Raw genomic sequence first — 72,089 nt, forward strand, 5'->3', positions numbered from 1 at the left:
TACTTGTGTGAACAGTGCAGATAACTTCTGCTATGTTTGTGGTGAAGTGACTTTTGCATCACAAAAGCACAGTCTAACCACTATGGTTAAGAAAGCCCATCACCTTTCTTTTGGCTGCAAAACTGGAGATCAGGACAAGAGGTGGGCCCCACACATAAGCTGCAACACTTGTGCAACAAATCTTCACCAGTGGTTGAACAGGAAAAGGAAATCTATGCCTTTTGCAGTGCCAATGATTTGGAGAGAGCCAACAGATCATACCAGCAATTGTTGCTTCTGCATGGTGCCTCCAATTGGGAAAGGTGTGTCAGAGAAGAAAAAGTGGACTGTGCATTATCCAAACATTCCATCAGCTATACGCCCAGTACCCCACGGAGAAGGACTGCCGGTTCCTGATGCACCAGAATCATTCTCACTTGAGTCAGACAAGGAAGAGGAAGAGGATGAAACTTCTGGTCCTGAACCATCAATGTCACAAGACCCACATTTTCTCCCATCCTCCTCCTCCGAACCACACCTCATAACACAAGGTGAACTGAATGACCTTGTCAGGGATTTGGAACTACCCAAGAGTAAGGCAGAGCTGTTGGGCTCCAGACTACAGCAGTGGAATCTCCTGGCAGGCTATCAGGGCAAATGGAGCCCATCAATGCTTGCAGACTATTGCTGGGCAGTGACAAGAGATGCTCCATTTAATGAATACAAGAGACAAGCCCAGAAGCGCCGAGGAGACACTGAAGAGGACTAAACTATGTACATAATAGTTTTTTGCCTTTTGTTTCATAATAAATTTTATTATATAACCCTTTTTGCTGATTTTTAAAATGTTACATAAACAGGACAGGTGAAATATTATCATGTAACGCAACCATAAACACATGAAAAGACCTAGGTTTACAATTTATGATTAAAACTCTACTATCTACACAATATACATAGACATAGAATGTAAAAACTTAAATATCTTAGAAACAGTAACCAATCAGTTGTTTTAATTGTCATATTTGAATTCAGCACATCAAAATACATAATAAATAGCACATTTTATCTCTGAAGCAGACAACTTCTCAAAAATCGTAGACCAGTGTAATCACACCACTTCAGAGTGGATGTCTGATCTATCTGTGAAAGCAGGATTTTGGCAGACATCATACTCCCAACGAACCAGTGCCCCTTGAGCATCACTATGTTCCACAAACATTCTCAGCATACCTGCAGTTGCAGGAGATAATGCCATCCATAAAACACTGTATAAGCCAACCTTGAAATTTCTGCACTCATGAGAGATTAATAAAACCTGGTCCTTGCAGTGTCAGATGAAGCCAATATTGACTTTCACAGGAGTTGAATCTGACCCTAAGTGAGCAGAGAGAATATATCACTTATTTTCAAATTGCCCTAATTCAATTTTAATTACAATTAAAGAAGAGAGGTTATTTCTCCTCAAGGATTAATACATTAAAGAGCCATTATCTACTCAGATGAACAGGTATAGCAATTTGAGGTTTGCTTTTCACTGCTTTCCACCATTGTGTGGGTCTGTTAAACCTGTGCACGGTGCATAACATAAGCCTTATGTAAAGTATCCCTGCAAATGAGGGATCCCTGCAAATTACTGCACCAAAACACACACTCAGGGAGGATGTCAATGTGTGAATATACTTTTTAATGAAAATCTTTTTCATAATATGGGGGCCTTTTTTTATTTTACTTTGCTCTGTGTGTGTGTGTGCATGTGTGTGTAAAACTGTTTCTTTTTTTTTCATTTTTAAGTTAAAAACATTGGAAATATTTTTAATTAACCAAACAGTGAGTTTTCTGTTAAAAATTCTGTCAATAAAAAAATGGGGGGAGGGAGTTACGAGTTCCAAATTAAAAAATTCAGAAGAAAAAAATCAAATGGATCTGTTTCAGACACGTTGAATGTCAGGTTTTCATTGTTCAGTTAGTTCTAGTGGTAACCATATAATATAATGTTGATATTGCCTTCTCTATTCATGGAACTTTCCAAGTTTTACAATGGGGAGGATGACACACAAAGTTGGCAAGCCCCTGTTCTGTTCCTCCTCCTTCCTTCCACACCCATGAAGATCCCCAGTCACATGTGGATTGCACACCAGGGCTAATGAAGAATTGAAGGTGGTGGCATTATTTTCTCCCTCCAAGATGTAGGCCCTTTCTCTACAAATAGCAAAAAGATGGGAAAGAACAGGTAAAGCAATGAAATAACTTATTCCTCGTTTCTTATATCCTACACAGAAAACGAATGGCTAGAAATATCTGATCCAATGCTAGCAGTCTCATCCTCCATTTTATTTGTAGAGTAATTTTCATTTTGTTAATATTCATGCTCACTGAATTCACTTAAGAAGTTGAATCAGGGACCATGTACAAACAGGCAGATGTTCCCCAAACTAAGATTAAGTTATTTATCTGATGCTCTTCACACCACACTATACCATATTGACAGAAATCAGGAATTAGACTTAGGGTATAAAGTATCAGAGGGGTAGCAGTGTTAGTCTGGATCTGTAAAAAGCGACAAAGAGTCCTGTGGCACCTTACACACTAACAGAAGTATTGGAGCATAAGCTTTTGTGGGTGAATACCTACTTCGTCAGACGCATGCTTATGTCACTTAGGGTATAAACACTCCACATTTTAGAAAGTGTTCTTCCCCCTCGTCAACCCTCCTGACTACACAGTTATAAGTTTGATGGGTATGAACATAGCAAATACTGTAATCATCCTACTAGGGAACTGCAGATAGAGCTGTAAAAATAAAAAATTCAGAAGGGTCTCATCTAATATAGTGTCTATCCAGGAGTTACCAATACACAGAGGGATTTTAAGAAGTACAGACACAACAAAGGAGCACTGATGTGACACTAAGTTCTGGAATAATTCTTATTATATTCCTGAGATAGCTAAAGAAAAAATAAAGGATTTGCAGCCAGAGACCGTCATAGCTAGCCAAATTGTGTTGTCTCTTTGTTTAGACATTCATTAAAGTCAAGTCTAAAATATGTACCCGAAAGGAGTTTTCTACACAAAGCAGTTCAGAATCCAGTGGTAACACATACAATGTGTGTTTTTCCAACAGTTTTCTATTCCTTTGAGTAAAATCTACTTTTATAAACAGGGAAGCAGGTAACAATGGTTTCTTCCCGGGTTATTTATTTACTGTACTGCGCATCCTTAAACTTGTAATCATATGTAAGTTTAAAAATGCATGAGTGATTGTAAGTCATTTTATTTGTTCATGCCATTTTAACCATTTCATAGTATTTGGCTTCTCTTATGAATGTTACAAAATCCACACATTGGAAGGATCAAGAAAATATATCATATTGATAATATATAAGAAAAGTAACAGATAGCCCCAATGAGAGGTCAGAGACATTAATGTGAACAACTGGGAAAACTCTCCAGAATAAGGTCCTTGAGAGACTCTTTGTTACACATACAACATGAATATGCATACATCACTGGTTGGGACTATCTATGTCTATATGTATAGATATATAAAAATACACACGCAAGATCATGGAAAGGATGCAATCGCTAAAGACTTAAAATATGGTAGCATAACTAATGCCAGTCAATAATGGTTTTATAGAAATCAGGTTTTGTGAAACAAATTTGGTATCTTTGTTATAGGAGATTACCAGTTTGGTTGTTAAAGATAACTGTGTTGGCATAATATACTCAGACTTCTGTAAGGCATTTGACATGATTTAACTTGGTGTGCCTCCTCCTTCCTGAGTAAGTGAAATAAAAGTGTTTTTTTTTGGATTAGGAATGGACTCTGTGCTTCCTACCTCATGTAGTAGAATGGCATGAAAAACTTTGGTGCCATGATAGTGGAAATGTTTGAGTCTTTCCCAAACCTGGGGGGAAGTACCTGAAGTCCTAGGGATACATGGCAGGAATGGGAATAGTGGAGTATATGTTTCCTGTGCTGTAAAAACCACTATTAATTTTCAGCTAAGCATATGTTTTATACATAGGCAGTATGGCATTGATTAATCTGTGTCTTAATGCCTTTATTGAACATGTTGAAATTTGAAAACCTAAATACAAATTTACTGGCAATATTACAGCATCTGTCAGTACCTTGTACCAAAACCACCCTCTCAAAACCTTAAGCACCTTCTAAGCACACCAAGGATTAGTGGGTTCTAACAGCTGTGAATTGCACTCGGCGCTGTTGACAATTCAAAATCACTACATTAACATAATGGTTGCATGTCTCTCCCCTCCCCAGCTATTCCTCATAAACCCATTACTTAAGGCACTGAAAATTATGCAGGCACATTAATAATAGAATTTGTCTCCATAAATGGGGAAAAAACCCACCCTAGGCAGTTCTTGAAAGACTAAAATTAGGAGGTTCCATTCATCAGTTATAGGTGCTATTCAGTAGAGTACTTCAAAACCAGTATTTCCTAAAAGAAGTGCAAACAAGTCCTCCACCTTTTAAAGTGAAATCAGAAACCATTTTGTAAATTGTATGAAGGCTTCCCATACTGTTGTAACTCGGATCAAGGAGATGCAAAATGAAAAAGCAAGTCATATGTATCAATGCCTGAAATTGTTGCCATCAGACCCACCACATTATTTTTTTCAAAATGAATCACAACAGATGAGTTGGTTTACATTCAAGTGTCAATAGTGAGAAGGACAAATGTTGAATAATGAATTCATTACATCACTGCTGCTAGGCTCCACAGCAGAAACCCATCCTCATGCTGATGACACAATGTAGGTGCCCAGTAATAATTGGCATTAATGTGTACAATGTGACCCACAGGAACAGCTAACGAACTTCAGCTGCAGCACTTCAAATGGGAACAAAACCCTTAAAAAGCTATGTACCCTTGTAATGGAGTGTATATATCCCATGCTGGCCCAGCAACCAAGCGGTTAATGCAGGTACTACCATCTAAGGCTGATTGGCAACCTCACAGCAGTTAGGAGAATAAAAGAGCTGAGAAGCAGAGGGCCGAGATGGCTGCCAGACGAGCAAGCACACTGGAGAAAGGAACTCCTGCCAGCAAGCTGCTGAGAAGCTGCTCAGAGACAGAGGGAATCACCAGACCTACAGGCTGTAAAGCCTGCAGAAGCCAGGTGAGGTGCGAAGAAGTTTAGGGCACAATAGGAGTCATCAAGTCCTGATTCTGCCTATCTGGCTTAAGGGCCCCAACGTGGAACCTAGTGGAGTGGGCACACCTGAGAGACTGAAGAACTGAGGTGGTTTTCAGACCCCCAGGTTGCCAGGACCAGTTGACCTCACCAGGAATAAGGTGAAAACCCATGCACCCAACAGAACTTGGGCAAAAGAAACTCACTGACCATCCCACTAGACTGAGCAAACTCTAGTACAATTCTCCATCTGGACAGAGGGGGCACTGCTGCATCAACACACCAGTCCACATGACTCATAAGTAGGTAGGTATGTTCTCTAATGTACATTTAAAGCAGATAAAGAGAAAGGATGTGAAGGTGTCCCTTGACATTATTGCCCCTCAAGATCCCTGCTGTGTCAACATATGTGCACATATAGAGTCCCTAATTTCCATTTCCCACTGGGGCCCAGGACTGGGGTGCATCTGTATGGAATTCAGCTGCCTGTACAGAATTTTCAAGCTGTATTTTTCCTGAACCCACTTGGGATAGAAACCACTCTCCTTTACCCTCACAAATGTTGTACAGGGCACAGCAAGCAACAATCATATAAATGGCATCCAGGCGGGTGCACAGGGAGCACCAACGAGCCTTCACCCTACCAGATGCACATTCCACAACCATTCTGCAACTACTTAACTTAAAACTGAATTCCCTTTTTCCAGGACCATATATGTTGGGATACGGTTTCATGAGCCATGGTGGGACTTGGTATGCTGGGTGTCTCACTGTAACAGTTGACAAGATACACCATAAAGAACAATATTGTTTCTGAAGAATAAAGTCTCTTCTTCCTCCTTGCATCCTGAACCTTTCCTGTGTTCATGAATCTGTCTATGTGCTCACCTTGCAGAATGATGGAACAGTAACCTTTTAGGTTCACCTACTCACTTGCCACTTGTAGCGGGCAAACTATTGGGATACAAGTGCGATGATGGCCCCTGCACTGTTCAGAAACCTTAGCCTCTGAAAACCAGCTATTATTTCTGGAACTTTTCTTATAGCAACCACCTGTGAATAGATCAGTATTAATTGCCTTCCAAACCTTTACAACCACAACCTTGACAATAGACTTTCCAACCTCAAAGTGATTTGCTCTCTGGGGTACCCTGCCTCCGCAAGGCAATAGCAATCTGCTTCTGAACTAATATGGCTTCCCTGAATTGAGTGTTCTGCTGGAGGGTTAATGCAAGTTGCTTACAGAACTCCATTAAGGTCTGTTTCCTCATTTGGAAGTTCTGAAGCCACTGCTAGTCATCCCAGCTTTCCAAGACATTGTGATCCCACCACACCATGCTGTTCTCCTGGATCAGAAGTGATGATCCATCAAAGGCCATGCTATGGCAATAGCAGTGTATTTGTCCAGTGTGACATGAACGAATTTTCATTGCCTCTCAAGATCAGCTGTTTTCAATGTCTAAGAAAATGTTGCCCAAATACCATCATGTACCGTGCTGAGCACTGCCTACCCTGCACAAACATTGTTCCCTCTATAAGGAGTAAGAGCAGAACCATTTACAAATGATCCATGTCTTCCACCCAGTTTTGCAGTGAATAAAAGTTAGGGGAGACATGATCAGGAAGCACCACTGGCAAATGTGTGACGGCAAGGAGCGGTACCTACAGTACACAACAAAATGGTTCCTAGATTATCTCCCTGTGATGCACACAACCCTGGGATACCACCCCTGAAATGCAAGCACTAGCCTTGTGTACTTGGAGTAGTACTATGAGTGTGGACTCAGATATACACATATACACAGCATTATACCCATGTGCAGCACAGCAAACGTGGGCATGGCTATGTGGAGCACAAGCAACCACATACACAATCTAGTCCTCAGGTATGTGAGCCAGTATAGATGTAGCCTTTGGTGCATAGGCAGGGGAACAGCAAGTAAAAGTAGACATGTTGTACTATTACTTCTGTTTATGGCATTAGTGAGACCATTATTGGAATAGTGTGTCCAGTTCTGATGTTCACATTTCAAAAAGGATGTAGACAGATTGGAAAGAGTTCAGAGAAGAGCTGCAAGAATGATTCAAGGTATGGGAAACATGCTTTTGTGACCCTAAGAGCCCCTCAATGCCAGCTGGCAAATGGTTCATTATAATGTAACAACTCCTATCTGGCTTAACAAACTCAGTACACCTAATACATTGCTGTCATGATACTTATCTATAAAGAAAGTCATGTGAGATGTCAAATAACCAGTGACCCACTGGTAATTAACATGATTGTGAAATATATGTATTAACACTGCATAAGAAATGAGGGCTATTATACTTTAAAGTCTGTAACCAAACAAAGGGACAAACAGGTTTTCTTCCAGACGAGATGGAGAATAGTTATCTCCCTGTCTTTCATGTAAGTTGTGTATGGTGATGCCAGAGGCAATGAGCAGTTCTTTCATATCAGATGCCTATTCTCAATAGTTGACAAGAGGGAGTGAATAGCAAGGGATGGAAAATTACTTTTATAGTCCTAATGAGGCCAATCAAGGTTGCCCATTTCAAACAGTTGCCAATAAGGTGTGAGTATCAGCAGAGGGAAAAGAATAGGCCACCTCCACCTTAATTGAATTGGCTCGTTAGCACTGACCCCCCCCACACTTGGTAAAGCAACTCCCATCTTTTCATGTGCTATCATATATTCTGCTTACTGTATTTTTCACTCCATGCATCTGAAGAAGTGGGTTTTAGCCTATGAAAGCTTATGCCCAAATACATTTGTTAGTCGCTAAGGTACCACACGGACTCCTTACGGTTTTTGCTGATACAGACTAACACAGCTACCACTCTGAGATCTGATCAGCCTGAGATGAAGGTAATTAAAGATCTTACACACAGTCAGACAGGAACGCTTCATTATATGGGGTGGGGAGACCATACTGTGTCCAACAGCTTGGCTCTGGCTCTGACTTCAGCCACTGCACAGTTTCTTGAACTTTAAAAGCATCTTCACAGGCGAAAGTATTGGGACATAGGAAACTCTATGTGCAAGATCAGTAAGAGTCACAATTTTCAACCTACATAGAATTGCCCCAGTGACAGGCAGATTTAAAGGTCAGAGTACGGTCAGAAACCATTCCACATGGGGCCAAATGGTCATGTCACCTTAGCTTTTTTAAAGTTTAAAAAAAAACGTAAGTCAGAAGCCTAAACAAAAGTGGAACCTCACCTAAATCATGTTGGCTTGTATATTTCCAAATACTGGAACCTTGCATGACCGTGACACTTTTCCTTGGCAAATTGTTCCAGCTATATCCTTGCTATCTTGTCTTTTTCAATTGCACAAAGAGCAAGGTTATTCAGCTGTGTTTGATAAAACTGAGTCTTGAAAGTCACTTTTATCAGATGGGATGCCAAACCTATTTCAGCAGCAATAATGCTTTGACTTATTCATCTACAGCACCTTTTGTTTTGCTCCTTTCAAATTTGCCTACAAGGTCTTTGGGTTTTTGTTTGTTTGTTTTAAAATAATCTCTGGGATCTTCAGTTTTGTTGCTTTGTAGCTCAGCTCTGTGGTATTCAGTTGTACTGAATTCAAGCAAAGTTTCTCTGGAAATATCATCACCTACTACTACAAATGCTACTTCAGATACTGCACAAATCTTTTTCCTGACTAAAACCTTGATACAATGACAGATTCATGTTTGCTGAATTAAGGCAGTTCATGACTTTCAATTTCAGACTGCAGGAGCTGGTCAAGAAGTTGACAAAACAACAGTTTCTGCTGCTTACGATATTTTGAGGAAGTTTTTAATAGCAAAATCTTTTTTCTTTTCATTTTCTAAAACCGGATTGTATTTGGACTTATGGTTTTCATTTTCTGATGTCTTCCAGTATGAGAATAACTAAGTTGGAAATATAGACAAAAATAAAAATTTATTTTTGTGGTGCTTACTTAGGGTGCCACCCGTGCAGGTTTTATCTGGACAGTCCAGTTTTTGGCTTCTGGGTCCAAAAGCCATTTAGGGTTGCCAGATGCCCAGTTTTTGACCAGAGGACTTGACAACCCTAAATGGCACCCAAACCAAAAGTCTGGTTATTGCGCAGGGAGGTGCCAGGTCATTAACCTGCATCGATCCCATACTCAGCCGGGGCCACTTCCTATTTGCAGGCAGACTCCTTGAGATGATCCAGTGAGTGACAGAAGTGGGGAGGAAGAGGAGTAGAGCAAATGATGTGGAAAGAGGTGGAGTGGGAGCGGGGCCTAGAGGGGTCCAGTTACCAGCAATTAGGAAGGTGGCAACCTTATGTTTACTTTATCCTTCAGTTGTGGAGTAATCCTAAAAAGTGTGGTTTTTGTTTTGTGTTTTCAGTTCAGAATCTATCAGAAATAGGCACAACTAGAGTGGGGCTATGGGAAAGAGGCTGGAGCAAGCAGATACATACATCTGTGTTCCATAGTAAGTAGGCAGCTATGGAAACAAACATTTCCCAAAAGTACTAGCGCATACCTAGCAGCTGTGACCCCTGCACGATGGAGTAGAAAACTTCTACGACTACATTGTGTGACCTTTGCAAAGGCATTTCAGAACAAAATGGGGGCTAAAGGCCTAGGGCAATGTTAGACACATGCAACTGCATCACCCCTGTGGCAACAAGGGGGCTCCTTGCCATGGGTGACTGACTCAGATACTTGTGAGGGTGAGGTCCTCAATGTGGGGAAGAGGAATAGTTGATACAGTGCTCAGGGTCCCATATCCTTGGAGGGCCCCTGGAGGCTCAGGGCTGCTCATCCACACAACATGCACCTGGTGCATCCTGCTGAAACCTCTAGGAAGAGCAATGCACTGGTTCCCACAGCCCATATTTGAATTTGCCTGGGAAGAGGGCCTCCGAAAGGGTGGTTCGGCCATGAATTCTCATTAGAGGGACCAGCTATCACACAGCCTCCACTTTGGACCAAGGCCCTTCCTTCCCTCACATTGCCTGGGCAAATTCAAATGCAGCAGCAGGCACTCGTGCACTGCTCTTCCTAGAGGCTACGGCTCTAGCTCTGGTGGCAGCAGCAGTGGTGATTTGCAGCAAGTTAAAGAAGTATGGGCTGGATGAATGGACTATAAGGCGGATAGAAAGCTGGCTAGATTGTCGGGCTCAACGGGTAGTGATCAATGGCTCCATGTCTAGTTTGCAGCCAGTATCAAGTGGAGTCCCCCAAGGGTCGGTCCTGGGGCCAGTTATGTTCAATATTTTCATTAATGATCTGGAAGGTGGCGTGGACTGCATCTCAGCAAGTTTGCAGATGACACTAAACTGGGAGGAGTGGTAGATATGCTGGAGGATAGGGATAGGATACAGAGGGACCTAGACAAATTAGAGGATTGGGCCAAAAGAAACCTGATGAGGTTCAACAAAGACAAGTGCTGAGTCCTGCAGTTAGGACAGAAGAATCCCATGCACTGCTTCAGACTAGGGACCCAGTTATCTCCTCATACACGGCAATTAGGCATGACTTGTCCATGGTGAATCCATGCTGACTGTTCCTGATCACTTTCCTCTCCTCTAAGTGCTTCAAAATTGATTCCTTGAGGACCTGCTCCATGATTTTTCCAGGGACTGAGGTGAGGCTGACTGGCCTGTAGGTCCCCAGATCCTCCTCCTTCCCATTTTTTAAAGATGGGCACAACATTAGCCTTTTTCCAGTTATCCAGGACCTCCCTGAATTGCCATGAATTTTCAAAGATAATGGCCAATGGCTCTGCAATCACATCCGCCAACACCTTTAGCACCCTTGGATACAGCGTATCCAGCCCCATGGATTTGTGCTCATCTAGCTTTTCTAAATAGTTCAGAACCACTTCTTTCTCCACACAGGGCTGGTCATCTCCTCCCCATGTTCTGCTGCCCAGTTCAGCAGTCTGGGAGCTGACCTTGTTTGTGAAGACAGAGGCAAAAAAGAGCATTGAGTACATTAGCTTTTTCCACATCCTCTGTCACTAGGTTGCCTCTCTCATTCAGTAAGGGGCCCACACTTTCCTTGACTTTCTTCTTGTTGCTAACATACATGAAGAAACCTTTCTTGATACTCTTAACATTTCTTGCTAGCTGCAACTCCAAGTGTGATTTGGCCTTCTTGATTTCACTCCTGCATGCCTGAGCAATATTTTGGTCATTTGTCCAATCTTCCACTTCTTGCAAGCTTCTTTTGTGTGTTTAAGATAAGCAAGGATTTCACTGTTATGCCAAGCTGTTCACCTGCCATGTTTACTATTCTTTCTACACATCAGGATGGTTTGTTCCTGCAACCTCAATAAGGATTCTTTAAAATACAGCCAGCTCTCCTGGATTTCTTTGACCCTCATGTTATTGTCCCAGAGGATCCTCTCCATCAGCTCCCTAAGTGAGTCAAAGTCTGCTTGTCTGAAGTCCAGGGTCCGTATTCTGCTGCTCTCCTTACTTGTCAGGATCCTGAATTCAACCATCTCATGGTCACTGCCTCCCAGGTTCCCATCCACTTTTGCTTCCCCTACTAATTCTTCCCGGTTTGAAAGCAGCAGGTCAAGAAGAGCTCTGCCCCTAGTTGGTTCCTCCAGCACTTGCACCAGGAAATTGTCCTCTACTCTTTCCAAAAACTTCCTGGATTGTCTGTGTACCACTGTATTCCTCTCCCAGCAGATATCAGGGTGATTGAAGTCTCCCATGAGAGCCAGGGCCTGTGATCTAGTAACTTCTGTTAGTTGCTGAAATAAAGCCTCGTCCACCTCATCCTTCTGGTCTGGTGGTCTATAGCAGACTTCCACCATAATATCACCTTTGTTGCTCACATGTCTAAACTTAATACAGAGACACTCAGGTTTTTCTGCAGTTTCATACCAGAGCTCTGAGCAGTTATACTCCTCTCTCACATACTATGCATCTCCCCCACCTTTTCTGCCCTGCCTGTCCTTCCTCAACAGTTTATATCCATCCATGACAGTACTCCAGTTATGTGAGTTATCCCCCCCCGCCCCAATTCTCTGTTATTCCAATCACATCTTAGTTCTCCCTGCTTGTTTCCCAGGCTTCTTGCATTTGTGTATAGGCACTTAAGATAACTCGCTGATTGTCCCGCTTTCTCAATATGAGACAGGAGTTCTCCCCTCTTGCACTCTCATGCTTGTGCTTCCTCCCGGTATCCCACTTCCCCACTTACCTCAGGGCTTTGGTCTACTTCCCCCGGTGAACCCAGTTTAAAGGCCTCCTCACTAGGTTAGCCAGCCTGCTGGTGAAGATGCTCTTTCCTCTCCCCGTTAGGTGGAGCCTGTCTCCCCGTTAGGTGGAGTCCTCCTTCTTTAAGCACTATCCCATGGTCAAAGAAGCCAAAGCCTTCTCTGTGACTCCACCTGTGTAGCCATTTGTTGACTTCCATGATTTGACGGTCTCTACCTAGGCCTTTTCCTTGCACAAGAAGGATGGATGAGAACACCACTTGCGCCTCAAACTCCTTTATCCTTGTCCCCAGAGCCACGTAGTCTGCAGTGATCTGTTCAAGGTCGTTCTTGGCAGTATCATTGGTGTCCACTTGGCGAAGCAGGAAGGGGTAGTGATCCGAGGGCTTGATGAGTCTCTGCAGTCTCTCCATCACATCGTGAATACTAGCTCCTGGCAAGCAGCAAACCTCAGTTTTCCCGGTTGGGGCAGCAGATAGATGACCCAGTCCCCCTGAGGAGGGAGTCCCCGACCACCACCAACCACCTCCTTCTCTTGGGAGTGGTGGTCGTGGAACCCCTATCCCTAGGACAGTGTATCTCATGCCTTCCAATCGATGGAATCTCCTTCTGCTCCCTTCCCTCAGATATATCATCTAGTCCACTCTCCGCATTAGTACTTGTGTAGAGAACATGAAAACGATTGCTCACCTGTATCTCCATTGCTGGTACACGGACTCTCCTCTTTCTTCTTCTGGAGGTCACATGCTGCCAAATTTCTTCACCATCCCTCTGTCCCCATTGCGCAGCCTGCTCTGATTCTTCAGAATGTTGTGCCCGTAGAAGCATATCCTGATGTCTGTCCAGGAAATCTTCATTTTCTCTTATGCGACACAGGGTCAATACTTGTTTCTCCAGACCGTAAGCCTTCAGGATTAAGCTCTAAGTAAAACTGGAATTGCGGGTTTAACACAAGGTTAATTGCTGGATAAAATGAAAATATGGTATTAAGTATATACTGTAAACTTACTCAGAATCCCACTTGGAGTTTGTCACCTCCTGGAGTGTCAGACTGATCTAACGACAACGGTAATGGCTACCAGAACCCTCTGACACCATTTCCCAGCATGCTTGGAGTCAGGCAAGGGGACCGAGTGGAGTAGAAACTCTGGCAGAGGCCAAGAGCAAGGCTTCTGCATGGGGTGATATGGACAGGCAGTTTGCTGGGTCAATGATGAGCCAGGGCTGCTCAGACCTTCAGTTGGAGGGGACAGCCTGACTCAGAGACAAGGGCTAGTTTTAGTTTCAGTTTTGAGCCCCAGCACTTTCTTCACCTTCTTCCCAGGACCTCAAGCCTGCAAATCCCAGCAATCAGCCAGGAGGGCTCTCTCTCTCTCTGGCTCCCCCAGTCCATGCTAGCAGCTGCCCAGTCCAAGGTGCTACCTTCCTGCAGCATTCTAGGAACCCAATGCTCTCCATTGGGCTCTCTGAATTTCTTTTTATATGGGCCTACTGGGCCCTGATTGGCTGCTCTTCAGCCTGACAGCCTCTCTCAGATTGGCTTCTCTCCATGCAGCCTCTCTAGGCTGCTTATAACCCCTTCTCTGCCAGTGTGGGATGGACATCCCATCACAATCACTGTTGTTTTGTTTTAAGTCAGCCAACATTCGTTCACAAGGCTGCAGCCCTTATCTCTGGACTCCTCATCAGCATATCATCTTCCAGAGAGGGAGTTGGGAATTGGGAAGAGTTGAGTGTTAGCAGGTGGATTTGTTTGTGTTTAGTATGTATTAGTTAACGTAACCCTTTCCTTCCCCAGATCCTATTTTCCTGCTCCCAATAAAGTCTGTTTTGTTATACTGTTATTTTGGGATATATCACTTCTTACTAGGATTGTGCTGCTGTATTTTCTTGTTTCTTAGGTATTGAGGTTTTTAAACCTTTGCCCATTAGTAGCATTATTCATTTTTCCCAAGGGACAGCACTGCTTAGGTCTCGGGCACAGAGAGGCATCAGGTTGGATGGAGACGCCAGGCATCAGAAGAATAACTCAGGACCCAGCCCATGCAAGGAGAGGAGACAAGGCACTCCAAGTAGGAAGGAGGCTTGACCCACACCTTGGGGGAATGGCTGCATACCCTTTGGTCCTTTGAGTCATGTCGCTGCTGGAGAGTGGCTAGGTTCTAACAATTACTTTGGAAAGTTTATAATTGTGTGGTTGTTTTTTATTGTCTTCAGTGGAACTATATAGATTAATGAGCTACTTGGAGCCACAGGTGAGAGCTGGGTGTCAAGTGGGGACCAAAGTGGATGAGCTACTCCTAGGAGTATGACTACTCCCGTATCAGAGGTACTACCCCTCCCTGACAACCCCATACACCCCGGAAACCATCTCGACTGACGAGCTAAACCAGGTGAGGGTAGCTGATGAGTCTGAGACCCTGGGTGAGTTGGGGCCTGTCTATCCATTGCATGAGAAGGCTGGATCCGGCTGACTGAGGAAACCTGCTTCAATGGTCAGGAAGGCGGTGGCAGCAAGTGTTGTGGAACGCTCAAGAGCACGACAAGACACATAGGCGTCCTGGTCATCCACTGCGCCCTGCCCTATCTCCAGCCGTCTCGACTCTTGTCCTGCCACTGGATACAGATAGGAACTGGGAAGAGAGAGTGAGATTGACATCGTGCAACTCTCCCTCACTTTAATCCAATTTACGCACAAGTCTCGACATTATATCATATCACATCATATCAAGTCCTGTGGCAATAGGCGAGCGACGAAGCAGCAGGTGTGGATACACTGGGAGCTGTAGTCGCGGACCTGCACACAGGCGGCTCAGGTATAATGGTCGTTCCTCACTGACCGAAGCAGCAGTGGAGCTCGGCATCTTCTGGAGCGACTGAGCAGCCCTATTCAGGATTGCACTGCTCACCTCCATAGAATGAGGAGGGGGCTAGAAAAGGTGCCCTAAACATTGCCTGCTTCACCTTACCCTGGCCAGCATACCGCAGCTGGCGGGGATCCTATGAAAGTGGTCGAACAAAAACAAAACTTAGAGTGACACCGATCACCATTGGCACATGGAATGTGCGCACGCTACTGGACAACATTACAGCAGACAGACCGGAGAGAAGAACAGGCCTTGTCGCCAGAGAGCTCGCACGCTACAACATTGACATTGCAGCCCTTAGGGAAACTCGCCTTGCTAATGAAGGACAGCTGTCTGAGTCAGGCAAAGGCTATACATTCTTCTGGAGTGGCTGCAGCAGTGATGAGCGTCGCAAATCTGGAATTGGCTTCACCATTAAGAATCATCTTGTTTGGAAACTTACCAGTCCCCTCAAGGGTGTGTATGATCGTCTCATGACAATGCAGCTTCTGCTTCCAAAAGGAAAACAAGCTACTTTGATCAGCGCATATGCTCCCACAAAGAACAGCCCAGAGGATGTGAAGGATAAATTCTACGAAGAACTAGATGCTCTGCTATCATCAGTGCACCGCACAGACAAGTTGATCCTGCTTGGCGATTTTAATGCAAGAGTCAGATGTGATGCCGCAGCCTGGGAAGGAGTCATCGGGAAAAATAGAGTGGGAAAGTGTAACAGCAATGGTCTGTTACTGCTGAAAACTTGTGCAGCACATGACCTTCTGATCACCAATATGGTCTTCCACCTCCCTACCCATAACAGGACTTCATGGATGCATCCCCATTCCAAGCACTGGCATCTGATCGACTATGTCATCGTCAAGAGAAGGGACAGACAAGATGTCAAGGTTACAAAAGCTATATGCGGCGCTGACTGTTAGACAGATCACAGGCTCATAGTATCTTCAAGCCGAAGAGACGACCACAAGGCTGTAAGGCTCTCAAAAGGATCAACGAGTCGAAGCTGAAGAACAGCCGCATCACTGAAAATCTAGAGGAAGACTTAGAGAATGAGCTTGCTGATCTTCGTATTGAGGATGACGCTGAGAAAGGCTGGGAGCGATTCCGCAACACTGTCCATACAGCTGCATTGAAGGTATTGGGGCCCTCCACACGCAGGCGGCAAGACTGGTTTGACGAAAATGATGCAGAAATCCAGGCCTTACTTGCTGAGAAGCACCACCTGCATCATGCATATCAGAATGATCCATCCTCAGCGGCAAATAAGACCGCCTTTATCAACGCTCGCAGAACAGTACAGAACCGACTGCGCAAAATGCGGGACTTGTGGCTGAGCACCAAAGCAGATGAAATACAGGCGTACGCAGACAGGAACGACTATAAGCAGCTCTATGAAGCCCTCAATACACTCTATGGTCCACAGTCTTCTGGGAGCTTTCCCTTCCTGAACCCTGATGGCACTGTGCTCCTTACAGAAAAGCAGCAGATTCTCCAGAGATGGGCTGAACATTTTGAAGCAGTTCTCAACTGCCCCTCAGTCATCAATGATGAGGCCATTGACAAGATGCCCCAAGTTGCAGTCAATGACTCCATGGATGCTTCACCATAAGAGGACGAAGTGAAGAAAGCCATCAACCAGCTGTCAAGTGTCAAAGCCCCAGGGTCAGATGCCATACCATCAGAGGTGTACAAAGTTGGTGGACCCGTGCTGCTACGGAAACTCACTGAGCTGTTTCAGTCCTTCTGGAAGCAAGGATCCATTCCACAGGAATTTAGCGACACATCCATCGTGCACCTCTATAAGAGGAAGGGCAATCGCCAGGTATGCGACAATCACCGTGAAATCTCGCTGCTCTCTACAGCGGGGAAAGTTCTTGCACGGGTTCTGTTGAACCGATTGGTCACTCACCTGGAGCAGGGCTTACTGCCAGAATCACAATGCGGCTTCCGCAAGGGACGTGGGACTATTGACATGATCTTCACTGCACGTCAGCTACAGGAGAAATGTCAAGAGCAGAATCGTGAACTCTACACAACTTTTGAGGACCTCACAAAAGCATTCAACTCTGTCAGTCACCAGGGCCTGTGGAGGATCATGCTGAAATTTGGCTGTCCAGACAGAGTCATACGAATGGTACATCAATTTCATCACGGTATGATGGCTCGTGTCCTGGATGACAGTGAAACATCTGAGGCCTTCCCAGTCACCAACGGCGTCAAACAAGGGTGTGTTTTAGCACCCACTTTGTTCAGCATGATATTCTCTGCCACTCTGACTGATGCCTCTCAACACTGCACTGAAGGAGTAGGCCTGAAGTACAGAACCGATGGGAAACTATTCAATCTGAGGCGACTGTGTGCCATCACCAAGGTGAAGGAAACTGTACTTTGAGACTTTCTCTTTGCCAATGATTGTGCTCTGAATGCTAGTACAGAGCCAGAAATGCAAGCCAGTATGGACAAGTTTTCATCTCAATGCAACAACTTCAGTCTCACCATTAACGTCAAGAAGACTGAGGTCATGCACCAGCCAGCTCCCCAAGCTCTGTACTCAGAACCATCCATCACTGTAAATGGACAGAGACTTCAGGCAGTGGACCACTTCACGTACCTGGGCAGGACCCTTTCCGGAGCAGTGTCAATCGATGATGAAGTAAACTGCCGAATTGCTAAAGCCAGCTCTGCATTTAGCCGATTGCTCTCCAATGTCTGGGAATGTTGAGGGATCAGCCTACCAACAAAGCTGAAGGTCTACCGAGCAGTGGTGCTTCCAACTCTGCTGTATGCCTGCGAGATGTGGACTGTTTATCGGAGTCATGCACGAAGGCTCAATCACTTCCACATTTCCTGTCTGTGAAAGCTTCTAAAAATCAGATGGCAGGACAAAGTGCCCGATACTGAAGTCCTTACCAGAGCCAGTCTGCCGTTAGTTCACACACTGCTGATGAGAGCCCAGACCAGATGGGCCGGACATGTCGTGAGAATGTCAGACGACCGCATTCCTAAACAACTCTTCTACGGAGAACTCACCCAGGGAAAGCGCTCCCATCGAGGACAAAAGAAGCCGTTCAAAGACATGCTGAAGACGTCTCTGAACCCTTGAGATCATCACCGCCACATGGGAAACCCTCCCACTGAACCGTCCAGCATGGCGCAGCCTCATTCACACAGGCAGTAATACCTCTGGGGCGAGGCGTACTCCTGAGGTTGAAAGAAAGTGTGAGCTGCGCAAGTCCAGAGCTGCCCGCACATCATCGACAGTGCCATCATATGTCTGGCCGACGTGTGACAGGACGTTCCACATCCAAATCGGACTGATCAGTCATCTTTGGACGCACAGAGTCCGGTCATCGAATAAATGAGTTGTTGAGGTCTTCATTGACAACGATGGACGAACATCATCATCATAGATTAATGAAGAATCTGCTTAAACTTTGTTATAGTGAAACAGAAAACAGAATTTAGTTCCAAGATAAAAATGTCGGTTTACACTTTGATTGTTCAGAACACTCATTTATTGGTATTAAATGTATGGGAAAATTCGATTAGATCTGTAATTTATTTGTGAATGTTTACATTTTAATTCTTACTAGTATTATTCAATACACTGGGTCTACAATTTTTGAGAAGTTGTCTGCTTCAGAGATAAAATGTGATATTTATTAGGTATTTTGATGTGCTGAATTCAAATATGACAATTAAAACAACTGATTGGCTACTGTTTCTAAGATATTTAAGTTTTTACATTTTATGTCTATGTATATTGTGTAGATAGTAGAGTTTTAATCATAAATTGTAAACCTAGGTCTTTTCATGTGTTTATGGTTGCTTTACATGATAATATTTCACCTGTCCTGTTTATGTAACACTTTAAAAATCAGCAAAAGGGTTATAAAAATAAAATTTATTATGAAACAAAAGACAAAAAACTATTATGTACATAGTTTAGTCCTATTCAGTGTCTCCTCGGCGCTTCTGGGCTTGTCTCTTGTATTCATTAAATGGAGCATCTCTTGTCACTGCCCAGCAATAGTCTGCAAGCACTGATGGGCTCCATTTGCCCTGATAGCCTGCCAGGAGATTCCACTGCTGTAGTCTGGAGCCCAACAGCTCTGCCTTACTCTTGGGTAGTTCCAAATCCCTGACAAGGTCATTCAGTTCACCTTGTGTTATGAGGTGTGGTTCAGAGGAGGAGGATGGGAGAAAATGTGGGTCCTGTGACATTGATGGTTCAGGACCAGAAGTTTCATCCTCTTCCTCTTCCTTGTCTGACTCAAGTGAGAATGATTCTGGTGCATCAGGAACCGGCAGTCCTTCTCCGTGGGGTACTGGGCATATAGCTGATGGAATGTTTGGATAATGCACAGTCCACTTTTTCTTCTTTGACACACCTTTCCCAACTGGAGGCACCATGCAGAAGTAACAATTGCTGGTATGATCTGTTGGCTCTCTCCAAATCATTGGCACTGCAAAAGGCATAGATTTCCTTTTCCTGTTCAACCACTGGCGAAGATTTGTTGCACAAGTGTTGCAGCTTATGTGTGGGGCCCACCTCTTGTCCTGATCTCCAATTTTGCAGCCAAAAGAAAGGTGATAGGCTTTCTTAACCATAGTGGTTAGACTGTGCTTTTGTGATGCAAAAGTCACTTCACCACAAACATAGCAGAAGTTATCTGCACTCTTCACACAAGTACGAGGCATCTCTGCTCACTTTGGCTAAACAGAAATGTGTCCCTTTGCAAAATCAAACACTGACAAATAAGAGAGCACGACACTGTACGATTTCTAGAGCTGATATAGGGCAATTTGTTCAGCAGAGTGATGTAAGCTTCATTATGATTGCATCATCCATGACTCCTAGGAATAACATGATGCAATTCATATCATGTATGACGCAATACCAGCTTCAGATTGCATCATTCATTGTTTTGCCTAAAAAGCAAGTACTGTCCAAACAAACCCAGTCATAGGTTTATTCATAGATCCAGTCAAAGATGCATTTTAGTCATTTCTGGTTTAAACTGAGATCCCTTCCCTTTATAACTCACTTATCCTCTGCCATTCCCAAGTCAAGGGTCGTATATACTGACCCAATAGCATATCTTGAGAACTAGAGCCAATCAACAATTTTAAGCATCATTTTCATTCTCAGTGACCCAGAATTAGTAAAGTTGGACTACATCTATTTCAGAAGCATTTTGGCTGTAGAGCAGTGATATCAGTCTCAGCTATGCACTTTAGCCTTTGTTTCTGATTTATAAATCATAGTTTGGATGTATTTATATTTTTAAATGAGTAAAAGGATAGTAGTAAATTACGAAATGCTAAAATGAACTACAGGGCCATTAAACCTTCCCTCTCTCACCCTCCCCCCCTAGTGTATTGTCATTCCACAAACAGCCCCATGAATGGTCCAGATGGTAGCCAAAAGGCTTCTGCGGGGTTGGGATAGAAGACAGAACATACTGTTTAGCCACTGTTGCCCTCCGTACATACCCCTGGAGAGTTTCACCTGCTTCAGCTCCTCTGTGCACATGTGACCAGAGGACCCTGAATGTTTTCTCTTAGGAGGTTTCTTCATACTTGAAAGAAAGATATGCCACACTTTTCATTAACTCTTAATGGAAAGACCACTGCTAAATTCTCCCCACAGAAATAAGCCGGAAACATAACTCAATAGGACCTTCATATAAATATACGGGGGAAGAGTTTGGCTTATAACCATAAAGAATAAGTCCAAAAATATTCTCTTTAGGACAGTGAAGCTTTTGTCCTGCTCTCTTTTTTGGTCCATGCGTCTTTCAGGAATCCCAAAGAACTAATGGACTGATGAATGCCTTTGACGTTCCTATCCAAGGTAAGGCTCCCTCTCTTGATTGCACTCCTGCTTAGTAATGTGCAATTTCAGTGATAGAAGAATTTCCCCATTATACTATACCCAAGTCATTTGGACATATACACAAAACACTCATTCTAGCTCTAATGTAGGGGTATTTTCAAGATAATGGTTGAGTAAAGTAATTCTCTTTATTCAGATCTTGCTCATATGATAATTGTCACATTAGAAAAATCCAGATGTGGAATTTGACAAAAACTTTCTCTGCGCAATAAAGAAGCTCTGTGCCCAAAGATGACATTGATTTTTTGCAAAAGAATAGGTGATTCCTTGAACAACGCTAACTTGGCATCAAGATACAAAGATATTAAGATAATATATACAAGCACTAGACTATTGTAACAAATAGGGAAGGTCTTAACAAAAGGGATACATTCTCAATCTTACTTTTTCTGCTCAATGCATCAGCTTTCTCTCTGCCTTTTATGGTAAATTTTAATCAGAATTATATCATATACCCTGTTACGTACCTGGATGCTCTGCAAGGACGAGGCCCACACACAGGTGAGTTAATTGGCTTTAATGAAGGCTAAGTGACACACCCGCAATGGGGACTCCACACGTTGCTGCCACTGGCTTGGGGAGTCCAACGACCGAAAAGCTCGGCCAGGTGCAAAATCCACTGCGCAATCCATGGCCCACAGCAATTATAGCATCATGCTAATATCATGCAAAGCAGCACATACATATGCAATGGGGGACTTTCCAACAGCAATGGCCGCCTCCCCTGGCCTTTGGCCAGGGATTTTCTGCAGTTCCCCAAAACACCGGGGCTTCCCACACAGGGCAGTTCTAACCGGTTATAAGCAGCAGCTGCTAGCATACTGTGTCCGCTAATAACCTCTCCTTGAGAAAGCGCAGGCACTATCTAGACGTAACAATATCTTCCGAGGTCCCCTACATACCCTTAGCCAAAGTTATTTTACACATTACATTCATCTTCAGATAGCGGTCAGCTTGATCAGTGAAAACTCTTGTAATTGGGAACCTGGTGAACTTTTTAGGATAGAAAGCAAATGGTCATAATGCATATTATTCCTCATTATAGGTTCTCTGTAGGAGGTAGCTGACAGACTCTTGCTACTCTCACCAACTTTAATATCTAAAAAAGCCCACAATATCTTTTGTCAGCTAACATTGGGATTTTCAAAGAGAGTTGGCATCTGAATCTCTTTGAAATTCAGTTCTCTTAGGCACCTTTGAAAATCCCAGTCTAAGTATATAGAGCCAATGGGTGCTGTGTTTAGTACTTGAGTTTTGAAATAACACCCTTCTAAAAAAAAGGAACACAGATGGGCAAACAACTAAATGTAATGATAAAACTAGGCATGCACCTGAGAAAGGTTTTAGGATTGGCATGGTCCATGGGCAGAAAGTTTACAATCTAAGATCCCAAGTCAGGCAGCTACTTAAGCACATAATTAATTTTAAGCTTGAGGCAATGTGATTTAAGTACATGCTCAAATGCTTTGCTGAATCAGGACCAAAGGTCTCTATCCTCTAATTAGATTGGTACAAGTGGCTCTTAGTGCCCATGTGGCGCCTCAGTGACTTCACTGAGACTCTTCACAGGGACCAGGATCTCCCCAAAAAGGTAAACTTACAGTAGACTCCACTTAATAGCAACCCCTGTGTTGTGGCTTGGTGTGGTCCCTCCCTGTCTGCGTCAGAGGGAGGCCACTCCACCTCATTACACTACCTAATGACTGAGAGCCAATCAACAGCATTGTAAGTCAGTACTGAGTCTGCAGTCAGTCCTCTGGCTGGGGCCAAGCAATACCAAGCGGTCAGGCTCAATCCCACTGGCAGGGGGCAGAGAAAAAACAGCCTGTTAATAGGAACATTTTGCCAGGAACCAGTCCTGTCCCATTGACTTTAATGTTAATGCGATTTGGATATTGGCAATGGCATGCTGCTTGTCAACAATTCTTTTTTGTTGGTGGGGGAGAAAGTCCCCAAGTGCAGGCAAGTTTGCAGGGCTGCAGCCAGGGAAGGAAGTGATGAGATATGCCCCAGCCAACCTGCAGCTGGTGCTCAGCATGTCCCACTGTTTTCTGCTGGGGCCGCATCCTCACAAACCTGCCTGCACACATAAGACAAGGGACTGCTGGCTGGTATGGGAGGGGGGGATATGGGTAAGGCCATAAGTAGGAGGTGGGGGCACTGCTGCCTAGATGCCAGAGCTGCACAGTACTTCTCCGGGCTGTGCCCTGCTGGGGCACTGCACACAGGGTAGGAAGTGCTGGGGTGTTTTGAACCCCAACCCTCTGGAGAGTGCAAGAAAAGCTACCCCAGCACTCCCAGCACCCACTCTCTCCATAGGAAGTCCCAGCACCTGGGCTGCAGCTCTCCTCCTCACTGCATCCCTGCCCACACACAGGTTTGCAAGGCTGCAGCCAGGGAACGTTCATTCCAGTGCTTCCTTCCCTGGCTGCAGCCTTGCAAACCTGCCTTCTGCTTATTAACAGTTGCCAGATAATGGCCAGTTTTTGCTGTCAACAAAGGGGTTGTTAATAAGCGGCATTTACTGTAGCCAATCAGGGCCTAAATTACACAGGAAGAAACAGGGGAAGGAATAACGTAGATCAAAAATAGTAAGTCACATGAATCATATAAGTGCTGATATTTTTCCCATAGAGACTGAGAGCAATAGTGGAGGAGTGACAGTCCATGCCGGAAAGAAAGCCAAAAGAAGTCGACAAGAAGGAGGAAAGCGAGGATGCCTGGCACAGGAAGGGGAATGTCCTTCCAGGCATAGGGAGTAGTGTGACAAGAGGTAGAAAGGTGAAAGCATGAGCAGACCGAGGGAACAAGATGAGAACAAGACAGAGCATGAGGCAAGAAATGTCAGGAAATGAGAATATCAGGCAGGGCAGTGAGGACCAGTAATTTGAACTCTACATGGAAAGCAGCAGAAGCCAGTGAATAGGTTAGAGAGGGGCCAGGGGAGAGAAAAATTATTTTAGCTGCTGTGCTTTGGGTAGGTAAGACAGGAGAGTCATGGAGGCTGGAACAAGCAACAACAAATTGATACTAAGTGCAGAGACTTGACATAAATCTTCCCTAAGTACCCATAAAAAGTTGGTATATGCAGGGCCAACTCAGACACCTTCTTAATTATTCTTCAAGCCATCTTGAAATCTGAAGTGTTTTTACATGGAATAAATTAAGTCAGTAAAACTCAGAAGTTAGACAATCCATGTTTTCCTTGCTTACAAATGAACAGCAAAAATACTATGCACAGCATGAATCCCAACAGCCCGGTATCATCTAAGGAAAGCAGGATTTGGTTTTACTCATGCAAGTAATCCCAAAAGGGATTCTCCACTAAATCACTTCTGGAAGTGAACTGCTGGCTTGGTAAGTAGTATAGGGCAGAGGTTTTGATTCTGTGTGGATCACTGATCCACCTTCTGTGGTCCATCTTTGGGGAGTGATGGCTGCACAGTATGAATGGCCTCCACCTCAATAGAAGGGGAACCAATCTGCTTGGACACAGGCTGACTAGAGTAGTCAGGAGACCATTAAACAAATAGCATAAAGGGAGGGTAAAAAGAGGGAATATATGAGCATTCATTTAGCACAAAACTGAGATGGTGAAAAAAATTAATCAAGGAACCAAAGGACATGAAGACAAGAAATTCTTTAATTCCCTATACATCAATGCTAGAAGCCTGGGTAACAAACAAAAGGAATGAGTATTGCCCATTTATGAGTACAAAATCAATCTAGTTGGTTATTACTGAAAACCAGTGAGATGAGCTACATGATTTGAATGTTAAAATCAACAGCCATAATCTATGCATTAAGGATTGAGTGGGCATGAGGGGTGGGGGAGTGGCACTCCATGTCAAAAACATCATTAATAGTTTCAGAGTCACTGATAACTTGGAAGAAAACAATCTTGCATGCTTATGGATCAATGTCCTAACAAAGAAGGCACAAGATGGGGTACTAGTTGATGTCCGCTACAGACCATCAAATCACACATTAGGGAATAGGATGAGCAGTTCCTTACACTATCTACGATGTATAGGAGGGGGAAGTTCTGTGATTATGGAAGACTGAGTGATGTATGCTGCAGGTCTCATGCTGTCGGTATTAAAACATGCTTGGAATTTCTAAATATTATAGATGAGCATTTCCTAACTCAAAAAGTGTTGCATCCAACATGAATGGATTCTATATTAGAGTTTGGTTTGACGGATGAAGAGGTCACAAAACTACAAATTAATGGTAGTGTAACCCTTCTGCCCCTCTGAGTTGGCAGCAACAAGGGCCGGGTTCAGTATCCAGGGGTTCCGTTTCAGTAACACAATGCATAACCGGCTCGAGCCCCCACCCAGTGACCTGGGACACTCACATACCATACCCCCCTGGGTGCCTCTAGGAGGCAATACTTCCCCTCTCGCAAGCACGGAGTCTGAGTGTAGCAAAATCTTTTTAATAAAGGAAGGAATCAATGCGGCATCCCATTGGAGAAACACCACAAACAGGGTTATAACACAAACCATAAACAAAAACCCACTTCCAAGTACGTTTGGCACTGTCCTTTTTCCCCTTAGGGTTTTAAGTCCAATCACCCCAAAGTCCAACAACCCAAAAGTCTCTGGTCAATGCCACTCCAGAGTTCGAGAGTTTATCTGTAGAGGTCCCTCCCCCCAGCCTGGGTAGAAAGGGGCACCTTACGTGGTTCGGGGCCAACTGCCCTGCCTCTCCATGGGTTCTGCTTCTGCCTTCTCCACAAACTGCTCCGCTTTACCAGCTGCTCCACTCTGCTCCTCCAGCCGTCCTCAGAAACTGCTCCGCTCCACCAGCTGCTCTGCTCCATGAGCTGCTCTGCAAACTGCTCGGCTCCGCTCGCTCTGTGGGCCGCTCCACCCGTCCCACAGCTACTCCGCTCTGCCAGCCGCTCTGCTGCCACCAGCTGTCCCGTGATCCGCTCCAGCCGTCCCCACAACTGCTCCACTCCACCAGCTGCTCTGTTCCACAGTATAACTTCAGGCTCCCCCACTAGTTAGCACAGTACTCAGTGCTCTCAGCTCAGTTATTTCAGCTCTTTGGTGATTTCAACTCTTAGTGATCTCAGCTCTTAGTGGGGGAGCCCCAGTGCTAGTGCACCATTAGCCCAAAGTGAGCTCAGCTCAGTAACCAGTATTTAGATTCTTGAGGGAATAAAAAAAAATCAACTCTGACATTCCACAGTGGAGAGAGGAGGGGGTGGAACTGGTGCTTCTGGCTCCACAAGGAGACTGCACCACCAGGAACAGATACCTGTCCCCAGCCTCTCTCAATTCACTGGGTTTTGGAACCCTTGTCCCTTGTCTAGCAAGTACCACCCAACTGAGGGTGAGTCATTTGTCACCAAGCAGTCCCACAGCTCAGCAGTCTGGGATAGGGTAGGCGTGCCTATGCAAATACACTCTCTGAAATTCTTTCCACCAGATGTCAGGGTAGAGCTTATCCTGACTCTGCTTACATCAGCTTAGGTACAAGTGATCGTGACTTGATCACATTTATAATCTGCAAACACAATGAAGTCCCAACCAGTAAAATATATACACACAACCCTGGTGCTTTAAAAGGGCCAATTTCACAAACCTGAAAACAATTATGAGCCAGATCAGCTAAGAGGAAGAATTTGGCTTAACAGAGAAATCTTTGGTGAACTTAAACACAAAAAGGAAGCTTACAAGTGAGGCCAACTTTGTTCAATATCTTCATTAATGATCTAGATGATGGTGTGGACTGCACCCTCAGCAAGTCTGCAGGTGACACTAAACTAGGAGAAGTGCTAAATACACTGGAGGGTAGGAGTCGGGTCCAAAGTGATCTAGACAAATTGGAGGATCAGGCTAAAAGAAATCTGATGAGGTTCAACAAGGACAAGTGCAGAGTCCTGCAGTTAGGATGGAAGAATCCTATGCACTGCTATAGGCTGGGGATCGACTAGCTAAGCAACAGTTCTGCAGAAAAGGACTTGGGGATTACAGTGGATGAGAAGCTGGATATGATTCAACAGTGTGCCCTTGTTGCCAAGAAGGCTAACGGCATATTGGGCTGCATTAGTAGGAGTATTGCCAGTAGTATTGCCCCTCTATTCAGCACTGGTGAGGCCACATCTGGAGTATTGTGTCCAGTTTTGGACCCCCCACTACAGAAAGGATGTGGACAAATTGGAGAGCATCCAGTGGAGGGCAACAAAGATGATTAGGAGGCTGGGGCACATGACTTATGAGGAGAAACTGATGGAACTAGGCTTATTTAGTCTTCAGAGGAGAAGAGTGGGGGGATTTGATTGCAGCCTTCAACTACGTGAAGCGGGGTTCAAAAGAGGATGGAGCTAAGCTGTTCTCAGTAGCAACAGATGACAGAACAAGGAGCAATGGTTTCAAGTTGCAGCATGTGAGGTCTAGGTTGGATATTAGGAAAAACTATTTCATTAGGAGGGTGGTGAAGCACTGGAATGTGTTACTAGGGAGCTGGTGGAATCTCCATCCTTAGAAGTTTTTAAGGTCCGGCTTGACAAAGCCCTGGCTGGCATGATTTAGTTGGGGTTGTCCTGCTTTAAGCAGGGGGTTAGACTAGATGACCTCCGGAGGTCTCTTCCAACCCTAATCTTCTATGATTTCATCAGAAAAAATGTTAATGATAATTGTGAACTGTTAAGAACACTTTAACAGATGACTAAAACCCACAATCAAGGAAGAAGACCATACTAGTTTAAAGAAAAACGACCTGGTTTACAGTGGAAGTGCAGGCAGCAATACAAAAATAAAAATTAATATTAATAATAAATGCAAGAAAAGGGAAGTTGATAGTAATGAATATAAATCAGAAGTTAAAATCTAATCTACTGGAACAGTTTACTGAGGTTTGTGGTGGATTCTCCATCACTAGCCATTTTTAAATCGAATTTGGACATTTTTCTAAAAGATATACCATAGGAATTTGTGACATTCTGTACCCCGACGCAACACCCTGGCACCCCTATGTTTACCATGGTGATATAATTATTATATGTTTTGTGAAAAGTATGCCGTGTAAGGTATAACTTTAAAAGTCCTGATCTGTTGAACATTAATATCATGTTGGATTGTATGTGCCGTCACTGTAACCAAAGCTATGACTATTGACTATGTACCAGTATTTCAAATGTGTTTGCTTCTGCGGTGACACCCACAAGGTCATGTACATCCAGTCTAGCCAGCACACTGTGGATGAACCATTCAAGGTTATGGCCCATTAAGAAATACAATAGGCCTTAGAAGAAGCTTAGCCCCACCTGGTGGGCTTTCCTCTGGATGCTTCAGCCAGTATATGAATAATGGCTGCTATGACTCATCGAAGCATGCAAGGGCACTGACTAGATCTTGAGATACTGGACTTCATCTTGTGCCTGTACTTTTCCACAAACTGTGCTGGGGACTTTGCTTGGAACAATAAAGTTCCCTCCACATGGAAGAAACTATAAAAGGGGGACATGACATCATCACTTGGCCTCACTCCCCCTACAACTCAACATCTGGAAACACCTGAGGAACAAAGACTGAACCAGTGAGTTGGTCCCAGGCTGAAGGGAATTCTAGCCTGTGTATGGAAGATTGGTGGACTGTTTGCACCATCAGGATGAGACACTGTATGATTCAAATCCTGTGTAGTGTATAGAATTTAAATTGTGATTTTACTGCTTAGGTAACCAACTTTGTTCTGTACACTATTACTTATAATCACTTAAAAATCTATCTTTCTGTAGTTAATACATCTGTTTTATATTTTTTATCTAAAACAGTGCATTGTTTGAAGTGCAAAGGGAAATCTGCTCAGGAACAGGGGCTGGTGCATTGTCCTCCCCACACTGAGGGAGGAGTGGACTGGGTAATAATTTACATTGGTCAGGCTTCTGACTAGGGCAAAATGGCACAGTTCTGGGGTCCTAAGATGGAGAGCTGGGAGGGAACTCTCGATTGTTGGCTTATGAGGGGCTGGCGAAAGCACTCATGTAACTGCAGCTGAGTGTGTCCCAACTTGTGTATGGCTGTGTAAGGACAAGACCTGGAGAGGACTGCAGCTTGTCACAGCCTCACAATGTGAGAGGGGGCCCAGACAGGTACGCCAGAGGGCTCAGCAGTACTCCAGTTGCAGGATGCACCTAGGGAAGCCCCTCACAGAATTATTTCGGGGACTTTCCATGCACTGTGTTATATAGGAAGTGAGACTAGATGGTCACAATGGTCCTTTCTGGCTTTCAGATCTATGGACCTATGAGCTTCTCCAATTTAACTGGGAAAACCAGCAGTATAAAGAACAGGGTTGTTCAACTTAATGTAGATACTTTCATTTTGACACAATGTACATCTTTTCATCTGTTTTGCTTTTTCTTTTTTTCTTTTTCACAGCAAATGACATTTCACAGAATGAGAAGCCTGATTAAATCACCAAGGCATTTTGTGTAAAAGCTCAGATGTTATCTAGGAGACAAGGAAAAGCACACACGTGGTACAAGCTCCTACAACCTTTATTGCATTAATTCTAAAGTTTAGAATATTTGCTATTTGGACAAATAGGCCTGAGGAACAGTGAGGGTTTTTCTGGTTCCATTTTGTGCTTTTACCTGTTTCATCTTTACACATATGCTTCTACGCTACCAGAACAAGGACCCAACATGAAAAGAGAACTAGGAACACTAACTCCCATTCAATAAGAAGTCACCTTTTACTTCAGAGGGGAACTAATGTCCTATATTATCTAGCTAAACATTGTCCAGGTTAAAGTGATCCTCAACTGAGGAATTTTTTTAAAGCCATATATCGAAAGTTTAACCTTTGTAATGCAATAGTGCTCTTGCATACATGTAACCCTTCTGCCAGGTATCATTAGCAGTAAAGGCCAGTTTCAAATGATGTCCAAAATAAATAAAATCCATAGATTCCAAGGCCAGAAGGAACCATTGTGACCATCTGGCATTCAGGATAACACAGGCCATAGAACTGGCTTCAGTCCCCATCTCAGACCTTATGTACTCTCTGGTTTTAAGAACCCTAAATCCCCTGGTCATCTTCATTAGTGGTTCTTCCCTGCCAACAAACAGTCTGGAATCCTTGGGAACAGGAAACCAGAAATAGCATGGGAGGGGGTTGGTGTTTTTTTTTTAAACTGGGAGGGGCAAAGATAAGCATTTATTTACATAGTAAAATGATATTGTTAAAACCCAAACAGCACAAGTGGTATGGTGACTGCACAGTTCCAGTTATTAATTGCCTGGCTTGTTGGGGCCCAGAACTGTAATATTTAAGAATACCTAGCTTTTATATAGTGTTTTTCACCAATAGGTCTCAAAGCACTTAAGGAGGTTGGTATCATGATCTCCATTTTACAGATGGGGCAACTGCGGCACGGAGCAGATGAAATGATTTCCTCAGGGTCAGCATTGACAGAGCCAGGAATAGTATCCCAGTCTCCTGAGTCCAAGCCCACTGCTTTGTCTATGAGGCCATACTGTCTCTCAAAACAGTCCCCAGCCCTCCTAAGCCTCATTCACAAAGTCAATTAGATTCAATGGCAGGCAAGAGACTGCCAGGAGATAGCGCTCCTCAGCCTCTTCCTGTGAAGTTCACACCACGAGATCCCATTCTGTTCTGCAACTTTCCAGGGCTGGTCCACAAAATCAGTGGTACCAGACTTGTTACTGCCAGATTCTCATCCAAAGACGTCAAAGCCACTAACTAGCTAGTGCCTCATCCAGTTCCAGTGTCAGATCCACGGCTACTAGACCCAGTTCCACAAATTCAGCTCCAAACAGGGTCCAGAATCTCTGGGCAGGGAAGCCAGAGCAAAGCAAAGCCTCCAGACAGAGTCATGCTCTCAGACACTCTGTGCTCTGATTGATTTTGGGCTCATTACCCAATAAGAGTCTACTCCCTGTCAGTTGAGCATGTGACGCTCTTTTCCCAGGCTGAATCTTTCATAAATACATTTATATGCATCATTTAATATTTCTAGAAAAAGAGCACAAACTCCAAAAAATACAATATAAAATGCTGTATAGAATGGCATCGGGGTGAAATATATGTAAATTAAGCCTGCAAGACTTAGCTCCCTCCCCCTTTCATATATGAGGGAACAGAGACTTTGATTCCTCTTTAAATATATAACAGTGTTCAAAAAAGAACTAGATAAGTTCATGGAGGATAGGTCCAACAGTGGCTATTAGCCAGAATGGACAAGGATGGTGTCCCTAGCCTCTGTTTGCCAGAAGCTGGGAATGGTCGACCCTTGATGATTATCTGTTCTGTTCATTCCCTCTGGGGCACCTGTCACTGACCACTGTCAAAAGACAGAGTACTGGGCTAGATGGACATTTGGCCTGACCCAGTATGGACATTCTTATGTTCAAGCCTTCTAGCTCTTTATATATATTAGACATTACAGGCCAGGTTCTACCCATATGTTGAGTGGGATCTTTTTCCTTGAGGTGGCTTATTGATTTCAATGAGATAGTTCAGAGTAAAATAAGAAGGGTGACACAATCTAGATTTATGTAAAGCTGAATCTGACTGCAGGTACCCAGTATAATCACACATCAAATTTGTCCTCCCTAAAATTATTTTGCATACTCAAAGGGGAAATGATAGTAGGGAGAGTTGTTTCTCTCATACTCCTGTCATCGTTAAAAAGAGGCAACAAAGATCTCAGAGATCTCAGGTACTATTGCAAAATGATACCTGCAGTAAAGAACCCAGCCACCAGCCTCATGGCTGCAATTAACAAGAGAGAGGGAACCTCTCATTTGGCCTGGCATTCAATGCCCCTTTCCATGAAAATGAGCAAGGTCACTGATTTGAACTATCTGGTTTTAAAACTCACTGGCAGTGGCACCATGTTTCTGCTGAGCCAACATCAGCTTCTATGGAAACGGAGAGAGAAACTGCAGCTAGCACTGGCATAGGGGCTGGAACTCTGATCAGCTTCAGCTCCAGCTATCAGCTAAGAGCTGAATATGCCATTTAGCAGCTAATACCACTAGATTTTAGAATCGAGCAGGAACTGGATGTCTGTAGTACTTTACTTTTTTAAAGTTTGTCGTTATGCTTCTCATATAATTCATCTGAATTTCCTATAACAAATGCACATTTGAAACAAAGAAACACCACACAGTCATGTGCTTAAACCTCAGATACCCTACACTGCTTGGGGGAAGAGGTGTGGCTGAAATCTGACAGGGGAAAATGGTCAGAGTGGAGCTCTGTTAAGATGAATTACCAGGCAAGGCTGCAGAACACAGGCACTGGGAGATATGAGCAGAACTTTCTATTCCATTCTTTGCATCATTTCCTTCTTGTCTAAGAAAAAGTACAACAGGTTTTGTTTGTCTGGAGACTGGGCCCTGTAGGAGTAAATGGAGAGATGTTTATCTTCTATTTACTATTAAGACAGGCTGAGAGCACTCTTTCTTTCTGACAGCTAGAACACACTTGAGGCAGTTACTGTTAGATTGTTGTAATATCCAATGTGCTAAACGCTTTCCAAACACAGATGAAGGCCGATTCCCTGTCCCATAAAGAATACAATGTATCCAGCATGGGCCCACTGAGACAATGGTAAAAAAACTCACTAACTTCAGAGATAAGAGCTGAGCCCTCTATCCTGCCTATGTAAAAGTCCCTGCTATTGGATGAAAGAGATGATCACTCAGTAAAAGCTTTGATTGAATCCACTGACTGTTGACTGCAGAGGGTAACACAATTACCATGCTGTATGAATCTGCTACCGTGCAACTCTCTGGAACCTGCAAAAAATGTCAGTCAGAGTTTAAGGCTGGAAGGGAGCATGAGATCATACAGTGGGCTTGATTCAGCCTTGCGCTGTGGCTTATTTATACTGGCTTTTCTGTTGAAAATAACCTGTCAAACTAGCAGATCCAGCTCCAGGGAATTCCCTGGAGGGTGCAGAGCTGACATAATGACTTCAGCACTCCCTGTAGCAACCCATGGCGGGTGGGTTGTGGCTGAGGTATTCCTGGCTTCTGTAACAGCCCTTTGGAATCTGGGTAGATAGGTCAGCCCGGAGCATGCTCTGATTTGCACTGGAGTCTAGACTGGCCCTGGGCCAGCCAAGAACAGAGGAAGAATGAAGATAGCAAAAAGCCGGCTTTGCTCTCTTCTCCATGGATCCTGCACTAAACTCAGCTAAGGTGCTCTGACAAATGAGGTCCATTGAGCACAAGGTGGGTATAACATGCTGCCAAAATGACATGGGATCATTTTTCACGCCCTTTGTTCAGTTATAAGTGACCACACTAGGTGCAAGACCTGTGAAACGTGACCCTGCATTGAAGCACTATCATAGTGGCGGGGAAGTGTATGCTAGAGATTGCACAGACCGTTCAGAAGCTGTTCGTCCCTGCACATTAAGGTAAATTATTGTTGTTTGGAAAAGACACTTTCACAGTTAGGGCAATTATTTGTGTCATTTAAAAGCCACTTTAAAGTAAGGTTAATTTTACAGAACTGTTGTGCATGTGCCAGGGCTGCACTGACCTGATTATACCGCAAATAGCCTCTCTGTTCTCTGATTCCACCAACGTAAAAAGTTCTCAAGTGGGATTTAACTTGGAAAGTTTAGAGCTACTGGAGTCTGTAGCACCCACGTGCAAGCAAACCTTCACCCAATCTGCAGCGTATGGACAGAAGCCTCACTTCACCATCAGAAGAGCTATTCCAGGCAATCAGATACCTGAGTACAACAGTTTAAGAGGACACAGCCTAACTTACTTCTACATTTTATTGATCTGCTGCCTTAAGTTGAAAAAAAAGCAAGGCCAATTAAGGCTGCTCTGAAAGAAGTGTACAACTTGCCTTGCTTACATTTTTAATTAGTTTAATTTTAAAGTCTCAATGAGTTACGATTCATTCTGTCAGTAATCCCTATCTTAAAGAGATCGGGACCAGGCCTGCCTTAAGGAGCTTGCTGCATGATATGTGATTGACAGAGTAGACTGATTAAACTCTGGAGTTAAATTAAACTTTGAGAGATCAATTTTCTCATTTAAAGTTACAGCGCCACAGAAGTTCTGATTTAAGATAACTAAAATAGGGAAGTCCAAGGAATAGGTCATCATACTGTCCTTGTGCTAACAAGGTATTTATTTTCTTTGTTAGCCAAAAAAGAAACAAACAAGAGCATGTGACACTTTTTCAAGGTGTCCAGAACCATGGGTCATCGTTTTAACTCTGTGCCTCAGTGAGAGAGACTTGCTGACGGTAAATTGACATGCAAAGTCACTTAGCCACCCAAACAAGCTCCCTGAAACTCTGCCAGCCCTTGCTTTGCCTGGCAGGTTAACCCTGGGTGCACCTCAGTTCCTGACTCCCCAGAAGCCTCCCCCTGAAGTTTCTAGCCCAGGGGCAGGGCCGGCTCCAGGCACCAGTGGTGGAAGCACGTGCCTGGGGGCAGCACATGCTACGGAGCGGCATTCTGTCCATTCTTGGGGCAGCACAGTCCGGGTTGGTTTTTTTTGTTTGTTTGTTTGTTTTTTTTTTTTGCTTCGGCAGTTCAGGAGGCCTTTTTTTTTTTTTTTTTTTCTTGGGGTGGCAAAAATGGTAGAGCTGGCCCTGCCCAGGGGTGGGCAAAGAACAGCCCATTGGCTGCTTCCGGCCCACCAGGCATTTTAATCTCACCCTTGCACTCCCACTGGGGAGCGAGGTCTAGGGCTTGCCCAGCTTTGGCGTTCCAGACAGGGAGCAGGGTCGGGGGCTGCTCTGCAAAGCTCCCAGAAGCAGCAGCATGTCCCCACTCCAGCTCCTATGCATAGGGAAAGCCACGGGGTTCCGCTCCGCACGCTGCCCCTGCCCCAAGCACCGCCCCCAGCCCAAGCGCTACCCTCGCCCCAAGTGCCGCCCCCGGAGTGACAATGGAAGCTGCAGAGGAAGTTCCTACAGATGGGGGAATATACCACTGCTTCCAGGAGTCGCTTGAGACAAGCACCACGCCGAGCCTGCACCCCTGAGCCACCCCCCACCACCAGCCTGCACCTCACCCCTCTGCCCCATCCCTGATCCTCCTCCTGTCCTCCAAACCCCTCAGACCCAGCCTGGAGCACCCTCCTACACCCCAAACCCCTGATCCCTAGCCCCACCCCAGAGCCTGCACACCCAGCCAGAACCTTCACTCCCCCCCACACCCCAACTTCATGAGCACTCATGGCCCGCCATACAATTTCTATACCAGATGTGGCCCTTGGGCCAAAAAGTTTGCCCACCTCTGGTCTAGCCCTATCATTGGACACACACAGTAGTTATCAGGTAAGCCACCCCAAAGAGACAGTACACCTGGCTGGAAGATTACAACTGAGGATCAGGTCTTTTATAGCAACACAACACTGGAAACTATTCGTAGTGAAAACAAATATAAGTTTGTTAACGGAGATTCACAGATTCAAGTGAGTATTGAGTAAGAATCATGGAAACAGAAATAGTTACAAACAAAACAAAAGTATAACACTTTCTAGAGATTAAAACTTACTTTAACAAGCTACAACCCTTGTTTAAAGAAGTTTTTCACTCGCAAAGTGTTTCTGCACAGCTTGCTGGTTTTCAGTCAAAGTAGGATCTAAGACAATCACAAATCACCCCATCTGCCAAGGGTGTTCCTCAGTTAAATGGATAACAGTGTGTTGTCCTTGCATCCCTTGTCATAGTGCAGTAGACATTTGAAATGTATTTCTGTTTGTTCTCCAGTGTGCTGGGGCCATATTGAGTTCATCGCTCATTCCCCCATCTCCCCTATCAACCTGTTTTTTCTGTTGACTTTACATGTAAGTGTAGCTCCCACAGTTTTTGTCTCACAATACTTAATTCACAGATGATGGAGAGAGAACTACCTTCCCTCCGGTCTAGAATAAAGCCTGTTTCTCCCTGTATTTGGTTACAGACTTTAAAGCCTAATGCACGTACACATAATGCCTTATATAGTGTTAATACATACACTTCACATTGATGTTAATGACTTGTGTGTCACTGGCTTTCATTTGATACCTCACATGACATCCTTTATAGATAAATACTAAAGCAGCAATGTGTTAGGTGTAGTGAGTCTGTCAGGCCTGATAGGAGTTGTTGACAGAACAGTGAGCCTGGACATTTAATTAATCGACTATAATAATGTCCACACAGCAACAATGAGAAAGCAGAAGGATAATACAAACTCAGTCTACTACAAGTATTAAATAATCAGTGCTAATAAATTAACTCAGACAAACAATAAGTCAAAGCAGAGAAAAACCTTTTTTCATCCCCACTCTCTTCAAGAACCCACTCTGAACTAGAGAGGGATGAAGTTTTTCTCCTCTCAGAGAAATTTTCCCTTCAGAAAATGTCATTTCATTGAATTAAAAAATTTTTGTGGGAAAATGTCCAGTTCAATGCCAGTTTTCAATTTTTCCAAAAAAATTACATCCCCTCTATGTAATTCAAGAGTGGCTGGGCATAGTACTCTGGTACTTGTCTGGGGGTGACTTGCATGTGAGAGGCTGGAGTGAGTGGGCAGAGTGGCAGCTCACATAGTAAAACAAGGCACAGTGCACACGAAACCAGATAGTTCAGGGGGCACAGCTATCCAGCAGTCCAGATTGTATCTTGGGGAATGTCATACACATGCAGCAGGACCATGGCAAGGTTCCCCTTTTCCCCATAAAACCCTTGGAGACAGTGCCAGGCACCACCAGCTCAATCACCCCTTCACTCACAGGGGTCATCACAGGGGTCAACTCTCATGAACCTGGAAGGGGGAGGGGAAGAGAGAAAGCATACTAAGCTTGCCCTTGTTTCCCAACACCATACCTGGCAGTCCCTCCCCACCTCTGAGATAACAACCTTTCCCCACTGCTACTAATGTAGTTGGTCCCATAGCTCAAGTCAGAGCAGTCCAACGGTTCAGAATTAAAAAAAGCCCTGCTGATTATGGCAGATGAGGCAATTGGTAGTGCAACATACCACTGAATTTGCTTTTACAAACAAATTCAGAAATTGCCTATAAAAGAAATATTAAAATGACGTTATTTAGGCTGGTAAGTCAAGCACTTGAAAGTTAGGAAATGCCAGAACTAAGGTTGTTTATGCAGCCTTAATGGAGACCCTCGTGTATATGCACTCTGATAGTGTATTTAATTACATGATCCCATTCCCCTACCCTCCCCATAGGACTCCTGCCTCGTTCAGTAAACAGGATGAATGTGTGCTGGATGAGGGCTAGTTTGTTTGAGGGTGAGGGTTGATAATTTTCTGCTATAGGGTGATGTTTGGTTGGTTGAAGCTGTATTGCTAGATCTATTATTTGTATTGACTGTATTTCTAAAAGACCTGCCAGAGACACAGAGCATGGGAAAAGCTTTTCTCCTCTATCAAAACAAATGAAATATACGAATTATTCCAATTTAAGTTCCATTCAGACAGACATATGCTTCCTAAAGGAACATGTCCAGTACAGACCAGGGCCTGGTCTACACTGGGGGGGGGGGGCGGGGAATCGATCTAAGATACACAACTTCAGCTACAAGAATAGCATAGTTGAAGTCGACATATCTTAGATCGACTTACCTCCCATCCTCACAACGCGGGATCGACAGCCGCAGCGTCCCTGTCAACTCTGCTTCCACTTCTCACCCTGGTGGAGTCCTGGAGTCAACGGGAGCACGTTCAGGGATCAATTTATCGCATTTAGATGAGACACGATAAATCGATCCTCGATAGATCGATCGCTACCGTTCTCCTGTCAGCATAATAAATCCACCTCCACGAGGGGTGGTAGTTATGTTGGAAGGAAAAGCTCTCCTAATGACATAGCACTGTCCACACTGACACTTAGGTCAGTGTAACTTAGGTCACTTGGGGGGTGGCTTGTTCACACCTGTGAGTGACATGTGTTATACTGAATAAGTATAGACCTGGCCTAAGACAAGACCACTTTACCCAAATTACTCTGGATTACAATGGGACTGCTCACATGAAGTGTGTGCAGGATCAGGGCCTAACAGACAAAAGTAATGGGTGGGAGATAGAGATATAACATACAGGCAGAAGGATGAGAACCATATCTGGTTAGTTTGCCATTTCGTTTCCACTTCCTCCCTCTTTTTAAGTTTTTCTTGCCTGTTTTCAGTATTTTATCCCTTTTTTAAAAAAATGGAAAATATTTCCCCAACCACTACAAATCCACCAATTGATTTATACCCACTATCATGTTTTTATTTTGTTTTCCTTTTAATTCTTATAATAAAATTAAATGCTAAATTTCCCTTACAGCTCTTTTAGGAAGACAGTAACTAAGATCTACTATATAAAATTAAAATAGAATTATCCAATGTTTTGAAGTTCACAATGAATTTTCATCACTACTTGTTGTTTGTGTCTTTAAAAACTTGGTTATGTAAATAGCTTTGCTATTTAGGGATTCAGTTTCAGGTGATATTCTGACTATGAAGCTTTACTTGTGTGTGATAGCTAAGGATGTACTGAGACAATAGTAAATCTTATTATAGGCTTGTGGTGTCTCAGTATTGGAATTTTGTTTATTTAAAGCTTACAAAGTTTATGAGTAAACATTTGATTATGAAAGAATAGGATTTTAGGAAGAGATTATAGTTTTAGGAAGTTTTTTCTATTTGAAGGAAAGGTAAAAAAAAACAAATATAAAAAGATAATGTAAGCTTAATTTTAGCCAAAAGTTTTAAGGATATGTTCTACATTTGCCTTTCTCCAGTCCTGTGGCAACTTATTGATCCTCCAAGATAACTGCTAATGGTTCTAAGATTGCTCCAGCTAGTTCCTTAAGTACCGAGGATCAATTTTATCAGGCCCTGCAGACTTGAATATATCTAACTTATCCAAATATTCTTTAATCTGTTCTTTCCCTATTTTAGCTTGTGTTCCTTCCCCCTTCTTGTTAATATTAATTGTGTTGAGTGTGGTAACTATGTTATCTTTTTAGCAAAGACTGAAGCATTTGCTAGTTTTCAAACACTTGTAATAGTAAGGGCAAAATTCTAGATGAGAATGGCATGGCAGATTTCATTCCTATATATACTGCTTTCTCTATGTTTGTGGGGCTTCAGAAAATTTCCCCAAGAGAATAGCTACATTGTCACTGGAGATGTCAAGAAATCATCAGCAATCAGTGACTTTGTCATAACATTTTTTCCCAGATCTGGACCTTAGCATCCAAAATATGGGTGTTAGCATGAAAACCTCCAAGCTTAGTTACCAGCTTGGACCTGGTATCGCTGCCACCAGCTAAGAATTATACAGTGCCTAGCTCACTGTGGTCTCCCCAAAACCTTCCCTGGGGGACCCCCAGACTCAGATGCCTTGAGTCTTACAACGAAGGGAAATAACCCCCTCCCCTTGTTTCCTTGTTACTTCCTCCCAGGCTCCCTTCCCTGGACGACCCTAGGAGATTCCCTGCTTCCAGTCCTGGAAACACAAGTACCGAGAGATCTAATCTCTCCCCCTCACCCAGAGGGTATGCAAAGTCAGGCTTAGTAACTCTAACACAAAGAGATATTCCCCTTGACTTTTTCCTTCCACCAGTTCCCTGGTGAGCTGCAGACTCAATTCCCTGGAGTCCCCACTAAAGAAAAACTCCAACAGGTATTAAAAAGAAAGCTTTCTATAAAAAAAAGAAAGAAAAAGACATTAAAAATAGTCTCTGTAATAAGATGACAATATACAGGGTCAATTGCTTAAAGGAAAAAAATGAATAAACAGCCTTATTCAAAAAGAATACAACTACACACATGTAAATACAAAAGAAAACAATATAAACCTATTGTCTTACCATCCTTGTACTTACAACTTGGAAACAGAAGATTAGAAAGGCAGGAGGTAGAAAGATCACTCTCAGAGCCGCGAGGGTCAGACCCAAGACAAAGAACAAAGAACTCACACCCAAAACTTCCCTCCACCCAGATTTGAAAAAGTCTTGTTTCCTGATTGGTCCTCTGGTCAGGTGTTTGGTTCCCTGTGTTAACCCTTTACAGGTAGAAGAACATTAACCCTTAGCTATCTGTTTATGACAGACTTCCATAGAGCTATGACCACTTACAGCAGTTTGAGGGTCTGCTGTACATGGGCATAGCTCTGTGGAAGTCAATGGAGCAATGACAGTTACACCAGCTGAGGATCTGACCACAAGTCTCTTTACTGTTGGAGTAATCAGAAAAAAAAAACCTGGCTTGGGGAGAAAGCATATTATGCACTGGAACAACAAAGGAGCATGTGTAGTGCAGGGGGTGATTTTGCCACTAAAGACTCACTTGGGCCATTTCTCTACTGTAGTTAGATCAATGATTGACAAGTGTCATCTATAGTGCAAACCATTGCCACTACTGCAGAAAGGTGGAGGCTTTCTTCACATGCTCAAGATAACTCTCCTGAAGTTTATTGTCCAAAAAATCTGTCCACTAGGCTAATAGTACTAGAATTACTCCTCCCTGCTCCGCTAGGACTGTACATTGCACAGTACTACCCAAGTTCTTGTGTACAGTGGGAACGATTTCAGTTGAAGTCTGTAGAGCTGTACACAAACCAGAATCTCCATCTTGTGGGGAAGTTCGCGTTGCCAACAATTTTCTTTTTCTAAATCGTAAGGAAAAGTTGGAGACGCAATACTTCCTGAGGAATGGACAATTTAAAAAAAATCACTTTTGGAAGAACCAAAATGGAATTTTTCAAACATTTTAAGCCCAGTTTCCTGGCCAAGCTAGGGAGCTGGGCAGACTGCCTGCCTGGTTTTTTTCCCAATGCCATCAGATCAGCATTTTCTGTTGGAAACCTGTTCCACTGGAAAATTTTCAAACAGCTCTAATTGGAAGCTTCATAGAAAAATACTTAAGAAGCATCATACCTGCTTACAAAACAACATTAGGTGAGTGGTAAGAGAAAGGAGGCTTGGCTATAGGCTGCAGAGATTATTGGTGTGAGTAACAAGAAAAGGGGCATGATTATCTCTCAGTATCTTGTTGATTGGATGTAAAAACCTCATCCAGTAATTGGCCAGGATGATGTCTGACCTCTCCCTCTGAACAGAAGGTCACAACAGTCTGACCACTACTCACCTTTCCAGCCATGGCAGGCTTTAATTGGGTTCAGCTGAAATTAATTTAACTAGAGAAAGATCTTGGGAGTTACACCTTGGCTGCATTAGGACAAAGATTGAGCCCTTACACACACTTGGACAAGGGGAAAGAGGGAGTTTTGTAAAATTCCTTTTTTTTTTTTGAGTGAGATAAAGAGAGAGAGAGACTTTAATACAGAAAAGCTGCCTTCACAGTCTGGTAACTCACAGACACAACCAGGACTTTAACCTGAGCATTGTAAAGGTGTGCTGAAAGCTAAGAGACATTTCTTTTTTTTTCTGATTCATTATATTTTGTTTTTTGTCTGAGGATAAAAGGTTTCAAAGAGACACAAACCAGAACTTTCCTGATTACCTCATTGTCCAGATATAGGTCAGCCAATTTAAAAACAAAGTAAAGCTGTTCACCTTCTACTTTTAGGTCCTTCTGAAACAAGATTGTGATTGTACATAGAGCAAAGCCGGCCTTAGTCTAATAAGACAATCATGATGCAATTCATGGAAGCTACATTTGCCATGACCTGGGGCTGACTCCTGCATTGCAGTTTAGATGACTGGGGTATGGACAGATCATGCCTAGGATATGAGCCTGTGGAAGAAGGGAAAGAATTGACAAGGATTTGTAGGGGATCTTAATGCATGTCAGTCTGTTAGCAAGAGTTAGGCTAATTGTAACCCTAATGACGTGAGATTTGTAGAAGCGAGGATTGTGTGAGGCGAGTAGGAAAGAACTGTGTGAGAAGTTATCACGACCTTGCACTGATAATTAAATACGTAGACTGGCGCCCAACATGGGGCAAATAAGATAGCAGGATAGCCTATGTATAAACAAAATGCAGCTGTTGCTCATTATTGTCTGTATTATTGCTTGTTATTGTCTGTAACAAAGGTATAAATGCTTGCTGTAATTGTTTACCTGTTGAGAGACCTGTCTGGGACTGGGGCGACCCTGTGTCCTAGGGCACTCCCTCCCTCTATTACAATTGCTGGAGTTAGAATAAAGTATTTGATTTTGCTGCACCCAAACAAAAAGCGAGAACTGAGTTTTTCTCCGACAATTTGGGGGCTCGTCTGGGATGGCAACGCCCATGGACCCACGAGCAGCTGCTACGGATCGTTCCCCTTCGAACCCCATGGCGCCACAATAGAGGTAAGAGACCTTTTGAAATCTCTATTGGGGTGTCGGAGGAGGACTGTCTGTGGGGACGTCTGTGTCCATTGGGCTCACGCCATCTGAACTTATTGACTGTGCAGCAAGATCAGATGCAGAGTGGTATTGGGGGAAAGCCCCAATCAGGTTAGTTTATAGCAGTACTGGGAAACTGCTGGGTTGGCCAACAAGGTAATGCATAAGGTAATGCATTAGATAATGCATAGTGAGATGCATTAGAGATGCACCGGTGCTGAGGGGTTTTTACTGCCTCAAGAGGGGTTGTTATACCGCCTCATGGTATTGGGTCCGGACATAAGGTACAGATGCATCGTGGTATTTGGAACTAAGGCCTTGGTGTGTGTGTGTGTGTGTGTGTGTGTGTGTGTGTGTGTGTGTGTGTACACTAGTGTGAGTGACTGTTACCGGAAGACGCCCAGAGTACCCTGTGAAGCGAAAGCTCGTGACCAGGACTACTCTAACGCAAGCCCGGTAACTAGTGGATCTTTAGAAGATCCGACCCACGGTGGGCTGACTCAGCCTGGCATCATCCGGTGAGGAAGCTACCTGGATCTAGGAGCGTGTGTACCCTTCTTCCCTTCCCCTTTCCTTTTCCGTGTGGGCTACTGACAGTCTGATCATCTCACTGGATGCAATCAGAGTAAGCGGCGCCGTCTCCCAGAGACTAGCCGATGCTCTTTGCTGAAAGGAGGTGTAGGAGGGTCGTGGCCATCCTCGTTAACCTCTCCTGTGTGAGTACCCTGTAGGGAGAGATTCTTAGTTTATGTGCCGCTAGCGCGGACAGGGCACCCTCCCTGTGTGTGTAAGTGGAAAATGGGTGGGGGACAGTCTAAATATTCCAGCTCACCCCCTAAGGGTACCCCATCTTATTTCATGTACGTACATTATGGTCCAACAACCTGCAGGTATTTAGAGTATTGGAATCTTTACACATGTGAAAATCCATCTAAACAATGCCCACTAGAAGGTACCTTCAATCTAAATAAGATCATACATCTAAGATGAGCTTTTAATCACCAAAAAGCCTCTGACAGTGTGAGCAATTTGTCTATTGAGGAAAGGAACGGGTTAATTAGAAATTCAGCTTGGACCAGAGATAAAGAGAAAGTTGCTCTGCGTTCAAGGTCAAGAATCAATGCAGATTATGCTAAGTACAAAGGAAAACTGCTTTCGGCCCCAGCTGGCTGTGAAAAGATATATACAGAGGCAAATTAAAGGCAATACAAGTTACAGAACTGAGATTACATTTGCAAAGCTTAACTGTCCAGTGAGATCCAACAGAGTGCCTTTGTGACCCCGGAGCCGGTGTGGCTTGGTGACACCGAAGAAGCCACAGGCAGCCGACCTGGACAGGAATCTCTGAAAGAAACGCCGCAGGAGATTCCAGGGTGTAAAAGAACAGTCCTCCCAAGAGCGAAAGCATGTTGGAAATTCTGGACAAGCTGTATACAGGATAATCTCCCGTCCACCTCTCTCCCTTCTCTGAACGTTATACACAGACGTGGCCAGTCTGGACATGCGTGAGTATGAAAATGGCGTAGGGCTTGGGGCATTAATGTTTTTCCTGAGTGATGTGGGAGCGTTCCCAACTTTCTCCATTGTTGTTTTATTATTTTATTTGTAACCCTTCTGCCCCTCTAGTTGGCAGCAACAAGGGCCGGGTTCAGTATCCAGGGGTTCCGTTTCAGTAACACAATGCATAACCGGCTCGAGCCCCCACCCAGTGACCTGGGACACTCACATACCACACCCCCCTGGGCGCCTCTAGGAGGCAATACTTCCCCTCTCGCAAGCACGGAGTCTGAGTGTAGCAAAATCTTTTTTAATAAAGGAAGGAATCAATGCGGCATCCCATTGGAGAAACACCACAAACAGGGTTATAACACAAACCATAAACAAAAACCCACCTCCAAGTACGTTTGGCACTGTCCTTTTTCCGCTTAGGGTTTTAAGTCCAATCACCCCAAAGTCCAACAACCCAAAAGTCTCTGGTCAATGCCACCCCAGAGTTCGAGAGTCTATCTGTAGAGGTCCCTCCCCCCAGCCTGGGTAGAAAGGGGCACCTTACGTGGTCCAGGGCCAACTGCCCTGCCTCTCCGTGGGTTCTGCTTCCGCCTTCTCCACGAACTGCTCCGCTTTACCAGCTGCTCCACTCCGCTCCTCCAGCCGTCCTCAGGAACTGCTCCGCTCCACCAGCTGCTCTGCTCCATCAGCTGCTCTGCAAAACTGCTCGGCTCTGCTCACTCTGTGGGCCGCTCCACCTGTCCCACAGCTACTCTGCTCTGCCAGCCGCTCTGCTGCCACCAGCTGTCCCGTGATCCGCTCCAGCCGTCCCCACAACTGCTCCACTCCGCCAGCTGCTCTGTTCCACAGCATATCTTCAGGCTCCCCCACTAGTTAGCACAGTACTCAGTGTTCTCAGCTCAGTCATTTCAGCTTTCTTGTGATTTCAACTCTTAGCGATCTCAGCTCTTAGTGGGGGAGCCCCAGTGCTAGTGCACCATTAGCCCAAAGTGCGTTCAGCTCAGTAACCTGTATTTAGATTCTTGAGGGAATAAAAAAAAATCAACTCTGACATTCCACAGTGGAGAGAGGAGGGGGTGCAACTGGTGCTTCTGGCTCCACAAGGAGACTGCACCACCAGGCACAGATACCTGTCCCCAGCCTCTCTACTTCACTGGGTTTTGGAACCCATGTCCCTTGTCTAGCAAGTACCACCCAACTGAGGGTGAGTCATTTGTCACCAAGCAGTCCCACCGCTCAGCAGTCTGGGATAGGGTAGGCGTGCCTATGCAAATACACTCTCTGACATTCTTTCCACCAGATGTCAGGGTAGAGCTTATCCTGACTCTGCTTACATCCTCCCCCCAGCCAAGAATTTGTCGTCCCGACAAATCACATTCCCTACTATACCAACTTATTGGTCCCCTCCAAAAGGCATTAGATAGCCCACTTTAGCTTTCACAAACCTGTGTGCTAAATGTATAGGCTCCTCACTAATCACCCCAGGTGCATCGTAAGTTAACCGTTTCACTGGTCTTATTACCCTGTCTCGCCTATTAAGAATCTCTGTTGCTATGGTAGGGGGGACATCCTCTTGAGTGCCGGATGGGGAGGTTTCCTGTGAGTTCCCCTCAGATACTGGCATAGGCTCCTGCATTTCTAGTTCTAACAGTGGAGGGTCGCAGGTGCTCTGGACATCCTCCATCTGTATGTCACCATTGTCCAATAGCCTGTGTAAGTCATTACACGGGGGTCCCACCAGTGGCTCAGGGATGTCAGGAATGGGCCTAAATACTTCTGCCATAGGGTTTAGGGCGGAAGAGGATGTGCTCTATTCTGATTCAGCGGATCGAGACTGAAATCTTGTCTTCATCCCAGGATACACCATGGTTGTGTCTTCCTCCTCAGACTCACTGTCAGATGTGCCGAGTAGGGGTAGGTTAGCTGCAGGAGGCCGGCTGTCCACATTGGAAGGTGGCTTTGGTACAGCACCTTCGTTTTGCCCAGTTGCCCTGTTGTGGCCCCTCTCATAAGGGCTGCCTACCAATTCTCCCACAGGGAGCAAAAGGTTTCTATGCACGGTTTTGGTCTGCCCTGGACCCTCTTCAGGTTTTATCTTGTAGACCGGCAGGTCTCCTAGCTTTTCCATCACTAAGTAAGGTATTGCCTTCCATCTGTCAGCTATCTTGTGTTTGCCAGCAATACCCAAATTTCGCAGCAGGACTCTGTCCCCTGGCTGGAGCTCTTGCAGACGTACCCTAGCATCATATCGATGTTTGTTGCGGCCTGCATTCTTCTGAGCTGCAGATGTAGCTAAGTGATAAGCATCCCGCAGCTTTTCTCGTAGACGGGATAGATATTGCTGGTGAGTTTCATAGCTATCTCCATCCTCAGATACACCAAAGCACAGGTCTATGGGTAATCTTGGTTCTCGCCCAAACATTAAGAGATATGGGGTGACTCCCGTAGTGTCGTTCTTTGTGGCGTTGTAGGCGTGCACTAGAAATGCGACATGTTGGCTCCAGGTTGCCTTCTGCTCTGGCCGCAAAGTCCCTAACATATCTAACAGGGTTCGGTTGAACCTCTCTGGCTGAGGGTCACCCTGTGGGTGATAAGGCGTTGTCCTTGACTTTTTAATTCCTGCTATCCTCAGCACCTCCTTCAGAAGGTGACTCTCAAAGTCTCGTCCCTGATCCGAGTGTATCCGGGCTGGGAATCCATAAACTGAGAAATATTTTTCCCACAGTACTCGAGCGACGGTAGTGGCCTTCTGATCACGTGTGGGATATGCCTGCGCATATCGCGTGTAATGGTCAGTCACTACTAGGATGTTCCCAATATTCCTCTTGTCCACTTCTAAAGACAAGAAATCAATGCAAACCAGCTCCAGAGGTTTGTTGCTGGTGATGTTCTTCAGATATGCAGCCCTCGTGGGCAGAGTTTTCCTTTGCACACATCGCGCGCAGGTCTCACATTTCCGGCGAACATCTTCAGCCATCCGTGGCCAATAGAATCTACTGCGGATAAGTTCCAGGGTCCTCTCCATCCCTAAATGTCCAAAGTCATCATGCAGGGCCCTCATGGCCAGGGCTCTGTAATCTTTTGGCAGCACTAGTTGATTCCGTTGCTTTTGTAGAGGGTCTGTGGTCGTGCGGTGTAGCACTCCCTGAATCAGATTTAGTTTGGTCCATTCTCTCAATAGTAGTTTGCCCTCTGGGGTAGGTGGGACAACCTCAGCTGGGCCTCGCCCCTCTCTTTTGGCAAGTAGTGTATCACGAATGTCAGCATCTTGTAGTTGGGCCTCTTGCCAGTCAGCCGTATTGAGCATGGGCAAGGGAGATTGGTCCAAAGCAATATAGTTCACTGAAGCAGAAGGCACGCCTTCAGGGGGTAGGCCCAAAGCTTCAGCAACACATCCATGAAGGCTCTCAGGGGCCTCCGGCTCTCGGCGACTCACACTGCAAATAGCTCTCACGCCATCCGTGGGTATCACAGCAACATCAGGTGCCTGCGGACGTCTGGACAAGGCATCTGCATCTACATTGCTCCTCCCTGATCGGTATTGAATGCTGAACTCATAGCTAGCCAAGGCGGCCACCCATCTCTGGCCTGTAGCATCCAATTTAGCACTTGTTAACACATAGGTCAGTGGGTTGTTGTCTGTCCACACCTGGAACTGAGCACCGTACAAGTAGTCTCGGAATTTCTCAGTGATGGCCCATTTCAAGGCCAAGAACTCCAGCTTGTGGATGGGGTAGCGAGTTTCACTGTCAGACAGTCCTCGGCTGGCAAAGGCTACCGGTTTGCGTTTGCCTTCCACTTCCTGATACAGTACTGCTCCCAGACCCTCCAAACTGGCATCAGTATGCAGGATAAACGGTTTGCTTGGGTCAGCAAAGACTAGGACGGGAGCATGAGTTAAGCGAGTAATGATTTCCCGAAAAGCTCTCTCACATCTTTCATCCCACCGCGGCCCAAATGGTTCGAAGGGGCCATAGTGTCTCTGCAAAGGCGGCTTTGGAGGCCTCCGCTTATTCTGGGTCTTAGATTTGTTCTTGTTGGACTGGTATCCCCTGGTAAGATCATTTAGAGGTTTTACAATCGTAGCATAGTTCTTCACAAATCTGCGGTAGTAACCACTAAATCCAAGAAACATCTTGAGTTCTCTGTAGTTAATGGGACGTGGCCAGGTAGTGAGTGCTTCTATTTTATCGGGGTCAGTACTCACACCCTCTTGGGACACGATGTGACCTACATACTTCACTGAGGTTTGGCAGAACTGGCATTTATCAATTGAAAGCTTCAAACCGTATGCCTCCAACCTGTCGAGCACTTTAAGAAGTCTTTCTTCATGTTCCTCCAGGGTTCTTCCAAACACAATCAGGTCATCCAAGTAAACTAACACCTGCAGTAAATTCATGTCTCCCACGACTTTTTCCATAAGACGTTGAAATGTGGCAGGTGCTCCAGAAATCCCTTGGGGCATGCGTTCGAACTGATAAAACCCTAATGGGCAGATGAAGGCTGTCTTCTCCTTATCTTCTTCACCCAGAGGGATCTGGTAGTATCCACTCCGAAGATCCAACACAGAGAACCACTGACTACCCAGCAAACAGTCCAAGGCATCTTGTACTCGAGGCATGGTGTACTGATCAACTGTAGTGCGCCTGTTTAGGGTGCGGTAGTCAATACACATCCGGATTTTTCCACTCTTCTTACGAACGACCACAATGGGTGAAGCATAGGGGCTTCGTGACTCTGTGATGATACCATTTGCGATCAGCTCTTGAAGATGATGGCGCACGTCTTCCATCTCAGAGGGCAATCCTCCTAGACCTCTCCCTGAAGGGTCGGGGATCTTGTAGCCTGATATGGTGTTCCACTCCCTTTGCACATCCCACGTCCCACTCATGTAGTGAGAACACCTTGGATCTCTCGCAAAGCTTCTTCCTCAGGCGATCCTTCCACTCCTCAGACAGCGGTGAGTCCCCGAAGGCAAACTTCGCAGGATCTATCATTGGAACTTCAGCTTCACACTGGGGTCTCACAACGCTTTCAGGCTCAAAAATGTCTGCAATCTTCTGCCCTGGTTTTACAAACACATCACGGCGTGTTTCATTAGCAACCAGTATCGTCACCTCCTCCTGGGCTTCAGCAGGTAGGGTTATGACTCCGCTGAGAACCAGCACTCCTTCTGGGAGCCCTCCCTTGGTTGGCTGCTCTACCACAGCTAATGTTCCCTTACTGCCTTTTAGGCAGGTACTCCTGACAATCACCTCCTTTTCTGACATGGCAGGCACCACTAAAGGGACCGGGCCCGCATACCTCAGTGCTCCGACTGGCAAATCAGGATCACTTTTCTCGTGTCCTCAATTTTTCTGTAAGCCTCGGCACAGTGTGTGTGTATCACCAAGGTATTCAGATATTGGTCTCCTGCTTGCTGCCTGCAGTAATCGGCCAGTATCCTAAAGAGGCTGGAGTTGGTCCCTATTAGCACAGACACATCAGAGGCTCCTTTGGGGTCAGGGCATATTAAAGCAGCAGTGTCCACCTCCTGTCTTACCCCAGCAATCTCTTCTGGGAATTCCAGGTGTACTATGACATAGCCCTGATAAGGGTATTCATCCATGCTGAGGCCACACAGACCAATGCCAGTCAGTGGCTGTATGGGCAGGTGCCTAAGCATCTGTTGGTAGAATGACTGAAATATAATAGTCACTTGAGATCCAGTGTCAAGCACGGCTTTACACTCCGCCCCTTCAATCCTCACCATGACCTCTGCTCGAGGCCCTATCAGTCCTGCAGGGATCCCAGCTGGTTGGTCTCTTCTGGGGGAATCTTCAAATCCTCTAGGCCTAGGTGGTCTCCGTCCCCGGATCTTCTGGCAGCTACTGGATCTCTCCCAACTGATCCTCAGCTTTTCATACACTAAGGAGGGGTTCTCTTCCTTATGGCAGTTAGCAGCACTGTGCCCATCCTGACCACACCGGTAGCAAAAGAAGTGTCCTTTCTCCATTCGGCGAGGTGGGACGGTGACTCTAGATACTGACTTCTCTATCATCACAGTCTGAGGCTCCTTATTCCTGGAAGTCTTAGCTTGGTCAATGATGCTTTGCAGCTCAGCTATCCGTTCTGTCAGGACCTGCATTTGTTGGGCAAGTTCCTCTGTGGTGCTCACCATCAGTACACTGGCCATTGGCGGTGGCGTCGTACTGGCTCGTTCCAATGTTTGGGCTTCCCAACACTCGCTGGCTGCCTGCCTTTCTTCTTCTTCCCTGACCTCCTTTATCAGCTGGGAGTAACTTGGGGGATGTTCCTGCCGTTCTCTTAGTCGGAGATGAAGTAGGATTGGGTTCCGATACTGAGTCCCTCTTACAACTTGAGCCAGTCTGGTCTGATCCATCTGCTCAGCAGTCACTGCTCCCCTCATAACAGCTCTCTGAAGTAGTCTCTCCAGCCTCTGTATATAGGCTGAAATTTTCTCACCCCTTTGCTGTCAGGAATGAATGAATTTACAGTAACTGTCTCCAGGGCCCTCTACGCTCCCAAAGGTATTATCAAGGGCCTCTAGGCAGTCCTTCACACTGACCTCAGGGTCAGTGAGCTTCAGGGTGCGAATTACATCTAATGCTGGGCCACTAAGGCTCTCTATTAGACATCGTCGCTTTTCTACATCGGGTACGGCCCACTCCCGCAGCATTTCAGTAGTATGCTCCGACCAGAGTTCAAACTCCTCTTCCCCATCATATAACCTTAACTTACGACAAGAGTTTGACGTAGCATAGGCCAACACAATCTTTTCCAATATATGCCCCAGTGCTTTTGCCCAATCATAGGCTGAGTCTGCCGCCCCTGAGCTAGAGGCTGCAGGACTGGGGCCCAACAAACCCGACATATTAGCCATTATACAAACAGTAGTTTCCTCAAAATATAAACATAATTATTTCCCAATACAGTGGAACACTCAACAAGTGCTTGCGAGGGGTACTGACCCAGGGATCCCGGACGAGCCCCCAAAAATGTAACCCTTCTGCCCCTCTAGTTGGCAGCAACAAGGGCCAGGTTCAGTATCCAGGGGTTCCGTTTCAGTAACACAATGCATAACCGGCTCGAGCCCCCACCCAGTGACCTGGGACACTCACATACCACACCCCCCTGGGCGCCTCTAGGAGGCAATACTTCCCCTCTCGCAAGCACGGAGTCTGAGTGTAGCAAAATCTTTTTTAATAAAGGAAGGAATCAATGCGGCATCCCATTGGAGAAACACCACAAACAGGGTTATAACACAAACCATAAACAAAAACCCACCTCCAAGTACGTTTGGCACTGTCCTTTTTCCGCTTAGAGATTTAAGTCCAATCACCCCAAAGTCCAACAACCCAAAAGTCTCTGGTCAATGCCACCCCAGAGTTCGAGAGTCTATCTGTAGAGGTCCCTCCCCCCAGCCTGGGTAGAAAGGGGCACCTTACGTGGTCCAGGGCCAACTGCCCTGCCTCTCCGTGGGTTCTGCTTCCGCCTTCTCCACGAACTGCTCCGCTTTACCAGCTGCTCCACTCCGCTCCTCCAGCCGTCCTCAGGAACTGCTCCGCTCCACCAGCTGCTCTGCTCCATCAGCTGCTCTGCAAAACTGCTCGGCTCTGCTCACTCTGTGGGCCGCTCCACCTGTCCCACAGCTACTCTGCTCTGCCAGCCGCTCTGCTGCCACCAGCTGTCCCGTGATCCGCTCCAGCCGTCCCCGCAACTGCTCCACTCCGCCAGCTGCTCTGTTCCACAGCATATCTTCAGGCTCCCCCACTAGTTAGCACAGTACTCAGTGTTCTCAGCTCAGTCATTTCAGCTTTCTTGTGATTTCAACTCTTAGCGATCTCAGCTCTTAGTGGGGGAGCCCCAGTGCTAGTGCACCATTAGCCCAAAGTGAATTCAGCTCAGTAACCTGTATTTAGATTCTTGAGGGAATAAAAAAAATCAACTCTGACATTCCACAGTGGAGAGAGGAGGGGCTGCAACTGGTGCTTCTGGCTCCACAAGGAGACTGCACCACCAGGCACAGATACCTGTCCCCAGCCTCTCTACTTCACTGGGTTTTGGAACCCATGTCCCTTGTCTAGCAAGTACCACCCAACTGAGGGTGAGTCATTTGTCACCAAGCAGTCCCACCGCTCAGCAGTCTGGGATAGGGTAGGCGTGCCTATGCAAATACACTCTCTGACATTCTTTCCACCAGATGTCAGGGTAGAGCTTATCCTGACTCTGCTTACATCTTAATGAAGCTTTAAAATTCAGTTGTATAGTGTGTTTTCTTTATCTTCCCCCAACGTCCTGCAGTGTCAGCCTGATCACCTGACACAAGGGATAGATTGGTAACAGAAAATTTGTCACAGTTTGGTGAGCAATTGAGGGGGGGGAGCCCTGCAGAATTTACACCATCTATTTGTTTTACCCTTGTTATTTTTGTTTGCTTTGCTTGGTATTGTTGATGTTATATGTTAAGGATTGCATGATTAAAGGAGTGCCCACTCTCAGCCGCAGTAAGTCTGAGAACTGGAGAGGGGTTTAGCATTCCTCTGTCCACTCTGGTTGACCGGGAAGGGTGGCAGGTGGATCTACCCCAGTTGTAGCTGGATTGGGCAATAGAGAAGTTGGAGAAAAGGGAAGAGATGTGTACTTGATAACTAGAATTGAGCAATTAAGAGCATAGATCATGAACCAGGCGGCAACTCAAACCTACACCCAGGGCAAGTTGCAGGCCTTGAGACAGGACTTCCAGGGAGAAAAGGAAGCCCTGGCTAAGCAAGTACCGGTCCTTCAGGGACTTGTCAAAATGTAACCATTTGTGCTCAGCATACGCCATAACAGCAGTGTGTTTGCTACAAGAGGAAATTGAATAGTTAAACGCCAATGGGCCATGCGTTTCTGCCTAGGTGGCAAGCCTCACGAGGGAGGACTCAGGTAGTCTTATGGGTAAGAATGTTTAAGGGAAGAGACCAGGAGGGGTAGGGGCTAGTTGAGAAGCCCACCCTCCTAGCTAAACTGGCAGTGGAACAAGTTGGTGCCCATGGAAGGGACGGTTCAGCAAGGAAAGCAGGATTGGGCCCAAGCGGGCAGGCAACAGACAGAGAGATTGGAAAACAGGTTGGAGAATTTTGAGGGTGTAGTGGAAGAAAGGAGTAAGTAAGTGTAAGCATAGGGATTTCAAATACCCAGGACAATACTTGAAATGGTGATTTGAGTTGATAAAAGTGGCTGTTGGGAGACAAGCAAGTGATTTAAGGGAGAGTGAGAAGTTAACTCTGTAGTTGCTGGAGGGAACAGCAGTTGAACTTTGTAAAATGCTAAAGAGGAAAGTTCTTGGTGTCTGTGAAATGTTTGTAAATAAATTCAGGCCAAGAAATTATTAGATTGCAATCATTTGGCTATGAACAATTTGGCTGAATTAGCTAAAGAAATATATACAATGCTATGTAATTGAAATTTTATTAGGCTCTAAGGGGCACTATAAGTAGTGATGTTTTCTTTCAGTGTTTGAAAGCAGGAGTTAAAAGTAAAAAGCAATCAAAATTCTGGTAAAGTTAATTATGTCCCTTTTAAGGTAAGAATATTTAAGCTGTGGATAGCTTTGGATCCAAAAGCAAGCCAGAAAGCATCTGTATTAATGCAAATTATCTAACTGATAAGGTAGAAGCCACTGAAACCTGGGCTGCCTATGAAACAAATACAAGGAAATATGGGGTAATTTCTCTGTTTTGCCTGAAATCAACAAGGGTATTTGTATATTTTAAGTGATGATTGACTGCCCAGAAGGGGTAGACCTCTGTTTTTTTTGTCTTTCAGATAATCAGAGAAAACTGATGCCAGCTGAACAGCATTCAACGTATCATGCATTTACTGGCACAACAGGAATTATGTTTTGTACTCTATGTCCTGTCTTGTGGTGTTTGTCTCGTGGCCAAAATTGTTGTGTTTAATAGTTTCATAGGATAGTCTAGTTAAAATCAAATAGAAGGGTTAAATGCAGATACTTGTTTTATTCAATTTTGGAATATAAAGTGTTTGGATAAATCAGGAGAATGTGATAAACTAAAGTCTAATACATTTCCTTAAGTAAGAAAAAGAAATTTTATTGGCCAGATTGTTAATTAAAAAATTGTTGTTAAAATTTGCCTACAAACAGTCTTTGGAAGCAAGGACATGAAAAGTTAACCCACTCCCCATATTGTACATGGGATCCTTCTGGCTACCTCAGATTTCTAGCCAGAGGGCTGGGGATGGTGGGAAGCTATTGGACTAGAGGTTGTATTGAGTGAACTCCTCAAAGCGGGGGTGCTTGTCCTAGCTTGTTGCTCCAGAGCTCTGTATAAAGTTATTGTAGTGGAAGGGTATATGTGGCCTACGTTGAATATTAAGGCTAATGTACTGTATAACGGTAATGTTTATGTGTTCATGGTTGGGAAAAAGGTGTATGAGTGAAGAGTAGAAGTTTCCTTTGTAGGTTAAAAGAAGCCAAGAAGGGGAGAAGGAAAAAGAGCAGAATGAGTTAACTGGGAAAATATAGCTAATATGCTCAAGCTAAAGATAAGACACTGACTCCATTCAAGGACACTGTTCACAGCTAAGACTTGGCTGATAACCCAGAAAATGGGAGGGGGGGGCTTGAATGTGCCCAAGCAGCTATGAGATCTGCAAAACACTGCCAGGCACTAATGAAATGTGTTAGGTTTCTTTTCTCACAGGTAAAGAAGCGCTACCCAAAGATCCTAGCATCCCTGCCACTCCTTGGAATCAAGAGACTGGATCAATGTAAAGGTCCACCAACGAAAGACTGCTCTGGCTCCACGCTGGAAAGTCCTGCTGACTACCAACACCACTGTGAAGTGCCAAAGACTGACTGCCTGGACCTATGATTCTCACTGCAAAAAAGACCCCTCCACCTCAGGAGAATTCTCCTACTGATGATTAGCCATTTCTCCTTCTAGCTCCACGGTGCCTTCTGGACAGTCGGTAAAAAGTACAAGGTGAAGTGCTAGTAACCTCTCCCTTATCCACTGACAGATCTACTGTGCCTTTGAATTTTTCTAGAAGAATCAAAACCATTACAGGGTAATGTGCTGGTAACCTCTTCCCTATAGGATGCTGAACCACGAATGTTTTGGGAAAGAAGAAGGAACACTCACTCCACTGAAATTGCCAAAGTCCAGGAATTCCTGACTAGAAAGGACATTAAGAACTGATCCTGGTGAAGAAACAAAGAATTATACACTGGCAGGAAGAAATTTGTGGGACCCTGCTTGGGAATGTGGTATTGATTGGATTTTGGGGTTTATTGTACAGGCTGTGCCCTGTGTTTTGGATAAATACTTAAGTATGTATTGCTCTCTCTAACTGGATTTTTAAATGATAAGTACTAAAGGCACTTTGTTGTCACTGTCTCTGCCACCTCCTCCATTACACTAATACCCCTGTAATACATCCAAATACAGACAATGCCATATATTTGATAAAACCAATGACCAAGGCCTTCACACTTTAGTGATTTATTTAAAGATTGTTTGGGGAAAAAAAAAGGAAAAAAAAAAGGAAAAATATTTTTTAAAGTTCAGGATATCCCATATAAGTGAACAATTGAGTGGAGAACAAATGGATCAGTGGAAATAAAGATCCATAATATTACTGCAAATGAACTCCAAAAATTTATAATTGGAATTGATGGGTTCCATAGTGAAGTAGATATGATGTCTATACCTGGAATTTGTACTGTGTTACATGAAAGAAGCCCTTATTGTTATTTGGTTACCCAATTAGTAAATAATCAAATGAATACCCAAAGAGTTTGTTCTGCCACTGGAAATTTTACTTATATTGAAACCATTCCAGTGACGAATAATGTAACCTGTACCTTATTGCAATACACCCCCTCCTATACTATTAATATCAATGGATTGTGCTTGAAAGTACCTGAGATTAGTTAAAGGTATATAACCAACAGATGTGATATAGTACTACACCAAACAGATATGTATTAGGATATCAATGGGTTGTGATTAATACACACTAGGGGCTGCCATTAGATTAGCACAACAGAGGGCCTGGGTTATTTCCTCTGGAAGAAGAGGGACTTGACTGGATCCCTGTGGGATGGGGCCAATAGCGCAGCAGCCATTTGGAATATTTTTAAAAGCCAAGAACATGATGAGAAATCAGGCCAACTAGAAAAGGCCACTAGCCTTATTTCTGGAGCTCAGCTAACCCAAGTACAGGCTAGAGTTGGTGAGTTACATGTTATTTCCACCCTTAGTTCTATGACCCAGAAGTTACTAACTAAGATGGTATTGAATATCACTGAGGCTGGGAAGGCATTGCAGTGGGATCTAGGATGTTTGGAAATTCAGGATTTCCTGAATGACCAGCTGATGGCCATTCAGAGTGATCTTGAGCATCAGACTTGGCCCACTGCCCTTACAGACACGTCAGGAGTACCATCTGATCTGTGGTCATGGAGACATATCTGGACACTTTCTGAGTGGAAGTGTGGACATTCACAGTGCTCCTTCCAAGCATTTGAATCGGATGGGGAGGTTTGGCTCCCATATACCAAATCCTGACGGGTCCATGGGAAGGATGCATATGGGACTGGATTATCCACCGAGACATCTGGGAAATTAGACCACCTGGTATACCTAACTGATTTATAGTTAGTACCTCTAAAAAAACACCTGATATTTTGTATAGGAATAGGGAGTCAATGGACATTTGGCTGTTAGAACCCCTGCAGCTTCAGTGTATCCATAAACTGAAGCCAAGGGAAGTTGTCACTGTTTATGATAACATTTGCTGGGGGAGTAGAGGACAAGGAACTATCCTGACAAGACAATTACTTTTCAAGCTAATGATAGCTGTATGTATGTTAAAACCACCACATTGCAAGATATACATTTTAATCTCATCACCACTGCAGACAATCATATTGTTTATTGGCCTGCAGATAGAATTTTGCAAGTAGCCCTTAGTTCAATTGGACCATCTTAGTACCTAATTGATTTCAAAATTTGCTTTCATTGTTACCAGAGGTTCAAAGAATCTCTGAATTGCAAGGGCAAATTCACGTGCTTCAGAATATATATCAAGCTGAAAACAATGCCTTTCATACAGCTTATAGAGTGTCTACTTTGTGTACTAAGTATGATGTATTATGATTTGTATCTAAAACTGTACAACAACCTCATCATATTATTGCTGTGGGGATATTATTGCTTGCATTCTTGTTAATTAGTTTAAAATTATGTCATTGCTGTTGTAAAAGACATAATAATAGTAATACCTTTCATGTCCATGCTAATCATTAATTGTCATTATATCCAGTGAAAACTCCTAAGGTTGAAACATCTGATGCAGAATCAGAAATCCATGGCTCAATGCAAATAGAGATCTGAGAATATCTGTTGTACTAGAAGTACAAAAGGGGGGAGTGTGGAAGAAGGGAAAGAATTGACAAGGATTTGTAGGGGATTTTAATGCATGTCAGTGTGTTAGCAAGAGTTAGGGTAATTGTAACCCTAATGACGTGAGATTTGTAGAAGCGAGGATTGTGTGAGGCGAGTAGGAAAGAACTGTGTGAGAAGTTATCACGACCTTGATAATTAAATACGTAGACTGGCACCCAACATGGGGCAAATAAGATAGCAGGATAGCCTATGTATAAACAAAATGCAGCTGTTGCTCATTGTTGTCTGTATTATTGCTTGTTATTGTCTGTAACAAAGGTATAAATGCTTGCTGTAATTGTTTACCTGTTGAGAGACCTGTCCGGGACTGGGGCGACCCTGTGTCCTAGGGCACTCCCTCCCTCTATTACAATTGCTGGAGTTAGAATAAAGTATTAGATTTTGCTGCACCCAAACAAAAAGCGAGAACTGAGTTTTTCTCTGACAAGCCCAACCACCACCCATCCATATCAGGAAGAGATATCAGTGATTACAAATAATAGGTGGCGTCCTCAGGTCTGTTGTATTTTAAAAGGTTTTTACATTCTTTTATCTTAAGACCCTGATCATCACTTTACTGTGCAAGAAGTAAAGGTCACAAGGTAAAGCAGAGGGAGGAGGAGACAGAGCCCATCTCTATACTACAAAGTTAAGTCGACTTCATGTAAGTCAACATCAAGGCTCCGATTTAAGCAAATCGATCTTGGATGTCCACACTACGCTCATTGTGTAGGCCAAGTTTATCCTCACTAGCAGGGCTTGCATCGACGCATGGAGCACTGTACTGTGGGTAGCTATCCCTTAGTGCATGTAGCCGAGTGGAATTTTGGGTTCGGCTTGCAGTGCCTTATGGGACCAAAACACTGGCATGAGTAGTTATGGGAACATGGTGTTAACCTCCCAGGATGCATTTACCTCCCTCCCTCCCTGAAATCAACGGCAAACAATCCAAGCCTTTTTCACGCCTTTTTTCATAAGCCTGGGTTATCCACACAGATGCCATAGCACGATAAGCATGGACCCCGCTCAGCTGTACACTGTTGTTGCGAGCATTACAAACAACTCATGCCTCATCCTGTAGTATTTACACAGATGATATAGGAGCCACCACACGGAACAATGTGATGCCATGCAAGGAGCCCTGATGGAAGACATAGAACATAGCAATCTGCAATTGCTTGTGACAGTCATGCATCACCTTGACACAGCTGAGTGCCATTTCTGGGCCTGGGAAACAAGCACTGACTGGTGGGACTGCATCGTTATGCAGCTATAGGATGATGAGCAGTGGCTGCAGAACTTTTGAATGCATAAGCCCACTTTCCAGGAACTGTGTGAAGAGCTTTCCCCAGACCCTGAAGCGCAGCAATACTAAAATGAGAGCTGCTCGGACAGTGGAGAACCAAGATGCAATAGCTCTGTGGAAGCTGGCAATGCCAGACTGCTACTGGTCAGTGTGGAATCAATTTACCGAGGGATCAGTTGTGATCCAAGTTTACAGGGCCATAACAGACTTCTGCTAAGAAGGGTAGCAATACTGGGAAATGTACAGGACATAGGGAACCCCATTGTGGCAAAAAAATCCACTAACTGTGGTGGGGTGATAGACAGAACACATATCCCTATCTTGGCACCAGACCACCTTGCCAAAGAGTACATAAACCGAAAATGGTCCTTCTTAATGAGGTTGCAAGTGCTGGTGGATCATGGGGGCCATTTCACCAACATCAACATGGGATGGTCAGGAAAGGTACATGACACGTGCATCTTTAGGAACTCTGGTCTGTTCAGAAAGCAACCAGTGACTTTCTTTCCAGACTGCAAAATAACCATTGGTGATGTTGAAATGCCAAGCGTGATCCTGGGAGACACAGCCTACCTTTTGCTCCCGTGGCTCATGAAGCCATAGACAGGCAGTCTGGAAAGCAGTAAGGACCAGTTCAACCATAGGCTAAGCCAGTGCAGAATGGTTGTGGAATGTGCCTTTGGACACTTAAAAGGTTGCTGGCACTGTTTGCTTATTAGGTTAGGCCTCAGTGAAAGCAATATCCTCATTGTTATTGCTGCCTGCTGAGTGCTCCATAATATCTGTGAAACAAAGAGCGAAAAGTTTCTGCTGAGGTGTAGGGGGGTTGAAGCAGATCACCTGGCAGCCAATTTTGAGCAGCCAGACACTAGGACAATAAGAAGAGCACATCGAGGGGCTCTGCGTCTCTGTGAGGCTTTGAAAACCAGTTTCAGCAATGAGCCAGAGTAATGTGATACTTATCTGTGTTGTTCCTTACCAAACTGTCCCCTCCAGTGCATTTTCTCCCCTGTAAACTACACCCCCGCTAACCACAGTGTGCTGAATGAATGAATAAAAAGCCTTTTCTCCTCAATCCGTTAAGTTTTATTATGCACACAAACACACAGAGACAGCAAAGAAAGGTAAGATAACCTGGGGGGAAAGGGCTGATAACACTGCAGGGGCAGGGGACAAGGACAGCTTGCCTACAGTTGCACTGTAATAACAATCAAAAGTGCGGGAATGGGCACCTTCTGGTCCTTGTACCCTCCCCTGGTGTTGAGTGTGAGGGATACCAAACTCCCCTCCCCCGCACCCTGCCTCATAGGACATTTGGGGGAGGAGGATATAGAACTGGGCGATGATGGTAACAGGTTCAGCATAGGTGCAGAGGGACTTTAGCATCCAGCTGTCTTTCTTGAACCTCAGCCAGACACCTCAACATGTCTGATTGCTCCTTCATAACCCTCAGCATCTCTTCCTGCATGGCACGCTCTTGTTCTCTGCATGATCTCCTGTTCTCCCTGTTCATGTCCAGGTTGTTGGACAGTGTAATCCTCCATGCACTGAGCTGCATCTTGTCACTCTCGGAGGCGCACATTAATTCACTGAACGTGTCGTCCTGAGTCTTCTTTTTCCGTCTTCTAATCTGGGAAATTCTCTGTCCCAATGTGGAGGAAGAACCGACAGACAAGGTTTCAGCTGCAAAGAATGCAAAGCACAAGGGTAGCACTGACAGTGCATATATCGTTTCTGGTGCAAGGTTAATTTTTTTTTTAATTAAAAAAACACCTCTCAATGCACTTTACTGCAAATCATAATGTATTCACAACTGCTGGCTACTGCAAGAGTTGGTTTGCTGCTTCAGCCATGGTGAGTAAGGCCACCAGGCATGGGTAAGAGGTCCTGTGCTGATGCTTTTGTAAAGACATCCTTGGGAATCACAGGTTGGAACTTGAGAATAGCCCCCTTTCCCCTAGCAAACTGGATGGTACTTGAGGATGGGGACCAGTGTAAAGCCCCCCAAATAGTTTGTTTTTTACAAAAGCGGCACTAGACTGGGGGGGGGGAAGAGGGAGAAAAACAGGAAGCCACCACCCCACCCTTCTTTTTTCAATGCTGATTGCAATACACAGTGATCCCGTCCAACCACAACCACAGCACGTTTGGGAAAGCGTGGTTTTGTGACCCAGATTTCACCAAATGAGGTGGATAACTTGTTGAATTGTTTGCAGTTTAAGGGCTAGCATTCAAAACTTCCTTCGTTTCCCCTAGGTGACTATATGTGATATTACTCTCCTGAGGGCAACAGAGGCGGCAAGGGAGCAGATGCTGCAAGTGTGTGGGTACAGAACTGGTCCTTATGCTGCAATGCTGTGTGCCACAATGATGCCAGCAGAGTTAATACTGGAGTGGTGCAGGAAAGTGTCCTACCATGGTGGACAAAATAAGGCAGCCCTTCCCTGAAACCTTCTGCAAAGGATTGAAAAGTACCTCCATGAAAGCTTCCTAGAGATCTCCATGGAGGATTCCCGGGCCAACTCAAGGACATAAAGAGTCTATTTTGGAGAGCACCCTCTGCATAGCTGGAGTGGCCACTGATACCCACTACGCCTACCTTTTTGTTCAGATTAAACACAAAAAATAATGGATGTAACCCCTATAGTTTGATTGGAAATGTATACTCACCAGAGGTGCTCTGTCATCAATTGGTCCTGTGAGGGAATGGGCTCCAGGGTTAAAAATAGTTCTTGGCTGTCGGGGAGAATGGATCCTCCACTTGCCTGCCTCGCATTCTCTTCCTCCTCCTCTTCAACAATGTGCTCCTCATTGTTGCTCAAGTTCATCCGGGGCTCCTGGGAGGTATCCATGGCATGTTTTGGGATAGTGGTGGGGTCGCCACCAAGAATCATATGCATCTCCTCATAAAAGTGACATGTCTGTGGGACAGAACCAGAATGACAGTTTGTCTCCCTTGTCTTCTGGTATGCTTGCCAAAGCTCCTTTATTTTCACATGGCACTGCTGCGTATTGGTATAGTCCTTCTCCCCCATGTCCCACACAATCTTAGCCTGGATGTCAGAATTTCTTCTGCTGGATTGGAGCTCTGCCTGCACAGACTTCTCTCCCCACACAGCAATAAGATCCAGCACCTACTGTGTACTCCATGCTGAAGCACGTTTGCGGCCTTGAGTTGCCATGATCAGCTGTGCTGGCGAGCTCTCTGTGCTGATCCAACAGGAAATGAAAATTCAGAAGTTCCCGGGGATTTAGCAGGGGAGTGGCTGTTTCCTGTGTACTTGGCTGACATGCAGTAGAGTTGAAAGTGCTCACCTGAGTGCTCACAGCAGAGCACTGTGGACACCTCCTGGAGGCCAATTCATTTGAATTACATAACACAATATCTACTCTATCCCCATGTCGACCCATGGATGTTGAATCAAGCACTACGGCTCTTACAGAGGTGGAGAATAGAAGTCAACTTAATAGGCCACTTAGGTCGGCAGAAGGAACTCAGTAGTGTAGACACATACATTATTAGATCAATTTAACACAGCTTATGTTGACGTAAGTTTGTAGCATAGACCAGGCCAGACATACATGCTAGTGTTTTCACCCTTCTCTTGTGAGACTATTCCATAGCCTCACTGATCTCACTCTCCAGGAGTTTTCCAATGACCACAGTTCCTCAGGCAAGTTAGTTCCCCTTTCTTATGATGAGGAAATTACTGATCTACCTACAGTGAAGGACATCATAAGTCCTGTGTATTTCTTTTATTTTGGCTGTGATATGTCATTGCCCCTATTTTATAGATGGGAGAAATGGAACTCTTTATTTTTATTTTTTTTTATATTTTTCTACTCTGTCAGTAAGCTTCCAAGATACAGGATCAGAAACCTAAGTGCAGATCTGTGAATTTTCCAATAAAAATGTTCACTCTGGCAGTGAAAAGGGTGTGGTAGCTGATTTAAAACAGTCAGCTGAGGATTCTCTTACATAGGGGAAATCCCTGAGTGGTACAGAACTGGTGTATCTGGCTCCATGTCACCTCCTTCCAACCCTGCAGGAGAGGATGGGTGAGGGAGGCATGGAAACAGTGTGCTAAATTGTATTCTGAGTGGGGTGGTATCTCCTTCCTCTGAAGCATCAGGGATAGCCACAGCTGGGCATGGGACATTGGGTGGGATGAGCTGGTGCTCTGCACTGAGTACTCTCTCTCTCTCAGATGGGTGGATGGATGGTTGTTGCTCATGTGCTCAGAATTTAACTGACTGCTATATGAGAGGTCAGGAATGAATTTTCTTACAGGCCAGCTTAACAGTGGCTTGCGGGCAGAGGGGCTTGCCTTTCCCTGCAATGCGTGAGTGTGGATCACTTGCCAGGATTAAAGAGTATATCTCAATTAGTCATTTCCCGGCCATTGCACGGGCCTCAGGCACTGGTGCACCTCGGTCGCTCCTATTCTCTGTTTGTGGCACATAATAGTCCAGTTTCCTGTGGGCTATAATACGGTCTCATTTTGATTGTTGGATCAGTGTCTGAGTGGTATTCATGGCCTGTGATATACAGGAGGTCAGACTAGAGATGGGGTGGTCCCTTCTGGCCTTAAACTCTATGACTATGATTCTATGAGTCAGAGGCTGAAGTAAACTTGGGCCTTCTCCTTGATTAGAGTTCTTGGGCCACTGAGGCTGGATACATTACAAACAAGAATAGCTTGCAAGCACCTCAGTACACAAATAGTCATTTATTCTAAAGTCTATACAGAGCTGAGCACACAATAAACGATAATAGCTTGTTCACTGAGGGGAAGGGGTTATCAGCATGCTTTCAGAGCCCCTTTACCAGCAGATGCATAGAGCAGTCAACTATTAAAGAGAGATCCCCTGATGGAAGAAAGCTCTTAGCTCTTAGGAGGCAACAACTGGATTAAAAATAGGACCATGCAAAGAAAGGAGTTAGTCCTCATGTATACAGGTGCTGCGACTTGCCGTTGAAAAGGAGGAATCTAACTTTTTTGCTTCACAAGAATTCCCTGAAATTTGTAAAGCTTTTGGGAAACTGCCACTCTAGCTCCACAGGGAATAATCTTGTTCCCTGCTCATTTTTTCCTTTGCTTCACAATTAAGGGCAATTGAAATCTTTCCCCTCTGTACTGCATGTTTGTTTTAATTTTGTGGTTGCATGATAAAAAAAATACTTCTTCAAAACACGGAAATGAACAAACTATTCTTAGAATTACATGGTGCCGGGGACACATGCTACTCAGAGAAAACATTTTTCTCATTTATATTAATGAAAAATAAAAGGTTTAGTGCAACATAATTAACACACTTAAAATGGCAGCAAGATGATTTTGACAGCAGTGTAATACTCTCAATTGTCATGCTCATGAACTGGGGCCAAGCTCCTGGCACACAGGTTTCTTCCGGGCTAGTGACCAATGGAACAAACATCTAATGTGCCAGTGTCCAATAATATCAGGGCTCTATATATATCCAAACACACTTTTCCCATGCAAGACACTTAAGCCCTGATCCCCCCATGGGTTTCACTTACACAGATCATTGCACCTATGCAGAGCATTGCTGACTTCAGTGGGGAACGCATTGTCAGACAAGTTTACCAGAACTAGCATGTGCGCTAGTACTGTTTTCACACTTTATTCTCCTCTGCCTTGTGCCCTGTGTAGTTATTTACACCTGTGCATAATGGGTGCGAAGTGTGTGTATACTACTACAATTCTGATTTGACAGCTTTTTACACACACTTTGCGCAGATGTAAGTTACTAAACAGGGTACAAGAATCAGCTCCAAAGAGTTACATGGTGCCAATCTACAAGCGTGAAGAGTATGAGGAGAATAGTTCAGAACGGCACATAGGGACTATAATGGGATAAAGTGAATAAAGACAAAGTTTAGGCTATCAGAGAAGGATCTAGTAGATTGTACTACACAAGAAGCTGTGGCCTCCCCATCATTTGGGATATTTAGTACTGGACAAGACATTAGGAAATGTTCCAGTTCTGCCTTGGGCTGTTTGGCCTAATCAGAAGAACTATTCATGTTTATGATTTTACTGCATTACCATGATTAGGGAATGCAGCATCTTTCTAGAAGAGTTCTCTCAGGAGATGTGTGGGGGCCAGTGCACATACACTTGCCTATTTCCACAGCCAAGGGGTGCAGCTACATAACAATAGACTAGCATGAGCAACTTTGATTAGCAAATGGGGTAGATCAGCCTACTCTGTGTTCAACAACTATAAGTATGCCTTGAATACAGTAAGTATTCCATGAATACATCTACTAGCGAAGCCACCATAGGCTATGTCTATGCTACCACAGGATCAACTCTGTGGTGATCGACGCACCAGGAATCGATTTAGCAGGTCTAGTGAAGACCCACTAAATCGATGGCAGAGCACTCTCCAATAGACCCTGGTACTCCACCAGGAACGAGAGGAGTAAGGTAAGTTGATGGGAGAGCATCTCCCATTGATCCAGTGTGGTATAGATGCCACAATAAGTCATCCTAAGCTACGTCAACTCCAGCTACGTTATTCATGTAGCTGAAGTTGGGTAACTTACTTCGACTTACCACGGTTGTGTAGACATAGCCATAGAAAACTATAGACCAGCTTTACTATCCATGCTTACCTGAAATTTTTGTATCAAATAATGGCAGTTATTTTAATAGCACAAAATTCCAAAGAGTTATAAAGCAAAACAGCATTCAACATGTTACATCGGCATCTTACTATCCATCATCAAACGGGCTAGTTCAACGGGCAATCCAGTCATTTAAAGAGGCTATTAAAAGACTATCTGGAGGTACTATAGATACAAAAGTGTCTCATTATCTGTTTAATTGTTAGATAACACTGCAATCAACCATGGACCGGTCCCCAGCAGAGATGTTAATGGGAAGGAAACTAAGGTCCAGGTTAGCTTTATGCATCCATACTTAATGGGAAATATACAGCAAAAACAACAGAAGCAAAAGCAGCCAAATGACAAACACGCTAAAGAATATAGTTTTACTGATGGAGACTCAGTCTGTACTAAAAACTTTGGTTCAGGTCTCAACTGGATGCCAACTACCATTCAAGATATTATAGGATCACTCTCTGGTAATTCTGGGGTGTGGGAGGGTTATGCGCAGATATATGGACCAGCTGAGAAAAAGGACCGTGGTTAACTTTAGAGTTGTTAGTTCAGCAGCACTGGGATTGCCACTAGAGTGTGCCCTATTAGGTTCAAGACCCATTTCTGAAAGTCTGGAGGGGCAGCCACCTGACACAAGATCAGACAGCTGTTGTGGCTACACCACATGGATATACTGCTCAAGTTGATATATGTTCACTCACTCCAGAAAGTCTCAGTGCAGAATGACAACAAAACCTTGAAAATTATCACAAAGACTATTACTCTATACATTACAAGAAAGAAGAAAAGCAGTTTTAAAAGAACAAGGCTATACTTATTAAGTTTCTGTGAGGGTTTTATTGGAGTTTTCTATGCTATCATGGCAGTAAGAATCAGAAACTTTACTTGGAAGATCCATATTTGAGATAGCTGCTGAAAAAGAATCACTGACCAAAGAAAAGTACAACCAAGAGCAACAAAGTCTTTTTAAGTGAGACAGTGAATGTTTAGATGAGTTAAATGTATCTATAAATATTTTAAATGAGTATTTAAAGAACAATATAAATTGAGTGTCCAAAGGAGAACTTTAATACAACTGCTTTTGTGTTAGATTTCATTGTTTTAAAAAGATTCCAAAATATAGAAAAAAAGTGCATTATAAAGGGATATTTTTCAGTCCATGACTTTCATAAAAGTTATACGAACCTATAAAATGACCAGGAATTCAGCAGTGTATTCCCTGACTAGCATTGTTTCACTTTAAGGGTCAGCTACCATACACAGAGCCACTTCTCATAGATAATCTTTTTCCAACTCAGTATCAATTTAAGTTTTGCTACAATTGAAATGGTCTTCCCTTTGCTCTGTTGTCAGCATCTGCACAACCCAAGAACTTGTCACAAATGCTTAATTGTTCCCTTCTTTGGAAAACCTTTAGGAAGTGTAGGTAATGAGAGAGGGAGAGAAAGCTAGGAAGAAAGATATTCTGGAAGAATCCAGTTACCATCTTCACACTTAACTTGGGATGGCTGTCTTACAGCATTGTGAAGGAGTCTGTCAGTTGAGCAAAAAATTCATAAGAAACAGACTTAAACCTTGCAGATCTGTGTCAGATCTTTGCAGCAGTTGTCCCTGAAGGAATATCTTCTAACGGCGTGGCTGCTAAGGAGCTGTATAGGCATTGGCATCCCTACCCAAACTGCCCGTTGCAATCTCTTTCACAGGAAAGTTAATGCTGTTCCCATGCACCTTAACCTCTGGTTACTTTGCCATATGGTTTTGCTTCTAGTCACCTGGCCTGTCCAAACATGCCTCCTCTGCAGAGCGCCAATGCCACAGTAATCCTCTGCAGAGGATACCGTGGGTGGGTACAGTGCCTAGTGTGGTCTGAAAAAAGTGTGGGGATCTATCTGCTCATCATCCTGCCCCCAACTCCCAAATCAATCCTGTACCTCTCTGAGTCATCACATCCATTCTGCTCCTCCCGACACAATGAATTCTGTGTCCCCTTCAGCCTCACCTCTGCTCCTCCTTGGGTTCTTCATCCCCTTTCCCAGACCTGGGGAGGCAGCAGCAATAGGGTCCCTTCTCCCCCTTTCCAGGCCAGGTGCTGCAGGGAGGGAGAGGGGGGAAGGGAACAGTCATACTGCTGCTCACTGGCAGATTGGAGGAAGGAGGAAGCAAGGCTCTCCTGACCTACATGGCAATTTTTGCTCCCTGTTCCCCCCTTCCCTCCTGTGACAATGGTGTCAGCTCCTGAGGGAAGGAGTGTTCTGCCTGCTTCCTGCAGCAGCTCTGATTGGCTGCTCTTCCATCAGAGGCAGGCAGGCAAGTGAGGAAAGCAGCCAATCAGAAAGGGTATTCCCCTTGGCAGGATTAAAAATGTGCACCCCTCAGCATCCTGGCTCACTTTGTAGAAATTGTATTTCCCAGGTCTCCTACCCTGTAAGCATTGCACAGAAGTTTGAGAATGCAGCAGAGACACTGCAACTTGTGCCCTCCACACCAAGCCTGCCTGGTTTTGCTCCCTTGTGATGGTAGATTTGGAGGGATGTTGCCAGGACCCATCTGCTCTAGGTCGGTTCATTAACTTAAAGATTTTAATTTTTCTCTACTACTCTGGCTTTTTCTGAATGTCTATTGACTCTTCTTTATTCAGTCACACATCACTGCAGTAATGGTACTTGATGAAAGTATACATATTGCAAAATGACAGCAGGAAATTGCCTAATTTTGCTAGCCAATATAGTCTCATTGTTTCCTTGAACTCCCTTGTCTTTCTGAACTCATCTGTTTTTTCTTGTCTAATACTTGGATTGTAAGCTCTATGCAAGTACCACCTTTTTATTTTGTGTTTCTACAGCACCTAGCACAATGGGGTCCTGGGCACTATGGCAATACAAATAAGCTGCATTCTGACTGAATTATGTAGAAATATCCTGGTACAGCACTATGGGGCACATAACTATTGAAGCTCTTAAAAAAGACACACAACTCCTCAGTGAGACTCAAGAAAAGGAACTTGATAATCACATACTAAATTATTGCTTCAGTTTAGAGAAGTAGGGCTAGAAAAGATCACCTGAATAATCACTTGAATAATCCACTATGATCACAAAGAATTTTGCAAGTCTAGGATTTTGGCTACATAGAAGCATTACAATCACATTCCAGCTGTTGTTATTACAATGGACTTTAAAAAAAAAAAAAGGCATTTCATCCAAATGTCAACCAAAACAATTAAGTTTTTGCAAAATGTATTATTAGAGTCAATCCTGTACAAGAAATCACATGCATTAGGTAAGCTCCTGCCTGAAGCAACAACCCTAAATTATCGAATACATCCTAGTCCATCACTGCTATTAAGCAACACATTTGTCAGTCTCATGACTGATCTCTTGAGATTAGCCACACTGTATTGCATTCACTTATCTATTAGGCCTCTTCCTGGTATGAACTATGACCTTTTGACCCAGGACCTCTTCTCTCTCAAATCAAAGGAACAGGTTTTATCCCTTATGCTATGATTTCTCTGCTTAAGAGGGTTTTTCCATAGTGATCTCATTGTAAAATTCTTCAGTGAAGACAAGGTGCTCACAGTGTTTATGGTGAGGTTGGCATTATACCCCTCCCAATGGCTGACATCCTCTAGTTTATCTTGCAGTAAAATTAAAGTGCCTTGTCTCCCTTATGGTTTTACAGTGCAATAGCTATGGTGCATTAGTTAGCCCACAGTGCTAAACACACCTGTTTTGTCAGTGAAGACCTAGCTTTAAATTGAAATGTGGAAAAGCTAACCTGGTCCTTGTACCTTGTTCCTTCTCCTATTTGCCATGTTTGAGAGTGAAGGTCCTAGGCAGAATCAATGGCAACTATCAGTGCCATTCAGGCAGTTGGACACCACACAAAGCAAACGGTCTTAGCTATTCAAAATCCTCTCCCAGAGGTAAACCAATTATATCCCTGTTTTCAGGTATTGCCCCAGAGCAGCAGGGTATCTCTAGCTGGGAACATACCTACAGTAAGGTACACGTCACACAGCACCCCATCATATAGCACCCATAGCAGCAAGACCAGCATTATGGCACTCTGCCTCCGTTTCCTCTCAAGCTCTTGAACAAGGACTTCAAAGACTACTCATATCAATAACACCCTCATTCACTTCTCCCAAAGATCTCTCTACTCCTACTTCTTGATGTCAGCCCTGCTCTTTAAAGGGCTCCTCTGCTGCATTGCATTAATGAAAAGGCCCAGGATGTCTTACTTAAAAGGGGCAGACCACTCTACTACAATGTATCTTCAGATAAAAGAATAAATAGGGCTGTCCCTTGCTTCAGGGAAACATTCAGGATAACCACTGGCAGCCAGGGAACACAAACCAAACCATTCCTTGGCATCTGGAACAACAGCGGCATAGCCTAGGGTTGTCTGAAAAAAAGAAAGAAAAGCACCTTGCTCCTAGAGTGAAACAAACTCAGCCCTCATTGCCCATCCCCTATTTTCCTCCCAGGGCTAAGCGGGTACGCTTCATCCCTGTTTTCAATTAAGTCTCACCTAAGTTTAAGGGATCTTTACAATATATTATATTAATTATATTATATTATGTCTTCCTTATTTATGCTGTGCCTCATATACCAAGTCATGCCTTTCCTTTCCATCAAACTAAATTGAAATTGAGCTGACCCCACACACATTGGGGGGTATTTTAAAAATATTTTTAAAATTATTAAAGTCATTTTAAAATAGCTCTTTGGACAGTTGAAACTGGAATCTTATTTTCTAATAAAACTAAAAGCGTTGGTTAGTTGTGGTAGAGATGCTCATGCATAGTGGGCTTCTTTCATGGATGTTATCTTTTGAAAGCTCATGGTCCCCTAGGCATGAACCAATTAACAGTTCACTCTTAAATAGCCAGACTCTCAAATGTAGTGCAGAGTCTGAAAGGCACAAATGTCAGACGTTTCCCCTCACTTTGCTGTGTTGGCAACCCAGACTTAGGGGTATGAGCTTCTGACTTAGGGCAGAATGACAACTGTTATTCATTATTCAATGCTTCAAAGATTTTGATGAGCTCTAAGCAACATATGAGCCTGGCATAAAATCTAGTTACCCACATATTCAAGTTAAAAGTTTAGTTTGTAAGGACAACCCTCTAGCGTTCATTCCGAAGACACTTCTATATTTTGTAAAAACTACTCTTATAGAAAAAATAAGCTTGTAATAAGCTTGGGTGCAATTATGTAACCTTTACTTAGCCAGGTGGTCCACTGATACCAATGAGGTTATGTGCATGAATAAGAACCAGATACATGAATACATTTTGCAGGATTGGGGCCTTGATTTCCAAATTACACTGATATCTGGTCACAGACAAAGGCCCAGATCCTCAAAAAGTATTTAGGTGCCTAATTCTCAACAGCTAGGTGCCTAAATCACCTTTGAGGAGTTGGGACCCTCTCAAGTGTCAGCTGAGAAATGACATAGGATTTATTCACAGCCATTAGGCGTAAAAAAAGGTTATGTTGTTTGGTTGGCACATAGAAGACCATTTCTTCAAACGCAATGGAAGCATCCAGTTCATTCACATTTCCAAAAACAAGCTTATCTTGTTCTGGAAGATAATAGTAGGAACTGGCCAGTGATTTCCCATCTGATAGCCCCTGTTGTTGGAAAATAGAAAAAACCACAATCACTTATGGCCATTATTCTGGAACTCCAGCAGCTCCCAGGAAGGAAAGTCTTCACTGTGAACCTTGCTGGAAGGGAACAGATATGATGCAAAGTTCCCTAGGGCCAATTTTTCACTCCTTAGTTATTCATGGGATATTAGGTAATCGTCTTCTATTTGCTGGTTCTCTGTGCGTGAAGTCTTGCACTAACTGAAGTCAATAGCAATTTTGTCATATATTTCCCTGGGGCCAGAATTTCACCCTAGGTTTCCAGTCTTGATTTCAACAGGCTTTGTTTGTTTGTTTGTTTTTAAAAAGGTGATTGAAGAATTTGTTTTAGGAAAAAAACATCCATTAGTAACTCCATGGACTTTGTAAACAAATATAACCCCATCCTCCCTAAAGTAACGGAACCATGAAGATGTACCCACACCCTAAACTTAGTAACAAGGGGCTGAATGCTCAAAAGGAGTTAGGTGCCTAAATCCCTATTTTAGATGCCTAAGTCCCAGATTTGGCTCCACTGCAAAGCACAACAATCTTGCCTAACCCACGTAGACCTTGTAAACTCACTAAACACCTAAGTATTCAGGGTAAAAATTCCTTCAGTATCTATGTTTCTGCCTCTGGGCATGCACATTGCTGCTCCCCTCTAGGTGTCCAGATGCCTATCTCCCTCCTAAGCCCCAGAACAATTCACAAAGCACAGGAATATAGACACTAGGACACCTAGGTCACATGCAGGGCCCAAACTGGTAGCTTCTTGCCTTCCCGCTCCCAGCTGGGAGTGGAGGGAAAGCTGCCTGTTGCTTCTTGCCTTCCTGGTCCCTGCCAGTGAGCAGAGAGCCAGGACTCCAGGGGTCAGCAAGACTCCCAGTGGGGAGTGGGGGAGCCCTGGTGGCAGCTCAGCTTCAAGCAGAGACTCAGTAGCAGCCAGGCTCAGAAGCCGACTTTCTTGTCAATTTCAGTGAGTAGCTGGGTCATCCCTGCCCTGTAAGTGCAACCTGGAGTGCCCTTTAAAGTGCCTTGCTGCGTAGCCTCCAGCCTGGACTGCTCACAAGCAGCCTCCAGCATGTAAGTTACTCCCAGCTACGTCT

The sequence above is a fragment of the Gopherus flavomarginatus genome, chromosome 2, assembly GCF_025201925.1.
Source record: "Gopherus flavomarginatus isolate rGopFla2 chromosome 2, rGopFla2.mat.asm, whole genome shotgun sequence".
In the NCBI taxonomy this organism is placed as follows: domain Eukaryota; kingdom Metazoa; phylum Chordata; order Testudines; family Testudinidae; genus Gopherus; species Gopherus flavomarginatus.